A 63,828-nucleotide genomic window follows, 5' to 3' on the forward strand; every position below is an offset into this window, starting at 1 on the left:
AAATGTTAACTACACAACAGCCTCATGTGCAAGAGAGAGTGACGTAGGTGTAAGCAGGCAAAGCGGCAAGATAGAGGTTATATCTTAGTCCTTCTCTCCTTCATTTTTATGTTGCTAAGTGAAATTACACTTGCTGGAATATCTGGTTAGCTCTGGCCTCGTACAATTGACTACAGAGATTTCCCTATGTGCAGGCATCCCTTTTCTAGATATGTGGTCACTAGCAAATTTAGCTGAGGTTCAGACTTTTTTTCAAAGTCTCATTTCTTGACAGTTGCAGTATCTGACTATATGATGGCTCTAGAAGAGAAAGGCAATGCAGCAAACTAAATTCTCTGTGTTTCAGTCCCTAAAGATATTGTCCTCCTAGTTGAGAGTTCTGCTATGGAACAATCATCTCTCTCCTATGTGGAAAAAAAAAAAAAAAGAAATAGAAAATTCTGTGCTATAGTTCAGTAGTGTAATATTTAATTCTAATTAATTTTAAGTTAACTTGTTTTGTTAACTTTCATAATTGAGGGAGTTCTATCAAATGTGTGCACTAATTCTAAATAAAACATGCTCTATCACATGGACATTTTTGCAACCACCAGGCATTCACATACGGTGGAAAGAATGTCCCTCAAGTAAATTAAACATTACTTCATATACAATCCTGATGTTTCCAGCTCTTGTGGATAAACATCTTCAGTGGTCAGTCATTAATGGATGTTGCTTCTCATCTGTCTTTTTCAGCAACTATCAACACTGATGCTGGAGGCCTCTAACAGCTGACTAAATGGGCAGCTCGTGCTTGTGGAGTGTTAGTTCACATAAAGTTTTTGAGCAGCCATAGCTTCATTTTGTCCTCTGTCTCTTTGCTTCTCCTGAAGTAAAGGCTCTTTGAGTCTTCACATGCTCGTCACCTTGTACCCTGCACAGCATCTCTTCCCCCTGGCCCTTCTTTCCTTACAAACATTCAGACAAGTCCAACATGCACCACAGATAGGTTTGCAGGTGCACCAACGTGACAGCTATACTTAGATTCCATTTCTAACAGGCTCCCACACCTGCCAGCACAAAATCTGAGAGCTGGTGTTTTGCTTAATGCTGTGATCTTTTGCAGGAACTTTGTGGTCATAGAAGGAACTGCTCCTCACAGCCTCAATTCAGAACCATAATAACCTTTGCTGCTCTAAAAGACAAAATACAAAACATTTTTTTGCAGAGTAATGCTTTGAAGCGTGGCTGATGAAGTAGGAAAAAAATGGTGGTGGTGCTGTCGTGTCTCTCTTTTTAGCCTTCCCTTTCTCAACAGAAAGTAAACATGAACGCTTTCCACTTTCCACAATGCTCTCACAAAATATTGTGCCAGGGTCAGCAGTTACTGTGCCTGGGAACATACTGTAGGCACACAGAAAAAAACAGCTACTCACATGAGCATCTATCTCAGAATTCAGTACAGTGGCTGCTTTCTCTGACTAGATTTTCACACTCCAAACATTACCCTATTGCAAAAAGGTCTCTGAACTCAGATAGGAGCTGAGTGGAATCAGCGCTTCTTTTTGGCCTATGAAACATATTTGCACAGGGGAAGAAGATGAGAAATTGAAAGAATGCTCTCTTATCCTCTGTTCTATGCAGCAAGACTTACTGCATACTGAACCATTAGGAGCGCTCATTAGGCCTGTGTTGAAACTCAAAGCCCAGAACAGCCGTTTTTCATGTAGCTTTTGTATCTGTGGAATCGTAGGACAGTGAAAATGACCATTTTGGGTCATTTGCTTTGCTGATTAGATCTCTCCTAAACTAGTTCTCCTAAATCATACACATTTTAAAGTATTATCCCATAATTTACTTGTTTTATGGTACCTTCTTTCCTCCTGGGCCCCAAACTAGGGCAAATAGTACACTCTTAACTCTTCTATAAAGGTAGGTTACATGAACTGCTTCAAAAATAGCTGGACTAGAATAAAAACAATATGAAAGAACAATGATAAATCAGAAACAGAGAGACATTTTGCAAGTTTTGTGGTTACAAAATGTATAGTCTGAAAAGAGATCAACCTCTAAAAATCTGCGTGAACTACATAAGGAATGACGCTATGCAGAAGCCCTAATATCTGATATTGAAAGACAATTGTTCACCATAAAGCATCCGAGGAAAACATTGGGTCACCTTTCGAATCTAATTTTATGACAAATAATGCATAACGATGAAGGAAACTGTGAGTGAGTGATATGGGGGGAAATACTAGGAGAAAAATGATTTTCTCATCATTCTTAGGCACAGAGACCGTGTCTATCTAAGTACAACTTTGTCTCAAATGTTGCTTGCCCAACTTTTTGCTGAAACATGCGCAGGCATATAAAAATACTAGCATAAAGCTGAAATCTTTTTGTAATAGGCACCCTTCTTTCCTTTGAGAAAGATGTTTCCATTCAGCTAAATCATTACTTTGTAGAACCTGCTGACTCAGCCAAAGGCACAAAGACCAAGCTGGGTGAGTTACCTGGACTGCAGCAGGCAGTAACAAGCAGAGGTGCTAACTTGAAAACAGTGAACACGTGTGAATTTTTGTTCTTGAAATATTGTTTGACAGCACTAAGACACAATGGGAGTTTTGATCTATATAACCCTTTAGGAGCTGCTCTATAGCTTCTAGTTATTTGGATTTTTGTATAGTCTTACTGGAATAGCTTAGTGATTTTATACATGCACACCCCACTCTAGTAAGACAAAGACTGATTTCAAGTGGTTAACAATTATGCAATATAATATATGAATGTTCCCTTTGGTAAACATACAAAAAAGGGAAGAACAAAGTGTTTCCATACTGCACTATCTTGTCTTGTTTCATTCAGCAAACTGCTAACAGATAGGAAGTAATAAAAATTTCTTCCTCACTTCAGTACATAGTTGCTGCTGTGACAAGAAGTTACTTGACTTTGTGTTTTGTGAGACACAATTTCTTCTGTGTATTGGTGTTGTAGATGGAAATCGTTAAATAATCACACCTCCCCCTCCCCACCCCCCAATTACTAGTGATAAAAGCTATCACCTTCAGAGAACACAGACTTTAATTGCTTTGACCCAGGTTTCCAAATTCTTGCAACTGGCTCTCATGTTATGAGTTACTTCACTGGAGCCAACAGGCAGACAGCAGTGCATGCGTAACAACAGATATTGAAATCATTGTCTACATTCACTTAAGACAACCAACCAACTAAACAACAACAAAAAAAGCCTTTGTATTTGATCACGATATCATTAACAGACTGCCTGCTCAAACATAAGCCTCTGAACTGTCTATAAAAAATGAAAGGAAAAAAGAAAAATCAGAAGTCTATAGAAGACATGTTACAGCATCTCCAAAAGAGGAACTACTGGAACAACTGTGCTGCCTGACAATTCTGACGTTTCTAAAGGCTGGGCCAAAGCTCACTGCCCCTACAAGTAGTGCCAATGAAGTCCAACGAGTTTTCTCATGAGAATGGCCACCATGATTTTGTCATTCCACATCACTATATACTGCCAAGAGCCACACACAGACATACAGTTTATGCTTAACAGGTTTTGAAGCATCATTGCTGCCCCAGTTTTTAACCTTCTAATGATCACTGTAAAGCGCTTTAACACTGTAGAGATGGATCTTATAACACAAATTCTTTTTACACTGTAGCCACAATATAACAAAATTACTGCAGAGTAACAATGGATATGAACAGAACCGAGTACCAAACAGGGAAGCTCAAGTGGACTTTATTATAGTTATTAGAATATACAGGGACATTAGTGCACTGGTTGGTATTTCATTTCTCAGACTCAATGCAGCAGCAGTCAGATGTTGAAATATTGTACCAGCCGTTTCCTTTTTGTATGTTTAGATGTGTGGGACTTCTTTCAATCATCTTCTGTAAGATACTTCAAGAACAGTGACAAACTAGGCTAAACAATTTCTTCAAAAACTGCTCGGCCTTTCAGGTAAATGCCATAGATACTAAACACCTTTAATAAAAAAAGTGATTAGGAAGTGCTTTCAACAGGGTGGTAGGACACTGATAACTGATTTTATCACCCCCTTTACAGTCTTTTAAAGTCCATTCTATTCCATGATCTGGAAGTAGTCCTTGTAACTTCATTATAACACTATTTCTTTATTACAAATATTTACATACTATATATTAGTACAACTTTTATTTCCACACTTTAACAATCCCATCCCTTGATGCAGTTACTATAAACCCTTGAGTGGTCTGGAAAGTTGCTATATCTGTGATAATATCATGATGTCCAACTGGTAGAGACTCTGGACCCTTCCGAGGGGTCTCATCAGTGGGCCCCATTTTTTGCTTGTTTTGAATTTCCTGTAAAGTCAAAAAAAAAAAATGTATTTAGAGAACGGTGAGATTTGCAAAGGGTTATTGTCCCTTATAGTAGCTTGTCAGCATATGAAGACCAAAAAAACCCTCTTCAAACAAATAACAACAACAACAAAAAAAAAAACTTCCACCCTTTGATGGTTCTCTTACGATTATTCCTTGGTTCATTTCTTTTCATCATACACAACCCAAGTCTTGATTTGAACTGACATAACAGCTTATTAGGGAAAATCATGGTCGTTTGTCATATTTACTTCAATAACACAAACTAATAAGATTTGATGTTCCTCAAGGGAAAAAAAAGGTTACAGCAACACATACATCTTAGCTTTCCAAGAGTTTTTATAAAAAACGGTTCAATAGAAGGAACATAAAAAAGGAAACATATGATGTGGCTTCTGCATGTGTTATTTGGTAAGCCTAATTTTGTCAGAAACAACTGTTTTTTTTTTCTTTTAAAATAACTTCTTCCTAACTATGTCAAAATCCAACGCTGACACCATCCATTAAAATTAAGAGAGAATTGTAATTAAAGTCATCATGAAATTAATGTAACCCAGAGGGCCATCCCAAAGGCATGCTGAATAGGTATCTATCAAACAAAGCAAAAATACCTGAACCACCTCCGTGCCCTCAATTATCTTCCTGTAGTAGGAAACAGATGGGCAGTTAGAACTTCCAGCAACAATGTATGATCTCTCAGGGTAGGCTAGATCCCAAAACCTAAACAGAAAGAAAAAAAATAAAGCTGTTAAAATTTTTAATCAACTCAATATGGCTGTTTGAAACCTGTCTTACTCTTATGGTGAAAATGTGTGAGACCAAATACTGCATGCTTTCCACACTTGGTGGAACAAAGATGAAGAGAAATCAGTATTCATATCGAGCTTAGACATGCTATTTTTTCTGTTTCTTGACATGCAGCCTATCAACTACTTCACAGAATGGTACACACTGCATCTCAGGGAAGCACAGTTTTGCACTGCTTTTGTTGAGAACAATTCTTTCTGCTCACTGATGCTTGCTAGTGAATGCATCTTCAGCATTATAGTTTTGGCTTCTTGGAGCTTACTTATACAGTGCTTTGCAAAACTTAATACACTGCCAAGGGTAGAACGGGAGAGTGTCAAACAAAAAGGTTGTTGGTTTCATTACCTTATTTTCATGTCTGAGCCTGCTGTCAGTAATATGGGATTACCAGATGCTGGACTACAGTATATTCCATGGATACTGTGAGGAGAAGGCTATTAGGAAAAAGGAACATATAAAAAAGTACTATCAAAAGCTGTTGCCATGCTTCACGAAGTAAATGCATTCTTTACCATATTTATCCATACAATTTCCAAATATTTGTGACAAATGCCAAGTTACCTTGTTAACAGGCCACATTTTAAAATATTAAAGTAAATTGCTTCCTTTTGTTTCTTACAGTTCACAGATCAATGTAATGAATTAAACCCTTCATAATGTAATTTCCAAGATACCAAGAAGTATTCTCAATGATGGCAAATAAGAAAGAATATTTCTAACAAAATCAGGCAGGTGAATCATATTGAGAAGCATACGGAAGCTCAAACTTTTACGTGATGAAGGCATTAAGGAAGGGATATAACAGCAGAAAACGAGCCTGAATCACGAAGTTTCCTGTCTGGTTTTGCAAAGTGGGTGACCAAAGTGAACTGAACTTGCAGTCCTTCTAGTACGTACAAATTCAAGTTTAGGTGGATTCCAGATCTGCATTTACGATGTTTATGAAGAACATGGGGTTATTTTTGTGTATGTAAAGATCTCCCAGATTGCTCCTTCCCCAATTAACTCCTGGAAGCAGAGGAACTTCATGCTCTAAACTGTCAGTTAAGTGTAGCAGTGGCATTATATTACAAAATGAACATGCAAAAGAACAGATGCTTATGGAGGTACCCATTATCCCAGAAACTACAAGTAAAAGTAAGTACAAGATGCCATACCATAAATTTTTGCGTTGCTAAAAATCTTTACAGGCCTGCCTGGCTCACTGGTTTTGTGAGGATGTGACTGGATATAACAAGTGAACGTCACAAGTACATTCCACATAGAGTGGAAGATACCAATGAAGATTCCAGTTACACTAGTGTTTTACAAAGGGAATTTAATTTTGACAGCAAAACAATTATGGTGCCAAAATAAATACCAGGGCAAGTTGCTGGTGCAACTGGCAAGGCCATGGAGACAGGTAACTGTTCTGATGCACAGCATGGAGTCTGAGGTTGTTCTGGCCCCTGCTACAGAACAGAAGTGAGAAGAGAAAAAGACCAGACCTGCAGTTCTGAAAGAGGCGGTGCGCTGCTGGCCCACAAAGTGAAGCGTCGATCACCAGTTTCCATATCCCACATGGAGACTTCATTATTGCCTTGAACAGCTACAGGAAAGATAACACCAATGCATACAAACAAAACATGTGGCTTGGCTCTCACTACTCACTTTACTAACATGACAGAGAGTATGGCACAGAGATGCTCTTTACTTGCTCTCTGCAGCATTCGTTAGTCTTGCTTTATCAGCCATGCATGCATTTTGTTGATTTTTATCCCTTGATAGCACTACAGTGCCTCCCTTAAGAGAGCTTTAATCTCCAACCCTTTAAAAAAGGTATTAAAAATTCATTGTTTCCTCCCTGGATAACTTCACATACTTCTTTAGGAATGACAGATAATCTGTTCAGCACTGCTGACTTTGGAGATTACTCCTGGGCAGTTAAGACAGCAATCCAAAGTTACCAAGTTCAGTAACTACAATGAAGTTTCACACCCATGTTTAGTGTAGAAAGGCAAAGAATTCTGTTAAAGGGACTGTTTACATGCTTGGCATCAACCTAGCATGCAAGGATTTTGAATAATATTCCAAAATGATTAACTCTGTCACTAATTTATTCTTTAGCAGAGAAGAAAAAACTAGAAAGCACAGAGTAGCTTCCTTTATTTACATTTTTTTTTAAAGAAATTTGTTTAGGTCCCAGGGTGGTTCATTACTAAAAGCAGTCAAACCTAAGAAGCAAGTTTAAGTAAGATATGAAACTCAAATCGCTCTCATTTTATAGCAACTTTATCAGCTTTGTTATTGTAGGATTAGTTTAAACTACTTATCCACTTCAGAATGTTCCTGACATAAACACTTAGAAGTACTTTCCTTACGCACAGTGTATGAGAGGGCTACATGCGGTGAGGATGAAGCAGCTGTGAGTATACCAGATGAAGACTCTCAGAAGTTTTTGGAAAGCTCTAACCCATGACACAGCTGGATCAGATTCAAGAGGCAGTTGGACATGGAACAACCTTTCAGTCTCTGCTGTACAAAGGCACTGAAGGCAGTGGCAGAATTTCTGTCAGCTTCGATGTATGGCACAAGATCGGGTTTTATCTTTTATAACATTTTGTCCATAAAAAATGACGTGTTAGCACACAGGGAGGGACGCTCACAAGAGTTGTAATGCTCCAGAAGATGAGAATTGGAAAGGCTGTCTTTTTCATAATGGCTTAGCACTAATTATTATTTTTTCCTCTCTCTTTTTTAAATTTAAAAAGCCAAGAAGGGCACAGTGGTAGAATACAAGTATGAACTTTCCCTTTTTCCTTTCCCCAAGCAAAGCACAAGAAAAACTACAAGAGAAGAAAACAAACAAACAAGAAGACCCAGGGATTGAAGCAGAAGTTGAAACAGAAGCTTCTTTAATTACAACCTCTGGCAACTATGCGGTAAGTTTAAGATCTTTTTACCTGCAATTACCCAGGACTGATAGACAGGATGCATGAGCAGGCGTCTGATTCGGGCCTTGGAAGGATGAGAATGGCTGGAGATTGGTAACTGAAACCTCATGTCCCAGCATGCCATGGTACCATTGCTTGTGCCTGGTGGGAGACAGCTGTCTACAGTCAGAAGGACAATTACACACGTTTTTACACAGCTCAATATTGTTATGTTCTGCTTCTACGGAGATGGGACCTCACCCTCAAATAATTATAGAGCAGAATACTTCCCACAAATAGATCAGGAGGTATTTCCTTCCCCTTCTTAGAGAACAGCATATTCTAGTAAATCAAATCAAGCAAAAGCTTGAGCTACAGTTATTGTAAAATAAAACTAAAGTGGGGAAACAAAAAGCAGCTAGTAGGAAATACAGGCTTACCAATACACAGCCAGCATTGGTGTATGTCCACAGCAAATGAAGTTATGAGGCCTAACTTCAAATCATGTTTCAGTGTCCAAGCATTGCTGCTAGATCGCAAATCCCATCCAACCAGAGACCCATTAACTGTACCATAAGCCAGCACTGACTGCGCTCCTGAATTGAAGTGATGCATATCTACCACGCAGCCATCATCCTTCAAATCTAGAGACCTGGGTTAAAAAAAAAATAAAATAAATTAGAAACAGATAGTACTCCCAAGTTTAAGACTCCTTTCAATAGCTGAGACCAACCAGCATTGTCTTCACATTACTTCTCAAGGCATCTGCCTTGGGAACAACTTTCCACTCTTAGTGCAACGGATGCTTACACTCTCTGAAAACTCTCTGCTCGAGAACCTGCAGGCCTTCTGCAGGCTGGTAAAATACTGTCGAGAGCTCTTTGCATGTTCTTTGCAGTGCTCTGGCTCTCTGTTTCAGATATTTCTCTCAGATTCACATTCCATGCTTATCAGATATTCATCTACCCAGAGTCTACAGGCAGGAACACATACCTGTTTTATTTTTTTCTTCTCCCACTGTCATACTGCCAGAATTGTACTCAGTCACTCACTGTGTGTGCAAATGGGACCTTCTTCAGGCACAAACACAGTATACACCAAAATGGAAACATGCCTCTGGTTTGCAGTTTACACCTCCATTAGATTTTGCTTACTTCATTTATGAACTTAATCCCAATAAGAGAGAACATTTGAAACAAAAACCTTACTTTGGACAAAAAACAGTCTTTGAGACAAAGGCTAGATTTGATGGAGCCTGGACGTGTTCCTCACTCATGCCGGAAGATTAAGCTGTTGAATCAGTGCCAACTATTCAAAATCACTTACATGGAGACAGGTAAGAAAGGTCTAAATCATCCCCAAACATTCTGTTAAATAGTGTCTTATCCCTCATATATTTGCAACCTTACTCACCTTAAAAGCCTGGGACGAAAAACTGCAGATCTGAGGCCAAATCATTTATTGCTCATTTGTGAATAACCATCTAATGACCTCTAAAAAGAACCTCTAAAATTACTTTATAAATATTAACATTGTAACAGTAGAGGTAAGAAGCTACCAATCCCAGTGCATAAATAAAAGAACTGAGAAGTATTCAGACTGAGTGACTGTTTCAAGCTCATAATGAGTCCGGTGACACAGGAGATACCGATAACCTAGAGCTATAAATCCTCATCTCTCCACTGTTGCTTTTCAGCCTGTCTTTACGAAGCAGGATAAGATCACTGCTTATAGCCTTCCAGTACAGCCTGGGCTTGATCAGCCAGCAAGAAGCATGGAGCAAAGACTCGTTAAGTGAGGGATATACCAACAGCTTGAGCTGCGTGGTGAGATTTAAATGCTGTAAGTACATACCTGCTTTGTATTGGATGAATTTTAGGAGATTTAGGGAGCTTTGAAGCCTCAATACCAAGAAGCTGGATGGCACCATTATCTGAAGCTATAGCCAAATAATGCGAGCCTTGGCAGAATGTAAGCGTCTTGACATGTCCTCCAATTCGAGAGTATGTCAGAATTGATCTGAACAGTAAAAGCGGAGGAGGAGAAAAAGAGGAAATATTTTCTAAGAGAAGTAATTTTTATTTACATTGCCACAAACACCACTGGCTCTTGAGAGAGCTCTGAGAATGTTTACTAAGTGTTCCAAAATTAGAAAGCAACAAAGCCAGAGTTGCTTCTGCAAGCTTAACTGTCCATCTTTGACCCTTTAGGCTATGACAGTCTCCAGCTTCAGCAGCACATATTTGTCAACTAACAAAATAGAATAAAAGTCTAACCTAGATCTGTATCAAAGTAGCATACTGTAGTTACTGTTACATAACTGATACTGCAATCTACTGCCCTTTTTCAAAAGTATTTTCAGACACATCCTCTTCTTCCAAAGATACTTCTCAGAGAGACTGTCAGCCTCATACCCCCCTATCTGTGTTTCAACCAACAATACAGCTTTCCTGCATCAAATATCAATGGATGAGACAGTTTAGAATAAAGCTAATTTGTTGAAAAAAAAAAAAAAAACACCCTCAGATAGCTTTAAACAGCAGCACCAAAATATTTTTATTTATGCTTAGAAATGAAGTCAAAGAGCCTGTAATTACAACCGTGAAGCACTCCCTCTGCTGTTTCAATTAATTAATGAAAGAAAAAGGTTTGCAAATGCAATCTAGTATTTTAGGCTTGCATGCCAAGAAAAACACCAGTATATTTCAATAATAAAATCTCCAACATAGCCACAAGTGATTTGTACTTCCTCTGAGCTCTAGTTTATTTTTTATTCTAAAGAGTAGCCCCCGTAGTCCTATGAGTTTTAAAACTACCTGGTTGTAGTGGTTTTTCCTTCCATCTTTTGGCTGTTCCAGATTTTCACTGTGCCATCATTTGAACAAGTAGCAAAAATGGAATGTTCATCAGAGACCCGAATGCGGTTCACTGCAGACTTGTGTTCGTGGAGGTGAGCTACCAACAACCCTTTGGGACGCCATCCTACAGGGAAAACAGAAAACCAGGAAGTTTGGGGTTAATTTTGTAACCTAATAGGAACAAGAAAATTTCCCTGATCTCAGACATACTGGGATACAGTTGTTATAGTTCCATAGCATAGAAGGCACTGAAAACACACAGGTAATGCATTTTAAAAGTTCAAGGCAAAAGCTTGTTCAATTCTGAACTAAAGTCTATTGGCAGAACTGAGTAAGTGTTTTCTTTTAGATGGGTTCTGTGCACATTCAGTGAAATTACAAAGAACCCTTCAGAACCCGTACGCGCTATAGAGAAACTAACGCACAGATCACCTGTAATCAGCCTATGCATACTTCTGTGCTGTGAACGGCAATCCCTTAAAAGCCCAAAATGCACATAGTGAGCGACATATCTGAGCAGGCTTATGTCCCTGGATTGTCTGTAGAGTGCTTGAAGTGACAGGTTCAGCATTGCAGCACATGCTACACATCAGCTTTATGTACCTAATAAAATGAAGTTACAGCTCTTCTAAATCCCACAGAAACTTTCTCCAAGCCCTTCAAAAAAGAAATTGAGGACTTGAGCAGCTATTCAGTAACTCTTGCCAAGAAATTGCCAAGATCTGTGTGATATGTTTCCTCCTCTGACATAAGCAAAGCAGACATATCTAGCTTCATTTCTAACAGGCATCTGCTTCAGTGAAGGATTAGCAACAGATTAATGAAGTAGAGACTACATTTCAGAGTAATTTCAGAGTAACACAGAATCTTTAAATATAAACATTATTAACAGACATAGACCTGTTAGAGGGAGTACAGAGGTAGGCCATGAGGATGATCAGAGCTGGAGTACCTCTCCTATGAAGAAAGGCTGAGGGAGTTGGGGTTCAGCCTGTAGAAGAGAAGGCTCTGGGGAGACCTTCTCTACCTTCAGGTACCTCCTAGTACCTAAAGGAGGCCTACAGGAAAGCTGGAGAGGGACTCTGCCAGGGAGTATAGGGATAGGGACAGGGTAGCTTTAGACTAAACTAAAGATTTAGCTTAGATTAGACATTAGGAAGTCATTGGGATTGTGTGCACCCTCAGCAAGTTTGCAGATGACACCAAGCTGAATGGTCAGTCGATGCAACAGAAGGAAAGGACACCATCCAAAGGGACCTGGACAAGCTGGAGAAGTGTGCCCATGTGAACCTAATGAGGTTCAACAAGGCCAAGCGCAAGGTGCTGCACCTGGGTTGGGGCAATCCCAGACATGAGGACAGACTGGGAGAAGAAATCACTGAGAGCAGCTCTGCAGAGAAGGACTTGGGGGTTCTGGTGGACAAAAAGCTCAACACGAGCCAGCAGCGTGTGCTTGCAGCCTGGGTGGCCAACTGGATCCTGGGTTGCATCAACAGAGGAGTGGCCAGCAGGGCAAGGGAGGGGATTGTGCCCCTCTGCTCTGCCCTTGTGAGGCCCCGCCTGGAGTGCTGCATCCGGGTCTGGGGCCCCCAGCACAAGAAGGACGTGGGGCTGTTAGAGCGGGTCCAGAGGAGGCCCACAAAGATGATCAGAGGGTTGGAGCACCTCTGCTATGAAGAAGGGCTGAGAGAGCTGGGGATGTTTAGCCTGGAGAAGAGAAGGCTCTGGTGAGACCTCATTGTGGCCCTTCAGTACATAAAGGGGACTTATAAAAAGATGGAGAGCAACATTTTGCTCAGTCAGATAATGATAGGACAAGGAGAATGGTTTTAAACTAAAAGAGGGGAGATCTAGATCAGATATTAGGAGGAAATTCTTCACTATGAGGGTGGCAGGCACTGGAACAGGCTGCCCAGAGAAGCTGTGGATGCCCCATCCCTGCAGGTGTTCAAGGCCAGGTTGGATGGGGCTTTGGGCAACCTGATCTAGTGGGTGGCAACCCTGCCCATGGCAGCAGAGTTGGAATGAGGTGATCTTCTAGGTCCCTTCCAGCACAAACTATTCGATGATTTTGTGATTCTGGTACTCAGTCCCTTCTGTGGCTGAGCAAATCAGCTGCTTGTATTAGGACATACTATTTCATAAGTTCTAAAACTCTCTTCAAATGACAAACACATAGCTAACCTTGATTGAGCTTGACTAGGTTAAGTTCAAATGCTATCTGGTTGGATCAGTTTTCTCGTAATTTTCAACAACTTCCCTTAAACTGATCTGGTAGCTGTATACACCTAGCTATGTACATTTATGCTAGATTTACCAAAAGACTTCAGCATCATAGTGTTGATCACTGCAAGCCTAGCTAGTACAGATTCTGCTAACATCTGGAATTTAAGCACATGAATTCCCATTAGCCTGGAATCTCCATAAGGGATACTCAGTAACAAGCACATGGAGTGGACAATACCAGCAGAAAATTCTGAGGACTAATCTGGGTAAATTCCAAACTTGGAATTTGGAGCATCAAAATTTAAGTTGGGGTCATAGGAAGATGACAAATTTAAAACTGTGCACACTTCCTCCACAGTTGCTGCCAAAGCTGTTCAGCAAAACCTGTGCGTTGCTCCTTTCTGGTAAAGAAAAGGGAAGAAGAGGTAAAAATGGCTTTCCTTCCTCTCTGAAGGCAACAGTGTAGTATAGGAATACATCTGTTTTTGGCTGGGCACCTGTATTGCTGCTACAACTGCAGAAGGTGACAGGCCCCTTTGTAAACAAGGGCAGCTCAAACAGCTCACTCCAGTATGTGTGCCACTGGTTAGCAAAACCTGGCTGAGAGTTTAAACCTTTCACACAGAATGGCTGAAAATCTGGAGTCACTCCCCAGGTAAAAATACATTTCTCACCTTCCAACAGCATTTCTCCCCTTACTGAAACCAAACTACAGGCTGTCACAGGATGGCAAGTTATCTGCCACATATCCTGTTGTAAACATCCTGCTTCATAAAACTCTCTGGAACAGATAGCACACCCCGGGCTTTAGACCAGTGGTTTGGGTCCATTACTGGAAAAGTAAAGATCTAGGGTCCAGATTCTCTTTCATAGGTCATGCATATATTTTGCTAAATAGGTGTTCTGCATAGCAGGCATATTGCCTAAAATTTCCTGTTTTCCATTTTTCCTTGGGATTAACGTGTTTTAACTCTCTCTCTCTTTTTTTTTTGCCTAATGACCTCAGTAGCCTGTGATTTACCTGGAGGTGGAGGCTTGCTCTCCCACTCGGCATTCTCCATCATCTGCTTGGCAATTCTTTCTGCATTACACTGTTCTCGCTTTTGCTGAATCAGCTGCTGAAGTTCGGTTTTGCAAGTGGTGATGCGTAGCTGGTATGCAGATGGGGACACCGAACTGCTTGGTACCTGTATCGTCGGTTTCCTGGGTTGAACAACTGTTCCATCGGATGTCTGTAACAGATGAGCACTTAAAAATATATGCCTTACATTTTACAACAGTAAACGTTTGCAGAAGTGATTGGTTTTAATACAAATATACAATAGCAACAACATTATTGATAATTTCATATTTCAGATCCATCGTGATACAAACTCAATCAAAAACTTTTGAAAACAATTAAAGAGTGAAAATTATTTATAGAAAAGCATAATCATTCAGTTATCCTACCTGGTTTGCCTAGTATGTTCTACATTCTATTTGTGGAAACTATTTGTGTACACTCTTAAGACTGACAGAATTACAAATTAGCTCCCAAATGATTAATTGTTTATATTTGGCTTGAAAAATAAAAGTGGGAAGTGGCTCCATCTTAGTTCAGAGTGGACACTCATTTAAAGCTAGCAGAAGTTAATTTCCAACTTGAAACTGAACAGACAGCAGAGCTCAGTGTCAAGAGATGCTTCCCCAGCCTGCAAGGCTCCCTGCCCATCCTTCTGTAGCCAGTACCAACTATTACACGTACAGGATGTCTAAAGGCAGCTATGATGTGATACACCAGTTCCTATTTTCCAAGTTAAAGTCATGGTATCTCATCTCTTCCTCACAACATGTATCAGAGCATACAACTTGAGGAGAAGTCTTTCCTGTCAGAACAGCTTATCTAACAATTGGCTATTACACAAAACTCCATCCCTTCATGCAAAGCATACATTTGTTAGTAAAGCTTTTCTGTTCAAGTGACTAGACTTATTTCCCTCCTCTTTTAATTCCTATTTTAAAAATAAGAAGTTTAAAGTCTGCTACTCTGCTGGAGAAAAACACAAGAGAACAACAACAGTTTAAAGTTCCAAACGAAACAAGAATGCCACTTCCCCGTAGTCCCACTCCATGTTAAACTGAACTGAACATGTTAAACAACTGAATCATCTCAGTTTAAGACGAAAGATGCAAAGATGGTGTTTTTCAGCCATACCTGTGGAGAGGATGATAAAGCGGCACAAATGCCAGCTGAGGACTCTGAACGAAGTGGTTTCCCAGCTTGGATAGACTCAGGATCAGCCGTTTGCCCATGTCCTTTGGGTATTGGCTGGGAGATGTTAGATGGTTCCAGGGACCCAAACATGCTTTTCCATTCTTCATTTACATTTGAATCTTGCTTTACATGTTTTCTAGCTATAAGCAGTTGGGGCATGAGGGAGAGGAGGGAGAGAATAAATGCAGTGATGACAATATTCATCCAGGCTGGTCACTGCTTTCAGACTACATGTGAGATTAATGTTTACATGCCAATTTACTATGTATATAGTTAATGGAGAAAAACGACTGCTAGGTGGTTTAAGTTGGCTGACAGGGCTTTATGAAGCAAACAGAACATGTGGCAAGTGCTCTGTTTACACCTTATTAAACCTACAGTTGACTCATTCCAGTATTGTGAAATTTTGTATTTATAAAGCTACAAAATTAGACTCCATGTGAAAAATTCTTCCTTGCAAGTGTTACTCCATTATTGGCATAAGTCTGGGATAAGTTTGTAATAGAACAGTAGATAAGTCAAATACAATCAGTTTTCCAACAAAATCACATCATCTATAGATTCAAGAATGTTATCTGTAAACAGGAAATGTATTTTCTCCACCTACTAACTTTTAAATCCTGCCCACTCCTGACTCCAGAGGATACACAAAAATGAAAAATCCTGTACTTATGTACTTTCCTTTAAAATTAGATGCAAAACATTTGCAGAGAATATCTTAGTCCTGGAAATAAGATGGCAATAGTTACACAGTTTGCAGATATTTCTGTATTTTACATCTAAAACCACAGAACTTAAGAGTGGCATACAGAGAAGGGACCTACAAGTTTGAAAGAGCTAAGAGGAAGATCAAACATCACCTAGAAGAAAACAAACTTTTGAGGCAGCTGAAGAACTCTAAAGCAAAAAAAGTATGTACTTAGATGAATGACAGCACTCCTCAGTGCTAGCCTGTTTCACACCTATGCTTCAGTCTTCCCCATACCACCTCAAGAAAACATCCTGGATTTTCAAATTTAAAGAGCTCATCACTTCTTAAGAGGAAACAGAGGTAGTAGAAATGTGTCCTTCACAATTTACACTTACTTACCATGGGTCTCTAGTCCTGTTTTGTCGCAACCAGCTAAAACAACCTGTGCATATTGCTACTGCAAATGCAATCTTATTTAAGTACTCTTACAAGCAAAATATTCTTATATTTCACTGTTGTAGAGAGCATTCCGACACCTCATGTTTCAAATAGCAGCATGCTACAGAGAAGCTGTGCTAGATTTCCTTATTGCAAACTCTGTGAGCATGGTGAAAATTATGTAGGATGAATTGCTGAGTAAATTAAAGACTTAGCTCTCTGAAGGAAGAACAATACTTTATCTATATAGACCACAAAATATACCAACCACGTTTGTCATCAGGCTCCTGTTTTGTTTTAACAAGATCCACTTGTCTGCCAGTTATTCCCAGAGCTGACAAGTCGATCACCCCTTTCTGACTGCTGTCGTGCAGGTGGCTCTGATCCACTATATTGGCTTTAGCTTTATTTGATTTTAACATAAAGTCTTTCAGTGCTAATAGTTTGTCTTCTTCCTCCTCAGTCATCCCCTGCAGAATAAGAGAAAAGATGTTACTTCTTTTTTGAGCAAGAACATGAATCAAGGCATGAAGATGCAAGCAGCAGCAAGACTAATGACTGGCTCAGAAGCAAAGGGATAGAGCACATCCCCAGAACTCAAGACACCAGTCTATCATTCATATGATATGAACTTCGGGTAAGTTGCTTTAGTACATCTTTCTTCTTCAGCTAAATGCCTAGGAACGGTGAAAGAGCAGAATTGCATTTAATATTGGATCACTGTCTGGTGCAATCTGCTTAATTGCCACCTCAGCTATTCTTACAGCCCACAAACCGTAGGAAAACAAAATGAACAAAACCCAACCACACACACTTAGCTGCAGTCCTTCCTCTTCCCAGTTCTCACTACTTTGTGTGGGTGATTCTTAGCATTCCCCTCTTCACATATAAACCTCAAAACTTTTCAGTTCCCTTTGGCTTTGGCACTGTTATTTGCATGTCTGTCTCTTCAACAAATGCATACTCTCCTCTACAGCACTCTACACAGCCTGTATTCTGTAATACTGACATATTGTCTACGTCAGAAATTGAGACATACAACTGAAGTCTATAAAAAGAGAATATATTTGGGAAATCCAGACATAAGGTCACCCTATTTCTGGTAGATCTTTTAAGACTCTTCCATGACTTCTGAACTCTTTGTCCTGCAAGCATATACAGAAATCAGAGAAGTCAATGGTTTGCAGGATCAGAACCTCAGACCAGGAGCCTCTAAGAGCAGCAACTGCAGCGTTGCTGTAGAGACATACAGAGCCCAAGACTCTCAAATTACAAATGAAAAACAATCACTTGTGAAAGTAGCTTCTTCAGCAGCTGTGCAATGGCAGGGTCCTCAGGGGGTGGACAGTCAGGGAGAGCACCATTCCTCTTCTTCTGACGCATCTGAAGGTGTCGAAAGAGGCTTGTGATATCCTTTGATCTTAAGACATAATCAAATATGGAACGGCTGACAGGCTCTTTAAGTACACTTAGCAGAACTATTTCTTTATCTATCTGTAATTCAAAAAGAGAAACCAGTCAACATGGAGGATATCCATATGGAGAAAATCTATCCATATGGAGAAATCTAACAGTAAGTGCTGTAGTTTCATGTCTACAACGGTTTAATTTTTTTTCCTAGCCCACAAATCAGTAACTGGACAACTACAAATATTAATAAAAATAAAAACATATCTTCCTATGAAGGCTTGCTCTAAAAGCTACTTTTAAACTCTGTCCTGAAGAGATGCTTTTAAGCTTACAATAACAACAACAAAATCATCACACTAGGACATCAAAATTATTGCACATGATTATGCCAATAATCTAAATTCAACTTCTCTCCTTTCTTGAAAAAGAGATCTCTCATACTAGATATACCAGATTTCCTCAATTTTCTTTCCCTGTTCTCACAGTAGTCTCAGAATTTTAGCTTGGCATTGCTAAATGGAAGTAAGAATTCTACTAGCAGTACAATGCTATTTCAAACTCTGTCATTCTTTGACCTACATTTACCCTCTAAAAGTATCAAATAGAAGAGTTCCTGGATCAGTCAGATTACTGTCTTTCCTTCAATGTATACAATGGCATAAGGATGCACAAGAATGTAATTACATAATAATCAAAAGTATATTGTGAGTTTATCAACCAGTGCCTAAAACACAGCAAAAGCCGTTCAAGGAGAGGTAAACAGAGAAAAATACTATTTTAATTAAGGTGCCAGCTGCATGATTTCAAAAAAAAAAAAAAAAAAGAAAAGTTAAACACATGATGCACTCTTCAATGCAAGTACTGCGACTGTTTCTTACCTATTTAAAGACCTGAGAGGAATTCTACAGGCCCTAAAGCTGTACACAAAGATGCCTACATAATTCACGTTACCAGCATTATGCAGGCCATTCCAATACATATACTGTTAGGAAATAACTTACTCATGCTGAGCACTCTGCTCTCAGTCTTGGGCAAAGCACACAAGTAGCACTGCGAAAACCACAAGTTAGCAATACTAGCAGACTGTTCATGTTTTCAGTGAGTGGGGCAAACTACCCTTGTAGATGAAAGCACAGAGCACAGAAACACTTGTGTCATAGCCAACTTTCCATGCCTTTTAGACTTCTACAAAGTAGTGCAATATTGCAGCAGTTTGATTGCAAACAACAAATTTGAGACAAGCCTTTCAAACATGCATGGCAATGGCCATTCAGTCAACATTTGCTGAGATCAAAAAACTGTATCACCTCTACCCTTACTAGAAAAAAAAATAAATCTAATAACCAGGACCATGAGAATGACAGACCTAAGAACTATGAGTGTTCGAGGTATATTCACATTAATAGTTGAAATATTACCTGTATTATTGGTTGCGTGATAAAAGGATTGAGGTATGGCATTAGCTTGCAGTAGACATCAGCAATGTTTAAATACTGCGCTACCACAGTGATAAAGCCCACTGCACCGTAACGTATCCAAAGATTAGGATGGCACAGGAAAGGTGCTGAAAGAAAATTAAGCTGTTAAAATACATCATTCAAATTGAAGAGAGAGGATCATCCTGTATATGGCAGTCTGTGATATTTCCTTCCCCTACAATCACCCCACAGATTCAGCCCTTCCTCCTGCAGAGTACCAAGGTTGACACCTGAATTGAGAAAACTATTTCAGAGAGTTTACTGGGCCCATGGCACTCAGCTTCCTTGCTGTTGTCGAAAAGCATGATTTTCCTGTTTATTCATTTCACTTCCTAATTGTCAGCTCCAGATTTGCAAAGGAAACTAATCCAAAAATAAACGCTAACCTTAATCTGAGCAGTTATAGAGAACTAAGTTTTTTTGTTTGTTTTTTTTTTTTTTCATTTTTAAGTAAATACTTAATTCCTTCCTTCTTCCACTTTCTTCCTTGCACAGTCGCTATTTATGTTGTAAGATTATTTCTAAGTTCTCTTGTTAGACTCAAAAGTCTGTCTCAGTTATGTGGGTTTTAAGAAGTTATAATCAAGGGACTGTATCCAGTCATGAGATATAACCACGGATCATCTGCCTCAAATTCTGAATGCTTTTGAAAAGTCGTAACAGGAAGAAGCAGACAGTTTCAAAAGATGAGTTGGTCTTTTCTTTTCTGCAAATAGCTTGTGAATGCCTAAATTAATCTGAAAAGCCTGATGAGGAAGGAGAGGCCAACTCTGTATTTAAAGTTCTATAATAAATTGTAAATGAGTGAAATGGAATTTTATGGTGTTCAAAACAGGATGAGAAGGGATCATGTATTGTCTGAAAGACTGGATTCCCCCGTTCATCAAAGGCCAATGGGTAAGACAGTTTGCAAGTTATGTGCCTGACCAACTTCCAGAAAGTAACTAGTGATCCAAGGTTGACATGAAGAATAAGAAAAGATCTTAAAGCAGAAAGTTATCGGACTTAAGGTTCAAGTATTGTGGTGTTTTTTTTTTTTTTGCTGTCCTATATGAAGTCAGAGAAGCCGTTTTCAATTTGTTCCACCAAAATGATTCTTTTTCTTTTTTTAAAGAGTTCTGAGCACTAATACAGTCCAACAAGCAACAATTTATTAACTTAATTTCAAGTAGACTCTGAAACACTACAACAGGTTTGCATATCGGACAGCTAAGCTGACTGTGAAGCTTTATGCAGTACTAAGTTTTCTTTAATAGCAAAACAAGGTTATCTTCAGTATTCCAACTTACCAATATCACAAGCAAATTCATAAATATGGGGCTTTTGCAAGAGGCCTAACTGGCACATACAAGTAAGAGCATTGAGGGCCTTATAAATGACAAATTCTTCAGCATCACTGAGACCTTGCTGAAGCAGAGGTTTCAGTATTGACGAGCTTTGCCAGCCAACATAAGCAGCAACACCTGAAACATTAACAAAACAAAAAGAAAGCACATAAAAATCCAAAGTAGCACTTCCTTGCCTTTCCTCACCAAAGTTTATAATCTCGATCCTCTAGTAGACAAGGAATCGATAACATTTTCCAGGAAGTTATCGAAACAAGAAATATGTGCATATATTGAGACAGCGATGCAGAAGCAAACATCAAGGCCTCAGTCCGACAAAACTGTAAACGTGCAAAATGCAGGATGTGCATTAAAATTACTTAGAAGACCAGGGATGGTCTTCCCTGCGACACAGATTATAATCAGAGATTAAAAAAAAGTGTTAAAGACTAGGAAGGACGCATACTTATTTCTAATCTTATTTCAATCTTTTAGATTGACCAGCACCACATTGTAATAAGACAGCATAACATGAAAAGTTAAATGGGATGATTTAACATTACTAAATCTACATCTTCCACTAACCCCAAGTTAAAAAAAGGGCTTTTAAATTCATCATTCCTGATGTTCAAGTATTTATTTTTAGAACATCTGAAGAGACATATGAAAATAGAAGATTAGCCACTTAAAAAAAAAAAAAAAAAAAAAGGAAGCTTCTTTCCATTCAAATGTAGACCAATATTCTGAAAGCTGTTTAACAAAAACAGATTCCTGTGCCTGCAGAAGTCCCAGACATCAGGCATGGATGTAAACACACAGCTGGCCAGCAAAGTCTGAAACAGCAAGGCTAAAACCAGCTGTGCTCCTAACGGTGAGAACACAGTGCCTGCAGTTGTATGTGGAAAGGACGAAAGACCACTGATGAAAGATTCTGGTGGCAGGATTTTTTTGTCTTTTACTTTAACAGTGATAGAAAGTTGAGTACCATTCAGGTTCCTGAAAAGACTGAAATGGATACTGAACTGATTATCAGCAAAGAATATCTATAACAAACATTCATTTGGCCACTAAAGAATCACAAACAGTTTAAAGGGAACTTTTAGAACACTCTTCTACAAACTCTAAGCCTGAAATGGCTGCAACATTTGCTGTTTAGTTAACTACTCTCAAATTATTTGCCATCATGAAGTCACCCTACCCCTACTTGCAAAAATAAATCTATTTTTAAGACATGTTTCAAAATGTCTGAAAGAAGACAAGATTAAAGGCTAAATGAATTTAATTCCTTTGAAGCTGATGGACCAAAACATATCAGCTGCATCCCAGTAAAAGAAACTGTTTTCTTATTCTTTTCTTCTTTCCCACACAACAACCAGCTGGTGTTCATGTCAAACAGTCACCTGGAATTGCTTCTTTGGATTAGATAACCCATCTACTATAACCAATCTCTGGCAACTGTCAAGGAGATGGACCTTGTTGAATTTCTTATCTTGCTTCTTGCTTCAAATCCATGAAGCTGACATTCAGCTGGGCAAGTTCTCTGATCATTCTCAAGACAGAAAAACTGGTTTTCCATTGAATAACTCAGGCTTATCCTTGCTGTTGTCATACGTGGCACGCAGCATAGACCGTAACTGCACCTGCTTCAGACTTTGTTATTTGGGATTGACTGATACCACAAAAAAAAAAAATCAGCATATCTTCCCATCATAATCAAGATTACACAAAAAATAACTTCTTCACTTCTACTCTAACATGGTAATAATTAACATACTTGTTCATGTATTAATGCTGGCTTTGCAAGCAGTTGTTAAAAGGAAGAGAAGAAGAAGAAAATGTCACAGGTAAGAGAAAACCCCTTCATTGTTGCAGAAGGGCATCTGTCCTCAGACAGGCAGCAGTGGCTGCACATAATTAAACATGAGTTAGTTCAGTTTTTAAAAAGTGCAGAAGCTTTAGGTAACACAGCATAAGACAAAAACACAAATTTAGAACACGTCTGTGGAGATTTTGAAAAGATACTGGGAAAAGAGGTGTTAAAAATGCAGGCTGTGTGTCTTGGTTTTTACACTTAGTTGTACTACATCTCTCTACATGCCTTTTGAAAAAAAAAAACAACAGGGCACTGTGACCTGTGCTTTGGCTACCCCATTGGTCCCTCTAAACTAATTCTGACAAGCTATCAGCATCACATCTTGGCAGGGTTTGCCAGTGAAGCATTTTGAAGCTTCTGTTTGTAATGGAACGTGTGCATATCATAATGACCCTGCTGGAAGTTTGGCTGTGCTCCTTTTTCTTGCCATGCACCAGCACTACCATTTTTTAAACTCAAATACTGTAGTCTGCTGTGGGAAAGTTTTCCTGGCCTGAAAATCCTGAGCAATAGTTACATGGAACAATTTCCAACATAAATGGAATATTAGATATACTAAACAGCTGATACAAAAAACATCATGTCACTGGCAAGGTTTTTAAAATTGTTAAGTTTTATGAACTGATTGAAATCTTTTGTTGATGTTTTAAAGCGCAAAAGTTTTCAAACTATAATTTTAACCTATAACAGTTCATAGTTTTCACCATATGAACAGATCTATTGAGGTTAATGGGACCATGCACACATGTAAAGAGATGCATCCACTAGAAGGCTTTCAAAAATTTTAGCATTTATTTGTTGTAATTTAAATTTTTCAATTAGTGGCTTTAGAAAGATTAAAAAAAACACGTAAATTAAAGTTTATTTTTAATGTTAATCTAACCTAGCCTTAAATGTGTCAGCCTCATTTGTATGAAATATCTGGACCAAAAAAAAAAGTATATTTGTATTTACATTGTCTCTTGTGTACTCCATCAAAAAACATTTATACGCAATAATTCAGCAGGTCCTTTCCTAAAAATTATACATTTCTTTAATAAGAAATGACTTAACAGTTACCAAGATACGTAAAAATAAAATTTATATTTTACCTCTCCACGCTGGCTGAAAACATACACTTACCTACGATGCTGTCAAAGAAAGCTCCTCGAAGATGCCAGTCATTCTTATCATTTAAGAAAGTGATCATATGAGACAGAAGAACATCATTGGCTTTTTGACGTCCAAAAAAGACACAGAGGCGTGTTATTCCATTTTCCATTAGTGTTTGTTTCACAATATTCTCTGGGTCACTCAGCAAAGTCACAACTTTCTGCTGAACCATTTCATGCAACGCTTGCAACTCTGCAAGAACAAACACTTGGATAAGTGAGAAACAGCATGTGCACATATACGGCTTGTTGCTAAAGGAGTTACGCTGATACATCATCCTGAAAAACACCCTGAAGAACTTGCTGAGATGGACAATGCCACAGGATCCCAACAGTTCCAAGGACTGGCATACAAAAGACTTCAGACTAAGCAATAGGGTGGTGGTAAAGTCAAAGACTATAGAAATATGAGATATTCTTCCCAGAAAAATGTAATTCTAAATTTGTAAAAACTTCAACTCAGATGAACCAACTCATCTCATATATAGATGAAATGCAGATGTGAAGAATCATTAGAAAAAGTCAGCACCAATGTTACAACAGTAACCAAAGTACTTCAAGACAATTATGTCTTCACATGTTTATTTGACTGTCAGTTTCCAAATTCGTGAACTGAAAACAGATCAAGGCTGTATTTTTACTTAGGTATGTAGATTAGCTTCATTAAGGTCAGAGGGAAATAAACAATACTCCAAAAAGTACTTCCAATTTCATTCAATACTAGCAGTTACCCTAACAACACTGACAAAACAATTTGAAAGTGACCTCACCCCTGGCTTCTATTCCATGATGCAACTGAAAAATGAACCACCTCCAAAATGAACCTTCCACTTAAGTAGGAGTAATAATACTGTTAATGCATAAGCTCATACTGAAAACCGTACAAGGGAGGTTCTCAAGCAAATAGCACAAAATTTTCAGATATTGCTATCCCAGCCTTGCAGGAGTAATTACCGTTTGCCCACAGACAGTCACAAGACCAGTTAATTTGCTTTCTAAAACACTGTCAGTCACACAGAAAAGTTGCCTTCTGGGTTCAAATTTCTCAGGCTCAGTTTCTGCAAGCATGAAAAGAACAGAACTAATCAAACTTTTTTTCCTTGCATTACTTCTTTCATCTCCAAGCTATTTTGAGGAATAGAGGACAGTATCTCTTAGAAACATAGCCTATGAGATAGACCTTCCTTTCTTTCATGCTTAAGCAATTCTCAACACCCAATGGCTTACATGAAGAACTGAAAGGAGCCTTTTTTTTTTTTTAAGGCATTGTTCTGCAACTATTTAAAAGATAATTGAAGCACATATTTTTCCTTGACAAATGGAGTATGCATGAGACATTTACCATTACAATTAGTCACAGATCTATTCTGGGCTAAGTAGATTAAAGTGACGTGTTTTTAACCAAAAAGCTCTTCCCAATTTAGAAAAGTTGCCCAGCATTATTCAAGAAAACTATGTATCACTAAAAGGCATTGAAGCTGACACAAAGGCCACCTATTTCTTAACCCTCCTTTCCAGGAGAAAGAAAAAAAAAGCCATCCTTAGAACTTTAATTCATTCTCTGTGCTATATCACAGATTGCCATGTTACTGTCCAATGACATCCACATCTTCAGCATTTTCAGACAAAAGACAGACAAAAATTGCCAGGCATATGAACAGAAGGGAAAGAATGACTGAACAATACACTACTATGATTATGCTAGAACTTGTCAGATTTTTCAAAGCTAACCCTGCCTGGCACTTCAAAGGAAGTGGTATTTGGAACACAGCCATCTTTACGCAGCTAACTTATTTATGGGACCATGAGTGAAGCAGGATATACAGCCAGTCGGTCAGCATCAGTCTCAAATACCTTGAGAATTTCTGGAGAAGAAAAGTGTGCTACTTTATTTATTTTTATCTTTCACAGTGTTCAGAGGTGTCAGTTTCTGCATGAAGCTGTATCAGATATACTTTGATACTGGTCGAGGCAAAGCACTCTTCTCATTTAATAGGAAGGCTAAGTGTTGAGTGAAATCAGAGCTAAGCAGGAGCTTTGACCTATGATTTGCTGTTATAAGCAGGCAAGGTAAGTAGACATGACAATACCTGTGTCATAGTTATCACTAGGCTGAGATGTTTCATCCATTTCTTCACCATTTGGTTCATTTTCCATATTCAGGTTTTTCAGCTGGACTAACTCCAGAAATCTCAGAGCTGTTTCTGCCAACAACGCTATGTTTTCTGCAGAGGAAAACATTTCAGTTAAGAATTGTTCTGCTTTGCCAATTTACACCCTTTTGATGATCCCTTATGAGAGATTAAAACCACTCAGAACACCAGTCACGATGGGCAAATAGCACTGAAATCACACAACATGTTCTGTTAACCCACTTCAGGGACTCGTGTCCCTGACCACAGAGAAGCTACTGAGTACATCACACAGTAATGTCATGTAAGCAAGTGGAAAAATTGTAAGGATATCAAATGTAACAACAACTAATTTTAGTCTTCTAGAACTAGCCCTAACCACTACCTAATCTCAGGCTAATGACTAAGTAACCTGATAGAACTTAAAGGCCAATTAACCCAAATTAACAACAACCCAAACCAACAACAAACCACCACACCAAGATATGTACCCCAGGGAATAACAACAGGGCTACCCTTGAGGGCTGGATTCCAATTCTAGGACATTTGTACCCATATCTATCCACGGGATTTGGCACTATTCTGCTGTGTCTGGAAGCTGCCGAAGCAACCCAAGCTATGTGGGTCAGGCCACTGCTGGCATAGGAATAATCCCATCAAGGCTTAAATCCCACTTCAGCAGTAATTCCGAGTCTCATCCAAGACAACACCAGCATGCCAATGGAGACTGTACACAGCCAGATCAAATCCTGTAAGTGACCAGTCTGACCATGTCCAAAAAGTGTCCTATGGTAACACAAGTTAGCTCAAGCATTAAGCTACCTTACATATTTTGTTATTTACTTATTGAAATACAATTGCTTTCTTAAAAGAAAAGCTATTTGAATTGAAGGCAACTTAGCCAGATAACCACCTACAATTCAAATAACTGTCAAATTTCAGAAAATACTCTAGGTGCATTGAAAATAAAGTCAAACTACTTAACATAAAAAGAGAAACTCTGTTTAAGCAGATGCAATTGGAATCTATTGAGTAGTGAGATCTGTAGCCTTTTTGCAATTGTAGAAAAAGGAGATAGCATTTTATTTTTTTCCATTTCAGTTTATTTAACAAGCTCAACTTTATATTAGTTATATTAGAATTTTATTATGAACAGACCGGAATTTTACGAGATTTAGTTTTGTTTTTTTTCCTAGTCTACAAATAAAAGTGAGGCATGAGAAAAATGTTTCTTTTATAAAGCCCTAAATGTGGAAGACCAAGGTGAACAAAAGCACCTGGTTCTATCCACTACCTATACATTGCCTTCAATAATGAGCTTTATCAGTTTATTTAGTTTAAACAAACAAAAAAAAAAAGACAGCCAGCCATCACCTTCAACTGAATTATGGATTTGTAAATTTAAAAAAAAAAAAAAAAAAGGTAAAAATATGCTAGTCATAGCAAATAAGGGTAATTGGTAAATAGAAAATAGAGGTATCATTACAAGACTTCTTCCTGAACCACCAGAATTCAGATAACTGAATAAAATATGAAGAAAACATCTGCTAAGGTCTAAGTCAATCTATTACATAGCAAATAATATGATTTCAGCTCCAAGTATCAAATTTCACTCTGTGGGAAAATAACTCTGAAGCATAATAACAAACTGATGCTTTAAATGGAGTTTCATATTTATTCGTTTCAGTTGGGCTACTCCAAGCAAACAGTTTGAGCTAATGAAATGTCAATTACAATAAATTTATAAAAGCTGCAAAGGGTGGGTAAGCTCAGAAAGCCCTGTTCACATACTTAGATACACATGGCTGCTTGGACAAGTGGTTTTACTCATTACATTCTTTTTATCTAGGGAATAGATGCAGGGCTGCTTCCCTGAGCACAAGGCTCTAAACTCTGACCCCTTACCTTAGCTGCGAGCAGACCTGCTGTGTGCTACATTCAGGCCCTAACCCAAAATGAATATACACATTCTGCAAGTTCTTTTTACATGCAGAACCACAGAGAAGAATGAATGCTAATTTATACATATGAAAGAAAGTCATCTAGCAAAGAGCAAATGAGTTTTGCCAATTATTTTACATATAATTATTTACTTCAGGCATAGACCTACACTAGAAACTCATTTGATAATATAAGCCAACTCCCATAAATTATTAAGTTGCTGCCACCCCCTGAATCAGTTAGCTTAGGTGAATACAGGTATCTTTACCTGCAGAAATTTCTGAGACTTCTGGGGAGATTTACTGAAATAGAAACAGCAAGCTGTGTGACGATTTTGAGTAGCAGAGAAAACAGTTAAGGAAATACAGAAAAACCCAAGGTTTGGAGTTTTGACTGGATTTCCTCTTACCAGCATATGCAAGTCTGACGATAGTGGCTTCATCTTGGGCCAAGTGTGCAATGCCTGGCAGGATGTATTCTGGATAAATGTTAATATCATTGCGTGGCACTTCTTTGACGAGAGCAAGAACTTTAGTTAGTGTCCTCACAGATTCTGCCCTCACCCTGGGCACAGAGTCGTTGCTGAAATGTAACAGATAAGGAGTAATACGATCCAGAAGAATCTCTACACTTAATCTTGGTGCTAAATGAAGAATCAGTTCCAAAGCAGCCAGTTTTGAATCACAATATTTGAGAGTCTGTAAACAGGAAGTTATCACAGACACTAGAATAACCAGCCCATTCTCTTTTGTCTCTCCCTCGGCTTTCTCTGTGCGATCATGCCCACAGAGATTGTGAATGATGTTGTCCAGATCTTTACGTATGACCAATATACGCTCATCTGCCGATACAAACGTTTCCTTGGCAAACTGGGCCATGTAAGGCTGAAGGAAAGTGTAAAATATTTCAGGAAATGCATTGTTACGTTGCTGTTTCAAATAATCTTCAGCTGCTAAACGTTTATCTGGCTCACGATGGACCATCTGAGTGACCTTGAGAAAGGCAGAAGCAGGAGGGAGCGGGAGAGAAAGATTAAAGGTTTAGACATTTGTAATGAAAAAAAAAAAATCAACAAGTAATTTGTCACCAACGTAGGTGAAAAACTACACACAGATTACACAAATGGTTCTACTGCTGTAGTCCATCCTTACCAGTTCTCTGATACTGCGGTCTTCAATTTTGTTTAGAACTTGATCAGGGGAAAAGAGGCCATTTCTGTAAGCCAAAAGTTGAGATAAATCAAACATCGGTACACCTTCTGTGAAGAGCTCTGCTATTACACAGCCTGGAAAAAAATAGTCAAAGATATCAGAGGATTATAAGCAGACATTTTAACTTTGTTTCCTATATGCAGTTAAGAACAGAACCTGCATCAATCTTAGCTCAATTAAAAACAAGGCAAAGAAGCTGAGAAATTAGCTTGTGGAAATGGGACAATATTTCCACCTCCAAAACCCGGCTTTTGCACTTGATCCCTGAAACGTCTCCCAGGTATTCTATTTCAAACGTGCCAACAGCAGAGGAGTTTGCAATTAGGAAACATGAAGCACTGATTTCAACCACCTGCCAGCTGGAAAATACAACACCAGAAAAGGAACCCACATCACTGTCACATGGAAGAAGAGTGCCAGTAAATCAAGTGTGGACCAGGCAGGAGGTCAAAACTAAGTGGCCCTTTTACAGAAGGTAAAGGAATAACCTCTACTTCTGCAGTGATGCTGGGGGACAGCATACATTCACTCAAACAAGCTCAAAAGCGCAGTGAGAAATGACAAAATTGCCAAACACGCCCCCTCCCCCCCCATTGTGTATATGATACATGTCTTCTTCAAAGGCTTGTGTCCCATTCCTGCAGTTTACTCCCAATGGTCAGCATCCTGCTGTATCGGTGGAGCAGCCTGGAAGTTTGGCCGTAAGAGCAGCTGGTGAAAGTGCAGTAACCGTTACCTTTACATCCAGATTTTAGTTATTATTATTATTATTATTTTAAATAGGCCAAACGTATGGCTTTCAAGTTACTCAAGACAAGCCCGAGACTCGGGACAGGCTCCTACAATGGGGCTCTATCAAGCATTTGTGAGAAGCACCATGAGAGGAGCTTACTGAGTTATCCAGCTTCCTACTTGTGGGAAAAAGTGAAACAAGAAGGGACTTCTAAAGTCAATGTTGCCAAATTGCACTGAAAACTGGCACGGTCCCCAGGCAGGTGGATCTTAGGTGTGCCACTGACTGGTTCCTCCTCTTGGGTCCCATGAGGCATACAGTATGCATCCCCAGGACCCCAGCCACCTGAACATGATGATGTACTTAAGTTATGTAGCTTACTCTATTGTGTCTGTACTTTTTCTGTGAATGAAAGGTTTGGCGTTCAGTCTTAATGCTTAAAATAAGCAAGTTCTTCCACATGCTGTTCTCTTAAACCCACTGCAAAAAAGTTAAAAACTGGTTAAAAAGAACCAAAAAAAAAACCCACCCAAAACTTTTTCTGCACCCCAACACACAACCATTAAGAAGACACTGATCTCTCCAGATCAAATACCTGCAGAAAAGATATCCATTGCACGTTTTAACTCCCCTCTCGTTCGCTGATTGCTATTTGCCAAGTCCACCAAAGGGGTTGAAGGATCCCGAATGTTCTCCAACTCTGTAGCAAACATACTTCCATCAACAAAGCGCTCAGGAGCAATGTAGCATGTTCTCCTCCGCGACGTGTCAAAGAAATAATTGAAGTCAGCAGGATTGTCTTCAGGAAGATACGTTGGTTTAAAACTGGCAAAGTCAGTGAGAAGAACCCAGTTCCAGCTGGTCACCATGATGTTCTCAGTTTTGATGTCCCCGTGGCGGACTCCAGATTTGTGTGCTTGGTCCACCGCAGTAAGGATCTGGAAAGCGATCCACCTTTTTTCAATGTTATTGAGGAATGGCCTAGTGCTGATCCGATCGTAAAGGTTGTCCCGTACATACTGTCTGAAAAGCATGGCAGCCTTTTCGGACAAAGTTGCTTTCTGAAAGGGGAGGCAGTTCTGTGCCGAGTGTAACCTTATCTTCAGCTCCTCCAGCTCTTGCTTGTAGCTCGTTAGGGGTAAAGTCGGATCCTGGATCGCAAACACCTTCACAACCACCAGGCCCTCCCGGTGCTTGGCTCGGGCAACCTTGAAGAAGCGGGTGCTGCCCAGGCTCTTGTCGTATTCGAAGTCGTGGATGTCCGAGAAATAGCTGTCCACCGACAGGATCTGCGACGGGGCGATGCCAGCCAGCTGGTTCCCCATGACGGCGCACCGGCGGACGGCACCCCTCAGCCTCGGGAAAAAAAAAGACAATTCACACTATTTCACACCGGACAGGCCCGGGCCGGCCCCGGCAGCTGCTCCTTTCCCCCCACGACTCCACGGAATCCCCCGGGCCGCCACCGTGTCCCTCCCACCCCGAGCGGGCCCCGCTGCCGCCGCTCCGGCCCCGACGCGGGCTGCGCCACTGGGGCTTTCCCCCACAGCGGTCCCCCACCGGCAGCGGAGCCCCTTCCCCAGCGCTCACCGGCACGGCACGGCACGGCTCGCCCTGCCCAGGCAGAGCCGGGACCCCCCCTCCCCGGCCGCAGTTTGGAGCGAGGCGGGACTCAGGGCGGCGGAACCGGCACCATGAGGCGGGCGGGGAAGGGGCGGTGCAGGATGTGAGCTCACGGCGCCGCCATCGCCGCCGTCCCTCGCATAGGGGCAGCTGGGGCTTTGGTTCTTTTTTTTTTTTTTTTTTTTTTTTTTTTCCTTTTTGCTTTTTTGACCATGGTTGTATCCTCCCGAGCTCTGTCCTGGAGTGTTTGGACGGGGGGACCTGAAGGGGTCAGCAGCTACCGTGCCGGTTGACAAGCAGGGCTCTTCGTTTTTACCCCTTTGTTTTGTTTCTGAGGCCAAGAGGGCTGTTTGATTTCCAGGGGAGGAGAGGAGGAGGGCTTAGAGGCTCAGGTTTGGTGTGTTAGGGATGACTTGCCACATCCCTGCGAGCCCTTCCCATGCTGTCTCCCCAAGGAAGGAAATCCAGGCTTCAGTCCTTCCCTTTCAGGCACGGCGGAGTGAGAGGGGAACTTGTAAGGTGCTAAAAATGCTGCTTTCCAGTTTTCAAGGAGGGGTTGCAACCTTGGCAAAAGCCTTCCTGGAAAGGGAGCCTGCACCCTTCTTTCTTCCGCTCTTTGGTTTCCTTTGTGCAGCTGCTGCTCCTGGTGAGGAGCTGGAAAGGTGTGTGGCTGCAGTGGGAGCAGCACAAACTAATAACAAAATTCCTTACAGGGTGAAATGGAGCCATTTTCTACAATACGAGTGTCTGTGAAAGCACTTAAATACCTTGGACCTTCATTGCGCCCTTATTTCTTCTTTTCTTTACCCCCCCTGCCTCAATTTCATTTTAATTAATATGCAAAGACATTTTTCATTTTTCCTCCTTGCATCTTTTTGCTGGTGAATTTATCCAGAGCTGTTCTGTGGTTCTACTCCCTTGTTTGAATGAGCTTATGCACAGTAGGAGAACGACTTTCATTGTCCAAAAATCAGCCTTACTTGCTCTCCCCTCTATGAGGGATGAGGCCAGGCCTGGCTGCCGTCAGACTGGCTGCCTGCTGGCGATGTTTTCCACAAGGCTGCTGGGCTGTCCCCCATGACTTGTAAAGGGAAGAGTTTTGGACTAATAACTAACTCAGTGACATAATTTTGGCCTTGAAAGTGATCTGGGCTAGTTTTCTTCTGGTGAACTTTTTTGCTACTTGTAATCCCATAAAAGGCGTCTATTTTTGGGTGCTGCTTTGTTATGGGAAGAGGATATGACAGCAGCAAGAGTGAAGTGTTCAGGCAGTTTTCGTGTTATTTTTGTCTCTGTGTTTTTCGATGTCAAGGAGAAGCTGCAGCAGTGTGGGGAGGTACAGCATATCTGCTTCAGTGAGTTTGGTACTGAGGCGGTGTAAACTGGATCAGAAAGTGCTGCAGGAGACCAGCTACGTCGGTAGAACCAGCTTGAGGTGCAGCCAGGATGTCTTTTTGGCCAGGTGAACAGTCGAGTGGCTGCTGTGTTTCTTTCTCCCTGTGTTCAGCATTGGATGCCCGCGAGGAACTTTTTAGATGACTTCACTACTGGGTCTGTCCTGGAACCATGTACCTGAGATAGCAGAAAAAGGCCTTCCATAGCGAACCCAGAATGAAACAAAAAGGGCATCTTTCTCATTGTTTGATCTGAAAATGCTTGAGAGCAAGCAGAAGCCCAGGGCAGAGTCTTTTCCTGCTTTCTTTTATTTTTTGCATTTCCCATGTTGTTTCATTGCCATCTGTAACTCTCACATTACAAGAGAAGCGACATTTGGGTCCCCTACATGTGTGCAAGTATGATGGAAACTTACACAAATAAGCAATTTCCAGCAGCCATGTGTGAGGTCACTTAATCGGGTTGTCTCCAAAGTGGATCATGTTGTGGCAGTGAGGGCTTCCTGCTGGGAGGACTCTTCCACCAAGTCTGCACCTGGAGGCTCAGCATGTCCCAGGGCAGACATCTCAGCCCAGTCTTCGGGTCATGGTAGAGCTAGGACTCGGGTTAGGAGAGTGAGAAATACAAAACCTGTAGCCATCAGATTGTCGCCTAGCCATGGTTTCTTCTAGAGTTGTGACTTGCCAGTGTGCCCTTTTTGCCCCTTGGGAACCACGAACAGGACATAACTGTTCAACTCACAGTCCCTTTGCCTGGAAGCGGGCAGGGTTTGGATGAGGTGCTGCCAAAGGGGATCTGTCTGAGTAGAGAAATGGAGTCAATTTTCTGCTCTGCTTGAGGCTTAGCAGGTCAGCCCTGTGCTGTAACACTAACATTCTTGACCACTGCTATTTAGCTCTGGTCAGAGCAGGTAGAGAAATGACAGCGATGTTAGGACTCCTGAGTTCCCTTTCTGATGACGAAAAAGCCTGCAGGTGCCAGATACTCCTTTCTGATCACCCCTAGTCCCCTTGCACTTTATTCCTTCCTTTCAGGGCATAACATGGCTGGGGACACCTGTATGGGGAGAAAACCAAGTGGCCATTGAAAGTCTCTTTTTCAGGCTACTGGCAAGTTGGACATTTTCTTAAAAGTTAGTAACTGGATAATCAGAAAATCTCCGTTGGCTTTTTGGAAAACAAAACAAAAAAAAAGTTTGCAGGTTTGCTCCCTCTGGGAATGCTATTGGATTTAAAGCAGAAAGGTTTTCTTAGTTGAATCAGATGTATGGAATCTATTTCAAGGAATCGAATGTACAAGTTTAGTGAATATAAATGTCATGGAAGCTACTTTAAGTATTTGCTAGCTGTGTGTTTGATGAAGACCAGAACCTGTGTTCATGCTCTTACTTCCTGCTCAAATTATGAAACTGTCACTCCAGATACAGCAGCCCCTATTCAGGATTTGAAACTGTCAGGGTTTAGTCAGAAGTGAGCCAGCCCACCCTGTTGACATGCCTCTCACTCTCTATGAACAGGAAACGTGTTACTCCTAACAACCTACCAGCCTACACCTCCCAAAACTGAGTGCGTGAGTGCTTGTACTTCCCCACGACTGAGCACCGTTTTGAAGGGATGCCAGAGACAGCATAGCTGAGCTCCAGACAACAGGAGAGGAGCATCTGTCAGCCCCTGCTGCCTAGCTGCGTTCTCCCCTTTGCCCATAGGAGGTAAGTTCACTTTTCAAAAGTAAGAGCATAGGGCTTTTTAATACTGAGGCTTTTTGTAACTCCTGTAAGCAGACTTTGCTTCCAGTCAAGCAGTGAAGCTCTTAGTTACTGTCTCCTAGCTAAGATATATGCTTCTCTGTGGACACAGTAGTACTGGACTAGAGTGACTTCTCAAGCCAGCACTAGCACAAGATGGAAATCTCATAAGAGGTTAAAGAAAATGAAATAAGCTGCCAAATACATTACTGTGTTTTCCCCCGTCACCCAAATCTGATTTCCTTTTAAAGCATACATCCATGGGTACCTTTGCAGACTGTTTTGCCTTTCTGAAAAGCATTTTTTTTGACTTGAAAATACCACAACTCTGCTGCTTCTATGGAGTTGAGCATTGATGCAGAAAAGCAAAACCACTGTGGTATCAGTAATCTCATTTAAATCATGGATGGGGATTAGAAATAGCCTGGAAACTCATTGTTCTCAGCGTTGTGTCCTGTGGACTTCTAACACTCCTGATCCAGTACCAAGGATTTACTCCATAATTAGAAATGAGTGGGAAAGGGCCAAGATGCTTTTTTTTTTTTTTTTTTAAATAACAGGTTGTCTATAACAGCAGAAACATTGTCTGTAAACCAAGAAAAGTGTTGGATGCAAGACTAGGTAATAAAGGAAAATATACTAAAATAGATAGATAGGTAGATAGGTAGGTAGGTAGATAGATAGGTAGAGGCTGTTGTTTGGCAAGCTTAAAGTCTTATTATCTTACTTTCCTATAGATAAAAGGCTCAAGTAAGTTATGCTCAGCCAGATTGTTTATGTTTGTGCTTTTGTGTGTTTGTGTATGTGTCCTTTCTAGCTTTTAAGCTAGCCAATTTCTAGCAAATTTAACAGAAAGATGCAGTTGCTAAAAATCACCAAATTTCTTAAAATGGAAAAGAGGGGAAAGAAAAAAAACTCTGTAGGTGTCCTGTCTGGAGCAGGAGCTGTGCTATGACTTCCCAGGTTTTTGATGGCAGAAACCCCAGGGGAAGTGGATCTTTTCTGGTTTTCAGCAGTGGGAAAAACTTCAAGGAAGTGTGAGTTCTTGTTGGACACCAGAGTTGATCAACCAGGAGACACAACTCTGCAGAAAACCACATTTCACTAATTCCAGGGCTTATAGTGTTATTTACACTGTGTGAAACCAAAACTGCTTTGGAAGAAAAAGATAGGTTTAATGAATCTCCCCTCTAAAGCATCCTGGAGTAAGAACAAGGCTTTTGAAACTCAAATTCATGTGCTTTGCTGAAAAGGGCTTGGGAGATTTTCACTGAAATGGTTCTTTATGTCAGTGTTTTGGATTTTTTTGGCCTTTTAAGAGGTTTATTAATATATCAGTTGACTTTATCTGAATGGCATTTTTCTCAGTATTAATTAAGGATTTTTTTCAAGATTTATGCATCTCGCCCCTGATTAGTAAGTGTAAACATTTTAAAACCTTCTGCAGCACCGTTCTCCTCTATCAAATCTTCTGACAGTCGTCTTGCTGATTTAGCACTACTTCACTGCATGTGATATGGCAGTGATCACAGGGACTCAAATGGGAGAGAGGCTGAGCTGAGAAAACCTTTATAGAGTACTTACTTTACAAGCACCTGAAGTAGAATTGCCTGAAATTTAGTCTTCAGACTATGAAGCATGAACAGATTTGTTCTGTAGTCATATGGTAATTGTTTTTGAATGAGAATCACTTGCTCCTGGATGCTTCTGTCAAAACAGCATATACAAAATTAATTTCACAAAACTCAGGGAGAGACCATATGGAAGGGGAAAGTGATACTCATTTTATACAACGTTGATTTCAGTCACTTACAAATGCTGTTCTAATGTCACTCCCTTGCATTCCCACACCGTGTACTTAGAAACATCAAGGTGTGTGTCCAAGTAATCCAACGAGGGTCCCTTATGTGCAATACAGAGAACATTGGTACTGGATATCAAGTCCTCCTTGAATCTCTGCAGTTCCTCTTGTTTGGAAATGATGACCTGTTTTATGGATGTAGCTCATGTAGACCCTGCAGGATTCAAGCGGTTATCCTTTTTCTCCAAAATATTGCTTACTGCATCCTCAGTAAGTGTTGGTGCCCCTTGCATATGCTTCCTTGCTTCAAGTACAGCCCATTCTCTTGTCAGGTTAACAAGGAAGAGGACTGCACATGCAGTGTGCTGCAGTCTTCTTGCCTTTCTCTTACCAGAGCGCTGGCTTTCTGGTCCTGCTGTGGACAGCCCATTCCTCAACATTTGTATTGTTACTGTTGGCACTGTTGGTTGTCAGCGCCCACCGTTCTAAGTCTTGCTCTGATGTTTCTTCTGGTGCTTTCTTATATATTTTTCTGTTAATGATTCATTCAGACCAAGTTTAGTATTTCTGATACAAATCTCTACATGCCATGCAATATGTTAAATTGTACTAGCTTACATTCCTGCTATTAAGTTATACTAATGCTATTTTCTTCCGTGTCTGCAGTACTTCTAACTTTGAGAATTAAAATGACAAAGCAAGACGTTGTAAAACCAAGCTTTATTATACCCTAAACATACCTGTAAGCTGGTGATAGTGCTTACCAGCAGCTCCCTTGCAGCTGAGGGTAGAGCAAGAAGAACGTTGTGCTTTTTGTTTCATGAAAATATGGAAATTCAGGGGGAGAAATTTCAGCCCCTTTGAGTTCTAAGTGTGAATTCAGTAACTCTTTAATCTCAAGGAATAAACTATCTAATTTCCCCCAACCCACATTTGATTCCTTTTCCTGAGACTCAGAAATGGCTCTTCTGTATTGGCCACAAATCAGTTAATGACAATCTTTTCTTGGCCTAAGTCAGCCCTCAAATCAGCCAAATACGTTATGATTATTCTTCTTTTAGAATATGTCTACTTAGTCTGCCTTGGAAATTCTGGGTACAAAACCAAAATACTGTGCTTTGGCACTGCTTCATGAGTACCTCTTTAACTTGATCTTCATTAAAAATATCAGTGGTTTGCTAAATGAGTTGAGCCTAGTATGATTTGAACCTGCAGGTTCAGACATGAAACTTTGCCTAAGCAATCTGTCCAGCTTTGAACGACCAGTCTGAGAGCACTGAGGCTGCAAATTAGTTCTATCAGAGGGTTGTCCTCGGTAGCCACTGGGTGGCAGTGCTTCCTCTTCCTTGCTGCTCTTGGAAGCACCAGTGCTTCAAAATGCCCCATGGCTCAGGGGTTCCCATCCAGAATGTGCTGTCTAAAATATGAAGTATTTCCAGGGCTCGTGCAGCTTTGCTGGAAGCTGAGAGTTTCATTTGTTTATTTTGTATGGTGATTAGAATTAGGGAAAGACTAATACAGTAGCTACCACATTTTAGACGTCTGTTTATACAGACAGATTTATGGAAAACAGAGACCTTTCATAAAAAATGTAGCACATCATTTCCAGCTCTTTGGCTTCCCATAGCCCACAGGTTTCTGTCTCAGCAGGGAATAATTCTACCAGAAGGTAGAGGGGACTGTTCAGTCTTCTGAATTATGGGAATGTCAGAGAAGAGGACATGAAAATAGTTCAGGCCAGTCCCACATCTGAGGATAACAATTTCTGCCTCCAGACCCATGTGTCAGAGCAACCACTGCGACATTGGGCTTTTCCCCGTGAGAAGAGAGTGAGAACAGAATAGCTGCTCTTCGTGATCTTCTGATGTAGACATACAGTCTGTACTGAAGATGTTCCTGGGTAGTGAGTTTAGTTCACTTTAAATGATTTCATCTTGTTCTCTTAATAACAATGTCCTGGTACAGACAGAAGCAGTCATGTTTATACTGTGATATCAAACAGTGCCCTTTCTCCTCCACTCTTACCCTTCCTTGCCAAGTTTGAGCTTTCCCGGAGTCAGACATTGTTTAGCACTAAACCCCAGTCTGAGTGCAATGCCTAAGGGTCTGGTTATTTAATTTTGAGATGAAAATTGTGGATTTAGGCCCATCTTTAGTGAATGATCTATTTTCAGGTGCCTGGGATAGTTAGACATATCAGATGCATATATTTTGTTCGTAGGTGCAATATCATGGTCGTTAGTCATTCTTGCTTTATGGCAAAATACAAGGCAGTTTCTGTTTTTCATTAGCATCTCCATTACCTGCTCTCAGTAAACACGTTGTTGGCTTTTTTTATAGAAAATTGCACACATCTTCACCTTCCACACAATGTAGTTACCCAGCCTGCTTTAATGTAAGCTGCAACTAATAAATGAGCAGCTGCCATGGCTACTGTAACTATATAAATACAAAGAAAAGCTCTTCAGCTTTTAAGGAGTGGCTGGAGGCAGGTAATTAACCAAGGCTTCACTCCTTGCACACAAAGAGCACGAAAAGAAACACACCAGGCTTCCTTGTGGATTTTGCTCTTATGAGCAGGTGCTTCAAGAATTGCAACATAGCTGCCATTTCTGGGAGCAGCAAGAGAGTAAGAAAGAGCAAGGCAGAGTGCTACGATGCTTGCAAAAATCCTCTCTATCAAATCCAGTTGCAATTAAGCTAGTGATAACAATAATAGCAGATTCATCTTTGGAGAACTTTATTTTACTACTTGCCTTCCCCCATTTTTAGGCTCTTCTCATTTGTTCTATTCTCTCCACTGACTCAAAAAAAAAAATGCCTCTAATGCATCCACTATTTTGAAGGTGTTCGCCAAAGATTTTGTCACGTTTCTGAGCTCTTGGCTTTTTTCATAATGATGCTTTGTCATTTATGCATCCTAATACTCCCCTCCTCTATTCTTAAAGAATCCCTGATATTATAGATCTATTAGAAATTCTATTCTTTTTAACATTCTGGGTAAATCACATTCTTACATGTAGCAGCCTATTCTTTTTCTGTCAGCTCACAGTAAGAGATCTGATTTCTGCTCACTGAATTCTCTGGGAAGTTGTCAGTTGCCTATAATGAGGGTAAAATTGGGTCCAAGAGTGTTAAATTAGATCTTCTCCAGCATAGAAGAGCATACCCAGACTTTCAGCCATATCACTCTATTTGCAAACAGCAGTGAAATTCTTTTTTTGCTCTCACTGAGCCATGAAAACATGATAGTCTCTTAGAGCTACAGACTGGGTTTCAGAACAGAAATGGCTGCTAACAGCTAGTTTGAATTCAAGTGGATAGAGGCTAAAATTCAGCCAGCAGCTTTCTGCAAACCTGTACATTTGTGCAGTCACCAAGAAAAATACTGGTATTGGTTTATTGGAGGAGATTTTCTCTCTCTCTCTCTCTCTCTCTCTCTCTCTCTTTTTTTAATTTCATATCCCATTCAGAGCTTACTGTCCCTTCCTTCACTTGTCTCTGAAATTCAAACCATTGCTGGTGACTCTTTTAAATGACAGTGATAATTTTAAGTTGCTATAAAATTAATCAGAAGTTGCAGATGCATTTTCATTCATATTCTTACTGTTCATCTAGTATATTTTAGAGTGTATGGGACTTTGGGCCAAGCTTTGCTATAAATCATAATAAATAGTTGGCTGAGTTACTTGAGTATCTTCCTTCAGCAATCTGTTTCTTGCTCTCTGTTTGGCCTTTGCAGCTGGGATACCTGCTGCTTTTCCTGCCAGCACTTTTTTTTTTTTTTTAATATGTTCCAGCTGAAGCAAAAAATATCTTGGTTCAGCAGTCTAACATCTTACTTTGTGATTCCTCAACACTATTTCCAGCCAAGGTTTTTCAAATTTCTTTGACCTCTGCTACCCCAACCCACCTGTTTTAAGAAAACATTGCTTATTGTCTAATTTACGTAGCTCTCTAGCATTAGAAATTCCTAATTCATTTTTCTGAAACGACAAGTAAGGGTATGCTGGCTTTGACTCATAGTGCTGTTCTCGCCCAGCTTGCTTATCTTTTGACTTGAGTAGCGCCGCTAACATAATGTTTGCAAGCCTCAACAAGAAAGTATGCACAGCTCCTTCTTACAGAGGTCCTTCTTTTAAAAATCCCTGCCAGCTGCAATTCACCTCTGTTCTCCACCCACATCCCTTCTAATTCCCTGACTTTTTTTCTGTGGCCTCACTCCTAAAGGAAATCTGAGCCCTGCATAAGGCATAACTGGAGAGGAGGGAAATAGTGATGACAAAGCTCCCTCAGCTGTCTGGGTAACGAAGTGTTCAGCTTCACCAGGGAAATCAGCTGTTGTGCTAGGTTTCCACAGTCCCTTTCAACTCCAGCATCAAGTGTATGAGCCAGCTCAGTAGCTGGTGAGAAAGCACAGCTGTCTTTGAGTGACTTGGTGCCTCCAGAGAGGTTCAATTATAGGTGTCCTCTGGGCTTCTGCATCCTTTAAAAAGGCCGTGCATGCTGCTAATCTGTTCTGCTGTTGTTCTGTTGCTTTTAATTTATTTATGTCTCTTTTAAACTTGGAGAGAGTGTTCAGGTAGCAAGAGAAGTGAAATAGTTCTCGTAACATCTTTGGAAAGAAATACTTTGAAGAATGGCAGAGAGCACCCTAGAGGGAAAATATTTCCTGTGGGACTTGCATGTTCTGGGGTGATGATGTTTGTGTAGTCCAGCCCTGAATCGTTTAGAGAGTCTCTCAGTACACGCTCTGCAGACCACCAGAAAAAAAATGCAAAGCGAGAGGCTAAGCAACTAGACTTTCTATTGTAGTAGCATCCGCTGACTGACCAGTACATTGACTTTGAAAAACAACATGTCACAACTCATGTTGGTCAAAATCTAAGTAGGAAAAGAATAGTGAAAGTGAGCTGGTGGGGACCATGCTCCAGCTATGAGGCTGGAAAGAGACCTCCAGCTCCTCCCAGGCCATACTTGTGCTGTGAAACCAACCGATGGCAAAAATACAGTATGAAGGACCACCTGGGGAATTATGCCAGATAACAAAGGTTCCTTTGTATGGAAATGCCACAGAGGCAGTCATGCAAGAGGAAGAGGGAAATGGAACGGTGTCTACAAGGGCAAGGAGGGCCCAGGACAAGTCAGAAAGCAAAATAAAAGCCTCTTCTTTGCACCAGAGCCAGGCACAATCCTGGTCCTTGTGCTCTTTAAACACAAGGACAGCTTTTGCCTAGTACAAGAGCAGGGTTGCCTGTCTTGCAGAGGACCAAAGCACAGGCAAGTCTCATTTTCCATCATGTGCTGCAGCTCAGCTGGCACAGCAGCACTGTATGAGGAAAACATGTTTTCTTCCTTCAGTAAAAAACACAGTGCATTAGAAACAGCAGAATGAATTCTGCTATGCTTCCACTTTAAACTAATTGTATATTGGGGTATACAGAATATAATTTTAAAGACAGATTTTTCATTCTCAGCCTGCAGAAGATTCCATTTTCCAGCTGCTGGAAAACATTGTTAGCTGATCCTGTAATGAACTCTCTCATGTAAGAATTGCCTCATTACCATTAAATGTTGCCAGCTCTTAGATTTGTGTTCTGCTTCATAAGTTCCAAAAAGCAGACCAATGTATTTAGGAGCTATTTCCCTGTCTTAAAACGAACCAGAGTCTATTCCAGGACCCAAGCCAGCTCCCTTACAGTTTAAATGAAGACAGATTGCTATGAGTTTATTTCAAAAGATGAAGAAAAAGTTCTTGCAACACAGTCTTCCTTTCTCTTCCTTCTTCCTTCTTCCTTTCTTCCTTTCTTCCTTTCTGAACAAGAAGTCATACTTTTTGTGTCTTTGAAGAACAGTGAATAAGCCCAGAAAAATTAGATTATTGTATGTGCCTCCTAGTCAAGTATTAACATTATGATCAATTTTTTCCCTCGGTGGAAGGCGGTAAAGGGCCAGAAGCCATTCGCTCTGATTCTACGTACCAGTTCAGTAGGGATCAATTCACTACAAAGCAAGGTGGAGCTGCTGTGGAGGGAGTAATGATGTCTGTGGGATTTCTCCCTTCAGTTGTTGATTTGAACATAATCCAAGCCAGTGTTAATCGCTTTAGGTCAGCTCTGTGTTGCCTGACTTCTGTAAAACAATGAAATCTCTTCCAAATCGTGATGGGTGGTTGCTACACAGTATGTTTACAGCAATTTTTCACTTTAATAGGCAGCCTGAAATATTGAATAGGAAAAAGAGGCAATTTTCTTTTCTTACCTAGAAAGGCAGAACAGTGCAACAAATTTGTACTGGTATTCATGTTGCATATGGCCATAAGAAATAATAGAATGAAATTTTCTAGGGGCTGCAGAGGCACTTCACCAAAATTAATTCACCAAGGAGAACAGTTACAAACTGTGTACCTTTCAAACATCTGGGAGATTTGCCTGGGCAATACACTGTGTTGGGTCCTATTGGATAGTGTTACATGCATGTTGAATTTCACTTACAAATCTTTTTGAAAGGAGGTGGAGAACAGAGAAAAAAAATATTATGCAATTGGCTGTTTCATTTTCAATGAAAAACTGGCAGCTTCTGTCATGTCCAAGCAGAGGTAAACAGATGAAAGGGTCAAATAAATAATCATCATATATATGATTATACATGTACATAAATTAAAACATGAGAGCTTCCAGTAACTTATTTATCTATTGAAATGCTGCTGTCATTTTAAGAAAGGAAGTGCCCTAGAAGGATCAGAAGAGAGTATCCCATCCAAACAACCAGAATTAGATGAGTTCAAAGGTACAAGAGGATATGTATTCATTCTTTTCAAGGGGAAGCATGCAGCTGTGTCCTAATAATAATAAATTATTTGATCTCCTAGGGTTATTTTCTTCCTAATCTGTGCAAAAAAGCATTTTTTAATGCTGTGGCCTCATTTCTTCATAATGTCTTTCAAAACAAGCCACAGTGTCAAGAACCCTTCTTTCCAGCATTAGTCCTGACATTTGGTTATTAGTGTGTTCATTGTGTAGGCTCCCTCCTGTCCTGTTCCTGGAGAATTGCAAAGCAGTCAGGACAGCGTACTGACCTAGGAGGTCATGGCCGGACCTGGACTACATGTTTCCCATGTGTTTTGGACAGAGGCGTACAGAGAGGGTAAGTGCCAAGTCTGACATTACAGTGCTGGGAGAAGCTTCTAGTCAAGATGCACTTAAACAAGCAAACCACTGGGTTCTCTACAGGGAGTTCTTTTATTATCTGAACCCAAAATGCAATTTTGCTTGCTGTGTCCTGGCTAGAAGTAATATACATACAGTATGCTGAACTTCCAAGTGTGGTTATATCAAAAGTACATCTGTTTTATCCTATTCGTCCATCTCTTGCTGGTCCTCTCAGTTGAAAAAAAAAAAAAGTGGATTTTATTCAAGTCTTTCCTCAGCAAACATGTTAACAATTATCATTTCTTAATGCAAAAACAGCTGAAAAATTTGTCATCCAAACATCATCACCTTATTTTATATTGTACTTGACCAAAAACTTGCCTGTGCACTTTACAAAAGCAGAGCCCATAAAGGGAACAATTCTAGCAGTCTGAAGTGCTATTTATAGTCAGTTGTCTTTTCATAAATGTGTTTTTAAATCAGAGATTTAAATTAATCACTCTCAAACTAATCAGTGAATCAGTTCCAAATCTGGCAGCCAGTCAGTCTTGATACAGGATTTACTGCATGTATATACTCCCAAATTTTGTTTTCACAGTATTTTATTTCAAATATTAAAAAACAAATGCAGTTATCAATTACAAATGAAATCAAACCAGAATAAACCGAAGAAGAAAACTTGTGTATACTGTCAGTAACCTGTCAGTATGGGCAAAAATACCAGCGAGTTGACATCTTGTATTTATTTGCTAGGTCTTCATATAAATAACAGTTCACTTTTTGGAAGTAACGTGCACTTTGTTCATCATTCGAGATTCTCTAAATTATTAGCAGCTTGGCAGGGATTTCAGAAACTGAGCTGAAGAAAATATTCAGGGGATCCTGAATAGTTTATGATAAGATTCCATGCTGGTCTTTTGTTCATATGTCTTCTTATTTTACCAGAAGGCTTCCATAAATTTGTGTTAGAGAGAAAAGTCGTGCTTTTCTACTTCTGTGGGACATTTGCATAATGTAACTATTCTGAAATAAAGGTTGAGTAACACACACAGCTGTTGCAAGTCAGTACATTATACGTGTTGAGTATGGCCAAGTTTTCAGTATTGTTTTCAGTTTATTTCCATTTGCCACTCAAAACCAGCAGGGACAGGTTATATTAAAAAAAAAATCAAGCTTAGAAGCTTCCGATTGCAGCTTCTTCTACTCCAGAGTCTGGGTGCAGGATACTTTTGCTTCTTCCCAGAGAGAAACATTGATGTTTGTGGAGGGGTTGTTGGGGAAGGGTGGCAGGACAGTGAGGACGCAATGAAAGGAAGATGGTGCAGACAAGCTAGTAGGGAAGGTGAGTGACAGATCTGTGTGTCCTTGAGGTGGGGAGGAGGGGGAGAGGTCAGGTGTGGTGTGGAAATGTGGAGGAGAGGAAGAAAAAAGGGCTGGAGTTTGTGTTTTTACTTAAGCAATGTGTACTGTTTGCTGTGCACTTTAGAAAGTAAGAAATTTCCGTCAGTGGAAAGATTTTCATCAAAGTGGAAAGAATTTTCATCAGTGGAGTTCTGATACTCTTACAGCTTCTGGGGTTGATGTGCCGAGCTGTAAATTTCTTCTCGGGAGCAATACAGCTACTAAATGCAGGTCCTAAAAAAGCCACGGCAAAATAAAGGAAGAATAATGCAAAAAGGAAGAAAAATAAAGGAAGGAAATTCCATATCCTCCGTGGAAGGGCTTAGTGGCCAAGACAAGACAAACAAAAAATCTACCATAAAAGAAGAAAACTCTCAGGTTCAAGAGGCACAAAACAAAATCGTGATGCTGTACCTCTTTCTCCCAGGCCTTTTCATTATCTGAAATACACCTTCACAAACTGGAAACTTCACTAGTAATGATTTTTCTGCATAAACGCCCTACTACTAAGTTCCATTATGTTATGTGTTGTTCTGGGCTGGCCAAGTGTATCCAGGTCAGAGTGTGCAGCACAGCCCCCTGCTTTGAGAGCAGAGGAGTGAGGAATACAGAGGATTGCTAAAGTGGGAGGAAAACTCAGCAGGGAAGGGACTGTGTTCAGGCACAGACCTCATGATGAGGACCACCCTGTTTTTGCACACCCCAGAAATCACAGAACAGCCAGGTTTGGCTTTAGGTCTTGAAATTACATGTGGGCTGCTGAAAGTAAGGTTGCTAATTAGCTGTTCATTAATTCCTTTCTGAAAGTAATTTATTCATCTTCCTTTTTCTTTTTTTTCTCCTTCCAGTAGACATCTCTTCTTCTATTTTTGTAGCATGAAGATAACCTGCAGGGATAAATGGAAATTGGGTTTGTGCCCTTATTTCTACAGTAATTTGGATTGGTGTTGTATCGCTGGTAAAAAAGAAACCAAAAAAAAACACATAGCCAACCTAGTTGGTTGGCATTTTTAAAAATGATTTAGCCACTTTTTACTTGTTTAATTTGAACTTCTTTTTGATGTTTTAATTCTTTAATTCTTTTCTTATTTTCTTTACCTTAATTTTCACATTCAGCTTATGCATATATAATCACTTAATGTAAACAAAACATAGATTTCTTCCAATGGTGATTTGTAACAGTGGTTTAAAATTGAAAAGGAAAGATGGTAATCTGGAAGAATAAGTACACTAAGGAATATATATCTGCAGGACATAGAGTTACAGAATCTTGAAATCACAGAGTGGTTTGGGTTGGAAGGGACCTTGAAGATCACCTTGTTCCAACCCCTCTGCCATGGGCAGGGACACCTCCCACCAGACCAGGTTGCCTAAAGCCCCATCCGGCCTGGCCTTGAACACCTCCAGGGATGGGGCATCCACAGCTTCTATGGGCAGCCTGTGCCAGTGCCTCACCACCCTCAGAGTAAAGAATTTATTCACTATATCTAATCTAAATCTTCCCTCTTTTTGTTTAAAGCCATTACTCCTTGTCCTATTACTACTCTCCCTGACAAAGAATCCCTCTCCTGTTTTCTTGTAGGTCCCCTTTAGGTACTGGAAGACCACTATAAGGTCTCCCCCGAGACATCTTCTTCATTACTCTAACCTATACTCTTCAGCGCATAAGCTTTGTTTTTCTAATTGAAAGACTTGTAGGAATTCCACATCTGCACATCTGCTTAGGTAAAGCTCAGCAAATCTGAACATTAGTTCAGTAGAATGCTCTGAACTGGTAGACAGCCAACTCAATTAAACAGCTATCCTGATAAGGAGAGGCAAAAATGCTTCTGAAAAGACTCACCATGGCATAAAGTACCCACTAAAGAAAAAATTCTGCAGTAAGGAGATTACTCACAGCATTTCATTTTTCTTTGGCATTTATTTCCTTATTATTGCTGGAATCTCTTTTCGTGATTGAAGTGAAGTTTGGCATTTCACGCTGATTTAAAAGCTTGCTAATACTAATCTCCCTGTGTCACTGAATGAATACATCCCTGCTAAGTAGTTTCACTATCATTAAGTATAATTGTGCTAAACTAGCATCCAGGGAGATGTCCTGGTTAAGAATATCCTGGATAAAAGGTTTGTACTATACCAGTGGTTGTTTATATTCACACATAGTTTGGATTTCATGACATTGCTCTGGATAGTTACTTTGAATTTAGCTAGATATTTTCCAAGGATATGAAGTCTACATAAGACTGAAAATTACTGTAGGATACCGATGGATTTGGAAGGCAAATTGTCATTCAAGAGAAGATATGAAACTTGTAAAATTTCTGATAGAAAAATAATCTATTTGAAAATCTTCAAGTATTTATTGTGTACAAAGGAAAAAAAAATGTTTTCCCCTTTCTTTATGATGTATGGAGGAAGTCTAATGCATTCTACACGATGCTGGTCATTTCTGCTTCTGTGTTACATCAGAAATTCAGCCCTTGCCTGTGAGATTGTTTCCCTGGATGACTGTGTAGAAATATTGTAATCGTGACAAAAAAAAAAAAAAGTAATCTGAGCAATAGTTAAGAAAAGGAATGTGTAGTTGCTCTTCAGAGTTGTGGGCAGGGAAGTGTTTCCACATCAGCATCTTCTGGAGCAGGAAAGCTTGCTTTTCACAGCGAAGTCAGCAAAATGGTCCTGGTTCCTGGGCACTGCTATTTCGTACCACTGTTTTGCTAAAAAAGATGTGTGTCCATTGCAGGCTGAGGTTTGGCAGAATCTTGCTTCTCAAAGTGCTTGGCTCTCTCACTGGGTGAAAATTATCTACAGTGTTGGTGTTTCTTTTGCTTCCTCTGAGCACTGTGCACAAGATAGGTTTGCTGTAGAAATTCTTCAAACAATCCTTGTAAGAATTAATGTTGGAAGAAGGTCTTTTCCTTTTTGAGCTGTTACACTTAATTTCTAATTAGCCCACAGTGTCAAGGCTAATATGGTAATTCTGTAGGCCAGACATTTTTCATGAGCAGTAAGGAATAATTTAAAATGGTCATTAGGAGCTGCATGGTCTTGGAAGTAGAAATTATTTTCATTTTATCTATAACTTAGATAATTGTGCTATAGTATTCCTTCAAATTTAGTGCTTGTTTCTGGAGTTGCTGGGTAAAATAACAAGCAGACATCTGTATTGTACCATATGCTTGTTTACCTGTATTCAGAAAGTGACCAAAGAAAAAATTCAGATAACAAAATAATCTGATGCTTGAGGAAATTTTCAATATAACCAGCATCTGGGGATATTAGTCTATTTGCTTAAGAAGGATTTTTTTTTATTAATTGACCTTCACAAACACAGCAAGAAGATAAACCTTTGGTTCAACATCACAAGACTTGCATTGAAAGGTGTTTCAGAGGATTGTCTGAAAAAATACTTTTTGTATCTAATAATTTGTCTCCTAACCATACTTAATTCTAGCTATTTGATTATCTTTCATCTCATGTCCAGTGAGCGAAACTGACAGAAAATTATCTTGCTTTTTGATATAAAAAGAAGGGACAAGGTTCGTCCTTACCTTCCTGCAGAGAATCTATGAGTGTCCAATATTTGCTTCCACTTGTGCTAGATTCCACTAGCACTGAAGTGTTTTAAAGTATTATTAATTCATATTCGTGTGCACACAACAAGCAAAAGCATTTTGAAACTATACTGATATAATCTATTTTTCGCAGCCTGCTTCAGTCAAAGCACCAGGACTGTGGTGGATGGAAAAGAAAATTGAATTCCGGAATGAGGAATCTCTACTGATCGTACCTTTTCCCAGGCTCTGGACATTCCAACCCAGATACCTGCAACCAAGAAACTTCACAGCGGATTTTGACAATTTAGCAGAGTGATGGACTCTCTCAGGTAATCAGACAAGATGAGCTGTATTCTCTGGAGAGTATTCTCTAGAGAAGAGATTTGTTTTTTTTAGTCACAATGTTGCATCTTAGAGATGACCATTAATTCTGCTTTTACTGCATTGTTACAGCTTTCCTAAGGAATAATATTACCATACAGCAAATTGCTTTTTCACTGACAGCACCTACCTCCCACGTACCACACCTTCATTTGCACTTCTTGGCAACTCCTAAACTGCAGCATGCATATCCTCGTGTAGGCCTGGCATACCAGATGGGATACATTGGCTCTTACTTAAGAGTCAAAGGCAGGTTTTGTAATAGTTTGCTGTACATTTTCATGTGTTAGTAACAGGAGCATGTGATACCTAACTCCTGAGGTACGGCATCACTCCTACTCCCATGCCAAGCTTTTTCTGAACAGGCTTAGCCAGCTGTGCAACTGCAACAGTCATTTTTCTCTGATATCTACAGATAGGGACTAGAATAACACTGTCAAACCTCCTTTCAGATCTTGTGAATAAAGATCCTGAATCTGCAAATGTAAAAAGCTTGAGTCATAGTATCTCCTAATGTCATCGTATCATATAATGCTAGTACTTGGATGATTTAACTTTCTAGTACCACAATATTTCTGTAGTCTTTCAGGGCAGTGTTGAGTAAGGTAATTAAAATTGTCTCAGGGACTAATGACTTTCAATATTTCATTCTTTTATGTTTAGTTTTTAATTATTCTTTGTTAATTTCTCTCTGCAAAGGAACACACTTTTCCAGAAAAGAATGAAAGAACGTGTGTTAAAAACACATGGTTTTTATTTTCTTATTTTCATTTTCTTAAGAAACTGCTATATTAATGAATCACAGGGACCATATTCTGACTGACAGACTACTCATCAGCAGATCACTAGAATTGCTCCATGGAAGCTGTGGAATGTCTATCACTGAAAGTCTTTGAGTACAGAGTAAACAAACACTATGAGAAATGACCTATACTAGGTTCAAGACAGAGCAGTAGTCTATATCATTGTTTCTCAGCCTTTTTTATTGGAAGGACAAGCCAAGCTTTAAGCAAAGAAAGATATATTAGTTTTTGTGATAGTTGTTTTCTTATATAACCAAGCAACATCTGGGCTGAAATTGAATTGTTTGTGCTAAACATTTTTTTTTAACCAAGATTTTTATTCATTTCTTTGCTTATATTTGGCCTTCTGTTTTGCTTACGTTACAGGTTTTTTAATTGTTCACGAATGTGCCATCTAAGATCTGAAGAGCAAGTGGTGAAAAACTCTTAAGAAGTGTTGAACTAGATAACTTCTGTAAGTCATTTGTATCCATTTGCTTTACAACACTGATACATGTTTGCAAGTAGATGTTACCTAGCATCCTCCCTGCACCATTCACTGCAGAGTAATAACAGTGAGGATATGAGACTTTCTTCTACATTCCTATTTAAATACACTATAATAAGCTACAAGGGCAAACATAAATGTTTATTGCTGCAATCTGCAGCCCATTCATCCAAATTTCATTATTTTTATGACCTTTTTTGTAGCAGTTGGGTGTGATGGTTGTAAAAGCAGCAAACTTTGAGGCAAAGGAATTGTCTATAAATTCTCATTTACTTCTACCTGTTTTACTTCTGATGAAAGGTCCTGACTGACAAAATGGCATGTAATCTGTTTGGTCTAGATGGATGCTGCTTCACAGCTAATATTTTGAGAGGTTTTTGTGAACTCTGAGTCAATATGAATGTCAGCATGGGAAATATATTTAATCTTTCTGCACAGCTGTTTTTATCAACCTTCTCCTCAAGCATTAATAAACAGCTGATAAAGCTCTCAGTGGAATTTGCCATGATGCATACTGAAATGGGTTTGCCCAACATGTCCCTTCTGTTACCTAGTAGAAGTTTAATGTTTTAAACTGGTAAGAGAATTTGAGAAGTCTTAGAAAAAACCAGGAGTGGTTTAGAGGTGGTAAGAGTTCTGACCTTAGCCCATCATCTCATGTCAAATGAGAAGACAACTCATTTCACTGAAAGCAAGATCATTTTTTAAGACCAGGCTGAAGTTTGCAATTTGATAATTTTTATCAATAGCTGAGCTGCTTCAGGTGGAATCTCTGACTCACAAACCGGGGGGCTGTGAGGGCAAAGCACTCCCAACCAGGCTGTAAGCTCAGAAGGGAACCTGTTAGCAGAATAACTTGGTAAATGGTGTTCTAGTAATGCTTTGGAAAGAATGGGATGAAAACTTCATCCCCGTAAAATCAATAAGGGCATTGCCATTACCTTCAGTACAGTAGGAATTTCATGCTGCAGAGGGAGGAATGTAATTTCAGAGTGACTTCTCTGACAGCAGAGACTGCATGCCCATGATTACCTAGAAAATTATTTTCTAGTGCTTGGGAATTTCTGTTTTCCTTTCAGTCAAAATTACTTTCTATGTGTAGACAATATTTGTTTATGACACACTGCTATAAAGGGTAGTCTTTGCTATATTTACCCAACAGAAGCGACACAGTGGGACAAATATGCTATTGAGTAGATGATATGTAGGGTGAAAAATTCATATTGTCCTTTGGCTGAAAGAGCATGTGAGTGTTACTGATCTTTGTTCATTGTAGTCATTTTAGAACTTAAAAGATACTGAGAGAGCACTTCAGTTCTGAATGATGTTGTTTGAGTGAAAAAAGGGTAGTATTATAAGCGAATTTATGAATCAGTATGCTGTGGCCTTGAAAGTGATATCACAAGTGACAGATGTTTTCCTTTGAACGTATGGCCATATTAATAAATGTAATAAATGCAAGCCCTGGCATGACTTCATTGGAGGTACTCTGGATTTGCCTCAGAGCAAATTCACTGGAAATTGTCCTCTGATATCCCTGGTTTGAACTTTCATGTTATTTTTTAAATTTGATTGTGGTTATACAAAGGTGCTGTAATGTGTCAGCTGTAGAAACTAAAGCCTTTTATTTGCAGAGAAGATAGAAATAAAGTGCTTGCTTTGCTTTCTAGCCTCCTTTCAGCTTTTGGTACGGAGGATCAAGCAGAATCTAAGAATGGAACTAAGGCTTTGTTTTCATCCTTTCCATTGAAAATGCATGCAGTAAACCATCTTCTTACAGATGTGTTTCATCTATGCTACCTCTATGTACTTGCTCATTGCTGAATAAAATACACAAGGGAATTTTGTGGTGGAAGGCATATAGGTGAAAGATGGAATCAAGTACAGATCGTAATTTAATACTAAACATTTTGAATGATTTGTTATAAATGCTAAATAATGGATACAACTTGCACCTATTTATAAGATCATTAGAGCACTGCAGTTTTGTATAATATCACAACTAGTCATTCTGTGGTTACAGTATGGTTATTTACCAGGAACATGGGGAGGCAACCAAAAGAATGAATGTCCAGGTAGTGGGGTTGGGAGACAAACATTTCTATTTTGTCTGCACCATATTCAGGATATGTTGAAATAGATCTGTTACCAAGCCTTTAACAGTTGTAAGTTAGAATCCAGGCCAGAGGACAGACAATGTTTTTATATATGTCATCAATATGCAATGAATCAGTGGTGGCAAAATCCGCTTTATAGAATACCAGTGTTCACTGTCATAGTGGCCATAACCAGACTGACTGGGTACTGAGCCTTAAACCTCTCACCCTTAGTTGAGATTTGGTCTGTACTTCCAGTTGCCTGGGCTTCATGTCCTATGAGAAGAGAACTCCCTGCAAATGCATCAGGTAAATTAGACATGAATACTATACCTGACACACAAAAATGGATATTAAAGACTGTTTTCCTTTTCACCAAAAGCATTTGTTTCTATTCCAGCAATCTTCAGCTCTCTCATACACAACTTTTATTTAATTTCCGATAAAAAGCACTCTGTGTACCCATTTAATCAAGGGAATGAAATAAGTCAGCACTTTTGAATCAAATTGTGATATAGTCAAAAATAAATACAGATGTTTCTGATATCCAGTCTTCCCAGGTGGATAACTGACAGTTTAGGAAAATGTTATTTTCTTGCACTGTTAATAATTTTTTTTATTGAGTGTCATAATAGTTTTATTTACTGAATCAAACATTGTATTGACAGCAGGGAGCACAGTGCACTTCTTGTAAAGTCAGATTGAAGATTGTTATTTAAAGCAGAATCAAAGGCTTATGAAGAAGATACGGACTTAGCTCCCATGAGGTGATAAGGAAAATTGCATTGAGACAACAGAGCAGAAGGTTAGCTTACTGCACTCTGGAATGGAGAGATAGGAGAAGCAAAAGAGAACAGTAGTAAATCACAATGTTAATATCATCATGTTATTTCATGGAATGACCTGGAAAAAATAATGGAAACAGAAAAGTACTATGTCTTACACATGCACTTGAAGCATCTATAGGGTGATAGAATGACCCGTATGCTGAGCATGGGCTTTAAATAGAAAAATGGGGGTAGGTGAGGTGCCCTGTTAATTCCAGTAGTGACACCACTAACTCCACAATAAACCTGCTTATTAAATGTTCTCCTGAAAGCATGAAACTTACCTCTTTATTCCCCCACAATCACAGCAGCTCAAGAGCTTTCAATAAGTTGATTGTTCTGTGCACAGGAAGTCCTTAAAATGGCTCTTCCAAATAAATAAAAAAATAGCAACCAAAAGCTAAAATGGAGACATGAAGAAAATGGAAGTTTCCTTTTTCATCACGATTTTAAAGCCAGCAGAGCGTCACTGGCATGAGCTGATGCCATCTGGGAAAGAGGGTAGCTTCTCTTACAGGATGTTAGACAGCAGCAACAGCTTGAAGTTGCTTGAAGGAACTCAAGATAGACTGGAAGAGTTCTGTAAGCTATGCCCAGCTGGCTTTGGCAAACAGCTCTCCAGAGAGATGAGTTTGAAAGCCATATAATATGCTTCAATATAATGCATGTAAACCAAAGAAGCAATATTCAAGGATAGGGCAACTTTTCCTGCCCTTCAAAAGGCAGTGTGATAGAGGTATAACAGCACAGTATCCTAATCACCCGTGTGCACATTCCCATTGCAGAGACACAGGGAAAAAAAGTCCCTGCATTTGATACCAGCAGAGGATGATATCATTCTCTTGATACACTGATCTATCCCAGTACTGCAACTCTACTTCTCACATTTTCTCTATGATCCATAGAGTGAGGCAGAATTTCCCAATTATATGCTGCACTAAGTAACCCAAATGCAGTATTTGTAAAGTAATTTTGTTCCAACCATATGTTAAATATTTTCTGACTGACAAATTGTGTATCATTTCTCTATTATGAATATATGATTATGTCTGGAAACTGCATTTGTGCATATTCATTGTATCATATTGATCACAATGGGTAGAAGGCTAACAGAATGCCTTTTCCATAGAAACAAAAGGCTGTAGTGGAAACACTGAGTCTTTTCACAGTGATAAATGGTGCTGACTCTGTGATTGCTCTGCTTGTTCAGTCTCTGGAGGTATCTTGCTCTGCTTGTTCAGTCTCCGGAGGTATCTCTTCACAGTAAAATTTCTACTAACATTGTGCCCTTTACTTTTTCCTTTCATCTGCTCAACAATTTGGCTTCCATATTTTACACAAAGTGAAAACATTGCATCATTTCTTTCCAAGAGTCCTTTTACTTGAATCTCTAAGCCTGAAATTTTATATTTGCATGTACAGTAGTAGGAAGTCATTCAAAGCAACTGATACTGCTATAGCTGTATGAGATCAGGGTCTGTTCTCAGTTACCCATAAAAATTCAGCAGTAATTTAACTACACTAATATATAGGTTTTTTGCTTTTTAGAGGAACTCAAATTGATTCATAAAGGAGTTTGTCAGAATTAGGAATGCTAAGTAGCAGAACTCATTGCTACAAGATGTTGTGGGTGCCAAGAATTTATATGGACTTTTAGAGGAATTAGATGAATTTATGCAAGAAAAAAAAAAACATCTGGGTTGGTACACCTAAAGATACCACTTCTGGTACAGGAAGTCCATGACACGCAGACTGTTGGAAGATTGTTGGAAGTATTGTGGAGAAGAGGCAGTGTGTGCCTGATCTGCTCAGAGTCGTTTCTTCGTGCATCTGCTACTGGCCATTGCAGGAGGCAGGTCTGGATGGAAACGTGCTCAGGCTGGGTATGGCTGCTCTTATGAATCACTTAAGGCAAACTCTAGGACGTACAAAGAGAACCCAGATCTTCTCATGCCATAACTCATGATACAAGAATACAACAATACTCCTTCTGTTTGGCAGAAATGGGTGAGGACAGCCTTTCACCTCGTGTCAGGCCCTGAGGGCATCCCTCACCCCTGTCTAGCAATTGTACAGCTGGTGGTCATGGGTGGAGAGCTGGGAGGCCTTGGAGAGGGTCTCTTGCCCCCTGTTCACCCAGGATCTGGTTTTAATCTCAGACTCTGTCTCTTTGGACCTCAACCAATGTTGCCGCTGCATCACAGCCATGCCCATGCTTTGCAGTGGACCCTGCCAATGCATACACGGGCCCTGACCCATGAAAGGACTTTGCAGCCTGACCCCAGACCTGCCTCATCACCCATGGACTTGCCTAGTGACCTGGACTCCAGGCTGTGCCCAGCAACCCCCCTTCCCTTCTGCCCTGCACCCTGCATGGGGGCAGTGGGATGGGGCCTGGGTGGCGAGGCCATGCCCCACCAGCCCACAGATACACAATAGCCCACAGTTTCTCATCTCTTAGCTTTCTCTCTCACTTCTTTGCTGCGCCTCACCAATGTCTGTAGCCCACTGTGAGGTCTGATACGCCGTGACCAGTTCGGTGACCCAATCTGTGATCTGTTCACCATTGAGCTTTCCCCAAATAATGGAGAGGTTGGTGTTTTCTGCACTGTATGTCTTTTGTATATCTTCAGCTGTGGGGCACAGGCACATACCCCAGCTGTCACCCTCTACATCACATTGCCTCCTTGCCTCCTTGCCATGTGAATCTAGCACGTGTGGTTCCACACACTGGGAGAAAAGACAGTAGGTCTAATAGTAATATTATACTTATAATTCAGTTACATCTTCACAGAGATTCTCTTCCAGGAATTTATAAGGTTGAAAGTTACCATGCCAAACACAAACATTAGGGGTATGTTTGTATGTACATGGCTGCCCAGTGAACTCCAGCAATGATGGTAAAGGGATGATAAAGTGACTATGACATGTCTTGTTGGGGTTCTGTAGATTTCCAGGGGTTTCTTTTGACTGTACACCGGAGAAGATAATCAAATGGCCTGGGCTGAAACATGCCTTATGGTACATTTGAGGCAATGCTGGGTTAATGAAGAAGCACACACCAGCAATCAACAGATTGTCCATCAACATACGCAGTGTTCAGATTTGAGAAAAATTAATAACACTGCATGCTTTGCAGTTGGAATCTGTTCATCACATTTGACTCATGAGAAAGAAAGTCTGTGGCAGGTTTTCTCTTCCTGCCTTCCTTCCTTGAGAATTTAGTGTCAAAGGAAGCTAGGTTAGCAACCTTGTCAAATGATCCTTTCTGTGCACAAGCACATAATTCAGGTTTTGTCACCCTTTCCTGTCAACAAGTTTCAGTGCTGTTGGTGAAGGATCATTTCTCTGTTACCTTCCGCCTGTGCTAGAATTGAACCACGTCCAGGCTCAGGATGAGAAAGTACATATAGTAAATGATTTAGACAAACTGCATCCCTCAGAGAAGAACTATCTTACGTTAATAAAATTTTAGATGGTTAATGTTGCATCTGCTTTGTAATTTGGTTCACTTATAATTTTTGTTTTAATAAAAAAAATCAATTTATTGATCTCTTCAATATGGTGCAGTTCTGTTTCCACTCTCTTTATAACTGTCATGCTTTTTTCTATTCCACTTAAAAATGTCGAACATTTTTCCTTCCTTCTCATATTTGCATTTTACTGGGTCTAACCTCGGAATCTTATTTGCTTCTCTCTGGCTGATGAATTGATGTTTCAGATCTTTATTTTTATTTTTTTTTTAAGAGTAGGTTGTTTTTTTCCTCTTAAGTCATCACATGTTGATTCATTTGTATTTTTTCTCTTAAGTCTATTCCTGTTTCCTTTTGTTTCTATATACTCCCCTTGTATTTTGGGTCAGAAGCATTATAAATAAATTAACGATTCTTTCCCTGTCTGCAAGGATAAATGCTTATAGAAGTCTGGTTTCTAATTCCTTAGAGTTGATTAGGGACTTATGCCTTGAAGCATACATCCCAGCCTGTACCATTTCTAATGAATGTTCCCATTATATGCTTATGTGTCCAATCTTCTTTTGAATCTGACTAACATTTAACCTCTGAGATGGCTTGCAGCAAAAAATTCCACATTTTAATCACTTCCTATTTTATTCCAAAAAAAAAAAATTACTTCTTTCCTGGGTTTCATATGTCCTGTGGCTTGGTTCTTCTGCTGTATGGAGTAAAAGCAATAAAAGCTCACCCTATTCTTCTATACTCTTTTATTTCCCTCTGTGTCTGTCTCCTGCCTACTCCAAATAGTTTGCAACTTTTCGATCTTACTTCATACAAAAGCTTTTGAACTCATGACCGTTATTGTCGTATCTTTGCATTTCTGCAGCTGTTTTTTGTGAGATGATGATACATCTGGCTATGGGTGCTCCTGGTTAGACACATCCTTAGGTTCTAAAATAGAAAATAAGACTGAAAACACTGCTCCGTCTCATTCTCCAGGCACACTTTTTTGATCATCCACTCATAATATGAGCAATTTTCTCTGCTTGGTGTCTTTAAAGTGGCTGTATATCATCAGCACTAGAGATCCAGGCTACCCAAACCTGACAGCTAATTCAATCCTAAAATAATTTTTAGAGTATGTAAAAAGCAGAAAGAACAGATTGACATGCAGCTTCTAGGAAGAGCACCCTTTGATATTTAAGCGGAGAAAGCCTCTACCAATAATAATTTTCCAGAATACATTTTCTGAGTGTCTTTTTACTTTCAAATGCCATTCAAGTCTGGCATTTGCCAATTTACTACATGAAATTCAGGAGCCCGTTGGCCAAGCTTTTATTCTAAACTCTAAACTGTCATGCTGATTCTTCCTTTTGCTTTATGTAGGTTTCTAACACATTCTTCTTTTCATCTGATCAACACAGAAATGAACTGGCCTGGGAGGTAAGCCTTTGAAAACTGAGTCTTTTATGAAGTCAGGTACGTTTTTTTTTCAATAGATGTTAAGCAGCTGAACTATTAATTGCACTTGGAGTTCAAGGTGCTCAGCACTTCTTGATCCTTACTCTCCACTGGCTTTCAGATTACATATATGCTTTCAATTAGATCCTGTATACCCTGTCATTAGTAGGATTCACGCTCTCTGCTCTAGGATAAGTCACATTTCATACGCTCACAGTATCTTGTCTTTGCTTGCTTACTTCACCAGCCTCAAATCTGATGTCTTCACAAAGATGAAAGAAAAAAAAAGAAACAAAAAAAAAAACAACAAAACAAAACAAACAAACAAAAAGAATTAGCTAGCATTAGCTAGCAGTACTGTCCATAAACAGTAAGCTAGTTTAGGTCTCTTAGGACTGGGGGGGAAGCGGGGGGCAAGGAGACCCCTTATAAAGCCAGCGTCACAGTCCCCTTCCTTTCTTCTGTGGTGTGTAGCAATGTTTTCAAGGGATGTGTTCCTCGGGGATCATTTGGAAAGGCTTCAGAGAAGAAAAAGATTATAGACTACGAGAAGATGGGAGAAAAGGTCAGTTATTTTTTCTCAGCTGTTGAATTATCTTGGGAATGGTAGCTGTATTTAAAAAAGGAAAAAAAGGAAAAAAAAGTTTTGCATAGGTATAAAGCCATAAGGAAAAAAAGCAGAAGATACTGCACATTTGAATAGCAATTGCATAGCAGGTTTCAATACCAGAGGTATGTTACTAGAGGATGCTACTTCCAGTTTAGTGAACTATATTTGAGTCTTATTAATTTAAAGGAGAAAAATGTATGTAAAGTATGACCGAATGCATGTTAAATTCCCCTGTTACCTTTCTCTAGCCTTATATGAGAAATATTTCAAAGAGCAACTGCAAAGTGTTCAAGAGTGAATTGCTGGAACCAGACTCAGTTTGATAAAGACCTTCTCTTCTGTTTAGGTGTGAAGAAAAGGAAGGTATCTCAAAAGCAAGTGACATTTCTGGCTCTTACTATAACTGTTCTGATATGATTTAAAATAATAATAATAATAATAAAAATCTAGAGACTGTTATGGGGATCCTAGTAAGATATTATGAGTCTCTTAATCCCAAGTACTTCTACAGAATTAGTCCTTGATGTCCACTATGCAGTTTTTGTATACTTTCAAAAAATAATAGAATCATTAAGATTGGAAAAGACCTCCAAGATCACCTAGTCCAACCGTACCCCTACCACTTATATTACCCGCTAAACCATGTCCCTAAGTACCGTGTCCCATGTACCAAGTCCATCCTTTCCTTAAACACCCTCAGGGACGGTGACTCCACCACCTCCCTGGGCAACCCGTTCCAATGCCTGACTGCTCTTTCTGAGAAGAAACGTCTCCTCGTTTCCAATGTAAACCTCCCCTAGCACAACTTGAGGCCATTCCCTCTTATCCTGTCACTGGTTATCTGTGAGAAGAGGCCGACCCCCAGCTCCCCACACCTTCCTTTCAGGTAGTTGTAGAGAGCAATAAAGTCTCCCCTGAGCCTCCTCTTCTCCAGACTAAACAACCCCAGCTCCCTCAGCCACTCCTCACAGGACTTGTGTTCCAGGCCCATCACCAGCTTCGTAGCCCTTCTCTGGACATGCTCCAGGGTCTCAATGTCCTTCTTGTAATGGGTTTTATAGAGTGGGTTTTCTAGATAATCTGACCTTGTATGTCTCTGACTAGGTCTTAAATGAACGGGATCATTAAAGATAAGGATTGTACTGTATTTCTAAGTGCTGTCCAGCTGAGGCAGACCTCCTGTGAAAGTGCATTTGCATTGGACTCTTCTGAGTAAGAGATGGAAAACATTCAGATGAGTCCTCTTCAGAGCTGGAAGATTTGTGTATGTGAGAGAGAAAAGGCCAATGAGAAAAGGTCCCCTTCACTGCAGTGCTTGGAGGGGGATGTATCCGAGTGTTTTCTGATGGCTAGCAACTTAGTGTGGTTTTAATGGTCTGTTTTCCTGTGTTTGAAGGCAAAATTGAGGCTACTTACTGCACAGCAACTCTATAGGAAGATTAATTGTGCAGGGCAGACAACACCGTGGGGCTCTAACATGTTAGACCCTGGATGCGAGTTAGAGGTGCAAAGAAGCCAAGCTTGCTGCTTGGGAATCTGGCAGCTGATTTTGGCCTGTCCTTTCTAACCCTACAGCCCTGTCAAGCGCCATAAAACTAACTCACAGCCCATCGGTACAGTGAGAAAGATGTTTTCATGCTTCTTCGAGGCATATATAAATAATTAGTTGATCTTTCCTATTCAAACAGAGTTAATAGTCCCCAGCATATTATGTGTTTAGCAGACAAAGAAAATTTGTCTGGATTTTTGTTATCTAACTCTAGTATGGCTTTTTGCTGCTATGTGTGGGGAGTTCCTTCAGGAAGAACGTGGTAGGAAAAAAAATGACCTTTATTTGCTTCATAATCCTTTAAGATGAATATAGAATTGCCTGGGCTACAATGCAAGAATAATTAGCAGTGAAACACCAGTGGTGAGAGAGGTATCAAACAGGATATCACTGGATCAGTACTGGGTCTGGTATTAATTAATGAAAACACTAATTAAGGTTTCTATTAAACAATCTGGAAGATAAAATGAAGCATGCATTGATCAAATTCATAAAGGCCAAACCAGCTACAGAATGATTGATCAAGAGATTTAAGAATAAAAGGCAAAATTTAAGTAGGGTGAGATTTTAATTTAGATAAATGTTAAATAATACACTAGAGGGTGACACTTTATAAAATGGAAAGCTGCTGATTAAAGATTGGTAATGCAAAGAACTTAGGAGAGTGGGTAACAAATGGGACACAAATCCCAGTACCATGGAGCTTTAAAAAGACAAATAGCTGTCCTTACTGTGCAGAGAGGAAAAAGGGAGGTCGCCTGTAGGACAGTGGCCACAGGGATCTCTGTTTTGTGTTTCCAGTGTGGCAATGCAAATGGAAAACTTCAAACTCTTGTCCACATTTAAAACAAACAAACAAAATTAAAAATAATAATAATAAAACACCTCTGCAATTGTGACCTCAGGGGTAGATGGTAAAGGAGTAAAGTTTCTGAAAAGAGTGAAGAGCTGATAGAGATAAGTGTACTCAGCCTCCAAGAGGCACATGAGCATGGTGTGCTCCACTGACAATCCACCTTTCAGCCATATGGCACCTAATCAGGCACCTGCATCTGATCCATCGATGCGTGTTCCTGTACTTGGCAAATGCAATGGGTGGGAGATTTGTTGGTCATGGAAAATTTAATCTAAGTGTAAAAGTCTCAACCCCCATCTACCCCTTCATCAACCCATTCCTGCCTACTACAAAACTGAATTGGCAGTATCTTCTGATTGGTGGGGAATGCTGGTGAGCATGTGTAACTTAACCAAGGAAAGAAGTTTTGAGAAATGTATGTTGCTGTTGAATTTTCTTAGAACTGTGGTCTTTTTTTGAAAAGTGATTTCATCTAGATTGAGGCCCTGGCAAAGTCAAACTACCATCACAGGCTGTTGGTTATCACAACTTGGTATTCTTGGGGCATGAGATGCCTCTAGGAAGGAAGAGGGGAAGCAGACTGCTGCATGCATGTGTGGAAGAGGTGAGAGACAGAAAAATTTCAAAATACTTCAAGATTTAGGAGGAGTTATAGGCCAACTATCTGGTCAAACAACGCCAAGCTAGCAATCTGCAACAAGATGTACTATATATAGTTATTTGTGTGTCTGTATGAATGCATGTACACAAAAATGCTGTATTATGTTTAAGAGAAACATTATGAAAACTCAAGTAAATATTATATGTTAGCACTACACCAACAATGAATCTATACATTTGGGAATCAAAGTGATGACATTTTAAAATCTATCTTCTTTCTTTTTTTTTTTGAAGCTCTTATTTTTATGCAGAATTGATGCTATCATTTACGTGTGCTTAGGACTTAATAGTAATAGCTTGTAATTTCACAAAACTTTAGAATAGCTGAGGTTGGAAAGGACTCTTGGAAATCATCTAGCTCAACTCCCCTTGCTCAAAGCAGAGCTAGACCAGGCTGCTCAGGACTGATTCCAGTCAGGTTTTGTATATCTCCGGAGCTGAACCTTTCTGAGCAACAGGTTCCAGTGTTTCATCACTATTATTGTTAAAGGGGGAAGGGAAAAAAAAAAAAGAAAAAAAATGAAATCTCTGTATTTTGGTTAGTGTCCATTGCCTTTCTTCTGTTCATGGGGCACTGCTGAAAAGTCTGGCTTCCTCTTCTTCTTTGCCCTCTCCACTCTTACCCCCAATCCCACTGGGTATTTATGCACATCAGTGAGATGGGAGCTTCTCTTCTCCAGGCTGAACATTCCCAGCTCTTTCAGCCTCTCCTCCCACAACAGATGCTCCAGTCACTTAATTATCTTTGTGGCTGTCTGCTGGGCTTGCTCCAGTATCCCCATTTCTTTGTTGTACTGAGGAGCCCATAACGGGATGCAGAACTAAAATGTCCTGCTTCATTAAAACATTAGAAAATCTAGATCAGTGATGCATATTGAAGACAGAGTTTGCATCATTCAAAATGAAAATGGAACTGGACCAAGTGTTTACTAGAACTGAGCAAATGCATCCTGCTTGCAAGAACAGGAAATGATATGAGTTGAAAATCTCATACTAACGGCTATGTTGGAAATCATTGCTATTTATCAAAGCAATAAGGCATGGGAAAGAGTGGAGGAAGCAAATTCTTATTGTGACAGTCCACAAACTCAAAATGCATACAGGATATGCCTAAAGGAGCCAAAAGCCATGGCTTCATTGGGACAGAGAAGTCTTGGCCTATGGTACTTAGAAGTGAAATGACTGAGACAGCAGGATGACAGGAGATGGCAAAACAGCTCATGATGAACAAGATCTTGCTACCTGTCCAGCTACTACCAGCTTGCAGTGAAGTAGAAGAACAAAATTTTTTGATCAGCTCCTTCATTTGTGTGTTTTTAGGGTGTGCCTATATATAAATACGTGTGTGTGCATCTATATATCTATACACATATATGTAAATGGATATAGATCTCTCTAATTTTGCATCCAAAGAGAATAGAATTATTTACCCCTTTTATGACAGGATCTGGTTGCTCTTTGTGGGTTTTGGCTGCTATATTGACATATTTTTATTACTGTCATTAAAGATTTTTATCATACAGGGTGGGAGTTGTCCATGTGCTGTGTGAGAGCTGCTAAATTCACCTGGACTGATACTGTATGTGTTTGTTAAACAAGCAGGTTGATGTTATTCTTGCTGATGCTGGATAGTTGCCGTACCAGAGCTGAGGGCCTTGTTCTCTGTTGTTTACTGTTTTCTGAGCACATAATGGATCACTATTTTAGTATAAATTGAGTTCACTTGTAGGTGGTTCTCTTTTCCCTTTTAAATATTGTGGCATGAGAAGCCAGTGGATTTCTTTAACAAAAGCACAGTGTACAACAGGAAGAAACAGTTCAGATCTCTTCAATAAAAACAGTGTACAACAAGAAGAAACTGTTCTTTCAGGTGTCAGAATGCTTGTTTGGAATTTTTTGTCACATTATTTTGGACTGGGGAAATGAGAATTTTTCACTAAACTCTTAAACTAAAGCGTTCTGACAGCTGATATCGTATGTTGAAAGCTTGTCTTTGCTTTCCTTGGCTTGTTACTGCCTTTCTTAAAGGAAGGGTGGAAAAACATTTTTTTATAGACCACTGACTTACTCTTGTTCTAGCAAGTTTTTTCTAGTTAAGAAAGCCAGTACAGTACTTAACTATTTTATCTCTTTGTTCCAGTAAGGAATTTAAGGGGCTATTAAACA

The 63,828-nt window shown here is 39.7% G+C and overlaps 1 protein-coding gene across 1 annotated transcript; it reads right to left on the reverse strand.

Moving 5' to 3' along the window:
• Positions 1-3,726: 3,726 nt before the first annotated feature.
• PIK3R4 (phosphoinositide-3-kinase regulatory subunit 4) lies at positions 3,727-31,556 on the reverse strand. Its single transcript, XM_035549676.1, has 20 exons — positions 31,396-31,556; positions 30,401-31,161; positions 29,013-29,146; positions 28,271-28,853; positions 25,879-26,013; positions 23,760-23,981; positions 20,729-20,902; positions 19,380-19,525; positions 17,842-18,045; positions 16,820-17,021; positions 15,363-15,562; positions 14,190-14,400; positions 10,901-11,066; positions 9,939-10,103; positions 8,525-8,736; positions 8,115-8,246; positions 6,660-6,760; positions 5,518-5,606; positions 4,977-5,085; positions 3,727-4,347 (listed from the first exon to the last, which is right to left on the reverse strand). The coding sequence occupies exons 2-20, from the start codon at positions 31,128-31,130 to the stop codon at positions 4,177-4,179; spliced, it is 4,086 nt and encodes a 1,361-aa protein (XP_035405569.1). The 5' UTR covers positions 31,131-31,161; positions 31,396-31,556; the 3' UTR covers positions 3,727-4,176.
• Positions 31,557-63,828: the final 32,272 nt, after the last annotated feature.

This window comes from Cygnus atratus, chromosome 2 (assembly GCF_013377495.2).
Source record: "Cygnus atratus isolate AKBS03 ecotype Queensland, Australia chromosome 2, CAtr_DNAZoo_HiC_assembly, whole genome shotgun sequence".
Classification (NCBI taxonomy): domain Eukaryota; kingdom Metazoa; phylum Chordata; class Aves; order Anseriformes; family Anatidae; genus Cygnus; species Cygnus atratus.

What these genes read in the sequence shown, in the direction of transcription:
- PIK3R4 (XM_035549676.1), bottom strand. Translation starts at nt 31,130, where the DNA reads ATGGGGAACCAGCTGGCTGGCATCGCCCCGTCGCAGATCCTGTCGGTG. An exon ending in GGAGCCTGATGACAAACGTG is followed by an intron (nt 15,563 to 16,819) that starts GTTGGTATATTT and finishes AACTGCTTATAG; the next exon opens with CTAGAAAACATGTAAAGCAA. An exon ending in GGCTCAGACATGAAAATAAG is followed by an intron (nt 5,086 to 5,517) that starts GTAATGAAACCA and finishes CTTTCTGTTTAG; the next exon opens with GTTTTGGGATCTAGCCTACC.